The following is a 72,089-nucleotide window of genomic DNA, read 5'->3' as shown; positions in this document are numbered from 1 at the left end:
CGGGAGCTTCCCATCACGCAAGTAGTCGATGTACTTGTTGCGCCAATCCCAAGTTAAACCCATTGCGTTTATTTCGGCATGCCCGTTTTCAATCGCCGTGTTCAATAAGTGCACCGTAGTCTCGGGGTTGATTTCTTCTCCTTCGACTGAAGATCCCAAATTCGCCTATGCATCGGCTTCGCTGTTCTGCTCCCTCGGTATATGATGTATGGTCCATTCTTTAAATCGGTGTAGTATCACTTGGACTTTTTCCAGATACCTCTGCATTCGTTCGTCCTTGACCTTGAAGACGATGTTTACCTGATTTACGACCAAGAGCGAATCGCACTTTGCCTCGATTATTTCGGCCCCCATACTCCGGGCTAACTCCAAACCTGCAATCATAGCCTCATACTCGACTTCATTGTTAGTCAATTTAACAGTTCTAATGGATTGTCAAACGGTATCCCTGGTCGGGGTTCTAAGGACGATTCCTAGCCCGGAACCTTTAAGGTTCGAGGCCCCGTCCGTATGTAGCAACCAAATACTCGAGGCTTTCTCCGAGGTTAGCAGAAGTTCTTTCTCGACCTCGGGGACCATAGCCGGGGTGAAATCTGCCATAAAATCGGCCAAGATCTGGGACTTGATGGTCGTTCGAGGTTTGTATTCGATATCATATCCGCTAATTTCTACGGCCCATTTAGTTAATCTACCCGATAATTCCGATTTATGCATGATGTTTTTTAGGGGGTAAGTAGTCACTACACATATCGGATGACATTGAAAGTAGGGCTTGAGCTTTCTAGAAGCACTTACCAATGCCAATGCCAATTTTTCCAAGTGGGGATAACGGGTCTCCGCATCCCCCAAAGTTCTACTTACATATTAGATAGGGAATTGCGTACCTGATTCTTCTCGGACCAAAACTCCACTTACCGCTATCTCGGAGACAGCAAGGTAGAGAAAAAGCTGCTCGTCCGCCTTTGGTGTGTGCAACAGTGGTGAGCTGGACAAGTATCTCTTTAATTCTTGTAAAGCTCTTTGGCACTCCGGTGTCCAAACGAAGTCGTTCTTCTTCCTCAGTAAGGAGAAGAAGTGATGACTCTTGTCCGAGGACCTCGATATGAAACGACTCAACGCCGCTATCCTCCCGGTGAGCCTTTGTACTCCTTTGACATTATTCACCACCTCGATATCCTCGATGGCCTTGATCTTATCCGGGTTGATTTCGATCCCCCGGTTTGACACCATGAAACCCAAAAATTTACCGGACCGGACCCCGAAGGCACATTTTTCCGGGTTGAGCTTCATGTTATACTTGCGGAGCACATCGAAGGTTTCCTGCAAATGTTTTAAATGGTCCTCTATTTCCAGGGACTTGACCACCATGTCGTCAATATAAACTTCTATTGTTTTCCCTATTTGTTCTTCGAACATCCCATTAACTAGGCGTTGGTAAGTTGCACTGGCATTTTTTAATCCAAAAGGCATGACATTATAACAGTAAGTCCTATATCGGGTGATGAAGGACATTTTCTCTTGATCCTCCGGGTGCATCCGAATTTGGTTATACCCGGAGTAGGCATCGAGAAAACTTAACATCTCATGCCCGGCCGTCGCATCGATCATTCTATCGATGTGAGGCAACGGAAATGAATTCTTCGGGCATGCTTTGTTTAAATCCTTGTAATCAACACATATTCGAAATTTATTACCTTTCTTCGGCACCACTACTACGTTAGCTAGCCAATCCGGGTACTTTACCTCCCAGATAGAGCCTACTTTTAAAAGCTTTGTTACCTCGTCTTTTACGAAGGCGTGTTTCGCCTCTGCCATGGGCCTTCTCTTCTGCTTCACCGGGGGAAACCTCCCGTCCAAACTGAGCTTGTGAGTTGTTACTCCCGGTGGTATACCTGTCATGTCTATGTGGGACCATGGAAAGCAATCTGCGTTAGCTCGAAGAAATTCAATTAACTTGTTCCTGAGCTCCGAGGTTAACCCCGTGCCAAGGTATATCTTTCTGTCCGGTAGATATTCGAACAAGATGATCTGCTCCAGCTCCTCTACTGTTGACTTGGTCGCATCCGAGTCATCCGGCATGACGAATGACCTGGGTACATCAAAATCATCCTCTTCGTACCCCGGGTCCAAACCTATGTGCTTTGATTGCTATTTAGCGTCCGGTCCTCCGGTTGGATCTTCTTCCTTGTGATCCGATTTTTTGGGCTGAGGTATCGCCTCCTCGACTGCGAACATCTCCCTTGCAGTGGGTTGTTCACCCCGGATGACTTTTATCCCCTCCGGGGTTGAGAATTTCAGCAGCTGATGCAATGTTGAGGGCACGGCCCTCATGCTATGTATCCAAGGTCTTCCCAGCAATGCATTATACTTCATGTCCCCTTCGATCACGTAGAACACCGTCTGCTGGATAGTGCCATCGATGTTCATCGGCAACAAGATCTCCCCCTTTGTTGTTTCGCTTGCCATGTTGAATCCGCTGAGTACCCGGGCTACCGGTACGATCTGATCCAGCAGCCTTAACTGTTCGACCACTCTCCACCGGATGATGTTGGTCGAGCTACCTGGGTCAATCAAAATTCATTTAACTTGAGTTTTAAAGATAAGTATAAAAATTACCAATGCATCATTATGCGGTTGAATGATGCCTTCTGCATCCTCGTTGCTGAAAGAGACAGAACCCTCGGGTAAATAATCCCGGCTGCGTTTTTTGCGAACAACAGAAACCTTGGCCCGTTTCATCACCGGCCCTCGAGGGGCATCGGTAGCCTCAACTATCATGTTGATTATATGCTGGGGTTCTACTGGCTTGGCCCTTTTATGAGTCTCCCTTTCCTTGTAGTGACTTTTGGCTCGTTCACTCAACAATTCTCGGAGATGACCATTCTTCTGTAACCGGGATACCTCCTCTCTTCGCTGGCGACAATCCTCGGTCCTGTGACCATGGGTTCCATGGTATTCACACACCATGCTCGGGTCCCGTTGGCCCGGATCTGACCTTAGAGGTCTTGGCCATCTTACATCTGGGATCCGGCCAATAGCCGAGACGAGGCCCGAGGTGCTGATGTTGAAGTTGTACTTCGATATCTTTGGCAAATCCTTGTTGCCGGTAGAGCTTCCGGCATCGCTCCTGAATGAGAGACCCCGACTGTTCGACAGTCGCTCGACCTATTTAACACCCCGACCGAAGAAATGGCTCGGGCCAACCCTGGATTTTTCCGACCTAAAGCTTGGCTTCTCCGAATGGCAGTATGGCCGATACCTTTCCCTCGATGATCCGGCCTCCGTTTCGTAACCTTTCCTTGGTCTCTCAAAACTTTTGTTCATATTTATTAGCCCCGGGGGAAGCTCGAGTTGATCATCCTCCACCCGAATCTTCGACTCGTATCGGTTATGGACATCAGCCCATGTCACAGCCTAATACTCCAGCAAGCTTTCCTTTAATTTGAACGAAGCCGTTGAGCTCCGAACATTGAGCCCCTTTGTGAAAGCTTGTGCAGCCCATTCCTCCGGAACTGGGGGGAGCTCCATTCGTTCCCTTTGGAATCGGTTGAAAAATTCACGCAGTAATTCATCGTCTCTCTGGGCTATACGGAAAATATCTGCCTTACGGGCCTGCACCTTCTTGGCACCGGCGTGAGCTTTTATGAAGGCATCGGCGAGCATTTCGAAAGAAGTGATCGAATGCTTGGGCAGATGGTCGTACCATGTCAATGCTCCTTTTGATAGAGTTTCCCCGAACTTTTTTAGCAATACCGATTCGATTTCATCTTCCTCTATATCATTGCCTTTTATAGCGCAGGTGTATGAGGTCACGTGTTTGTGTGGGTCCGTTGTGCCATCATATTTCTGGATATCCCGCATTTTGAACCTCTTCGGGATTAGTTCGGAGCTGCACTTGGAGGAAAAGGCCTTTGGATGTACCTCTTCGAATCCGGCCCTTTCAGTAAAAGCGGAGCCCCCGAGATTTGGTCCACCCGAGAGTTGTATGTTTCCACCCTCTTTTCGGTCGAGTCTACCCGCTTTGCCAAAGTTTCGAGCATTTTCAGGACCTCGGTGGAGGAACCAGCTCCGGACCCATTGCTCTCAACCATCCGTGCCTCATTTCTTCTGGGTTCGGCAACATCTTTCGTCTTCTCCGAGGTCGTTTTATCCCCTCCACTTTGCAACTGGCCAATTGTGATTCCTTGTTCGGCAATCGCTGCCCTCTGTTCCTGCAACATTTCAAAAATTAAGCGTAAGTCGATATTATCATTCGGGGTATCCAGTTCTTTCCGGCCCTGTGTCCGGGACAAAGTAATTGAATTGTGAGTATTCAAAGGGTCAGTGGCCGGCTGGGCGGCATTCTCCTGATCCACGGTGTTTTGATGGTTGAGGCCCTCCCTCGAATTAACGGGATTAGGGTCAGTAGGGTTTGGTAATCCTCGTGGACCGCTGCCTTCATTTTCGGCCACGATCTCATTGTTGTTGACGTGACCAGATTGCCCACTGCTAGCCATTTGGTCCATTTTTTCAGAGACGAACAGAAGATGTTTTCGATTTTGATGGGTAAGGTAGAGATCAAGACCAAACACCACTATTATCCTAGCCCCACGGTGAGAGCCAAACTGTTTACCCCGGATTTGGATAATCAATTAAATTTATGAGTGAGGTATAGGATATGTGATAAGCTTTGATCTATTCTTTGATTGAGAGAGAATGGAATAGATTCAACTATAAATAAACTAAATAACAACTGATGGTATGCGCCAAATGTATATGCTAATATGTTTAATATTGCTTGGTTGCACTAGATCCGAAAGTGAACACAACAAATTCAGACCGAAATTAGATATTTGAGAGATCGAGAGTTTATATATTTTTTGCTATTACAAGAGTTCTTGATATATGGAAGCCAACCCCTCAAAAGTGGGCAATGACCCTTATTTATAGTGTTGCTTCATGGGCTTCATACAATATGAGAAACTAAAAAATAAAGAAAAACTTTGAAATGGATTAGGTTGGGTTAGGTTGGCCGTACGGTCTGACACCCGTACGATTGGCAGTTGAACATGGCAGGACGTTATCGACGCGTGGCAGTCGCGCAACGGATCTCCCGGACCAACGGCCACGATCAAACGGACTAACGGCCACAATCAAACAGAGGAACGACCTTGATCAAACGGAGGAACAGCCATGATCAACTCGGCTATGGGAAATCCCCGACCAAATAATGTCCTTCCCTCTCTTTCTTCGGTCTCTGGTCTTACCGGTTTAACACGCATCCGGTTTTTACCGTATACAAACATAAAGACAAATTACTTCTGCGAAGGGCTCTAGGGATTACCTTTTGACAAGATAGTACAAGACAAATTAAAGTATGTACTTGGACCTGAGTACATTAGTTGATGCACCAATATTTAATTTGTGCAAGTTTTAACTCTTTCTTTATTTCTTTTGATTCTTTTTCATTTTGGTTTTATTCTGGTGATGAGATTATTTCCGAATTGTTAATTTGGGGATTATATCTTTTCCAAAGGACCCTTGCAAATGATGGTAGAAATCTAACTTTTGAAGCAGACAACAAACCTATGATGACCTATGGTTGGCAAGAATTAGGTTTCTGCCCTATGAATTCCGAAGCATTAGAGTGTTTCTAGGTTTTTTCATAATCATAGGACATTGGTACTCATTGATCCCGTTAATTAGGATTCATGTCATGCAGGGGCGTTCACGAAAAAAAAAAAATGGTTTTGGTTTTAAACAAAAAGTAACAAAAAAATAATGAACCGAATTCATTACATAAATACCTATTTTAAAATTAACTAAAAAATAGTTTAGTGACTTTGGTAAGAAAAATTGTAAATTCGATGACCATTTGGGAAATCAACTCTGCATCCACCCCTTTATTAGTACTGTGATTTTTAGGTGAAGTTGATGTCGGATAAAAGACAGACCTAAAAAATCTAATTAAGCAATTAACCACAAAATCTCTAGAATTAATTTTAGTTTAATGGTAAAGTTAGTACTACCTTGCATCTTAGAGGCACAAGGTTGGACACCCTTTTCCTTTTTTCTCTTGTCCTGCTCCAAGCATCCCCAATTAAACAAATAAAATTGTGTGATATCTTATAGCCTGTTTGGCCAAACTTCTAAAAACAGCTTATTTTTAAAAGTATTTTTCAAAAAAAAATACTTTTGGCTAAAAACAGTTTGTGTTTGGCCAATTAATTTAAAAAGTACTTTTGAGCAGCAATTAGTGTTTGGTCAAGCTTTTAAAAAGTGCTTCTATGTGTATTTTTCTCAAAAGTACTTTTCAAAAAAGTGCTTTTGGGTAAAAGTTATTTTTGTTAGCTTCTGAAAAACTGTTTCTGCTACTCCCCAAAAGTACTTATTTTCTTCCAAAAGCTTGGCCAAACACCTCACTTTTTTTTAAAATAAGCACTTATTGAAAAAATAAGTACTTTTAGAGGAAAATTAAGCTTGGCCAAACAGGCTATTACTCTTTTGTTTTAACAATAAATTTTGTAGAAGGGTATTTCACTTAGCCGATCATTTGCCTCTAAACATTTCATAATAGCCATCATTAAACGGGTAGTCATAGTAACCACGCCTAATACTGATGTTGTAAAGATGTTGTGGCATTGCTACGCTATGTGATTGTGAGCTCCACAAAAAAAAGACATATATTCTTAAAATCTGCATGCTTGCGTGCAATTCTGATTATCTATATATATATCTTCTTCTACAAGCAACCTAGCATTGGAGGGGACCTTCATGTTTTCTCTTTCGAAGAATTTGTGCATCTTCAGTTAGTTGATTTTTGGCTTTACGCAATCCTCTTAGTTTCCCCAGCAAGCAAATGCTGCATCATCGAGGGCTTTATTCTTTAGTACTTGTGCCACTAGTACAGACTTTATTCACCACTCTATTTTTTTTCCTCGATGAACCTCAATATATTACTACTTTTACTTATTACGTTTTTTCGCTTCTCGAGAGTCAAATTACATGAATAGGTCCAACATTTAACATGTATATTTTACCATATTAATATGAAAAGAATTCCAATTTATAGTATTTTTCATATAGTTTTTGAACATTTTAATTTTAATTTTAAAATATTGAATTAATCTAATTCAATTAGTTCCATAGATTAGTCAAATTGACTTTCGAAAGGCGAAACGTGACAAGTAAAAATGAACAGAAGTAGTATATATATTATATATATATGTGTTTTGTTGGGCTAAACGGTCCAAATATACTCTTAACATGATGTGGTATTGTCTTTGGGCCAAGCCCGCACATTTTTCTCCAAAAAGACTCACATCATTAAGAGTATTCAACACCTTATAAGTAGCTCCTTTTTCTTTTCAGCTACCAATTTGGCACTTTGTTCGCACACCCAACAATCTCCCCTTCGAACTAAGTTCCACATGACTTATTACCATAATTCACAGGTCATAGATACAACATGTCTGTGTGCCACCCACATCGTCAAAGTTTATGGTCACCGAAGCCTAAAGACTGTGCATTCAACTTCAAAGCTATGGGTACGTAAAGGCTATGAACCGGCCCATAGACGGGCAAAGGCACTAGGCCGGGCCCCACGCCACACTTCGCCATCTTCATACTCGTCTCGGCAACCCATTGGTTCTGATACCAGTTGTTGGGCTAAATGGTCCAAAGATACTCTTTACATGATGTGATTTTACATGATGTAATATTGTCTGCTTTGGGCCAATCCCGCACGGTTTTCTCCAAAAGGCCTCACATCATTAAGAGTATCCAACGCCTTATAAGTAGCTTTTTTTTTCTTTTCAACTACTAATGTGATACTTTATTCGCACACCCGACATGTTTTGATTTAGGCTAGCTGCACCCTTCTACACTATAAACTTATTTAGAAAGTCTTTGCTTTTTGTAAATAATACATATAGTAAAGTAGTAACTACGGATAATACATAAGTTGGCCAAATAAGTTATGTATACATTCTAACTTTCCGTGCGATCTATCACCCCACTATTCTTGTTTGAAGTGAAATGATACCTCTGTACAATGTCAAACAATCAGGTTTTTTCCTGATTGTGAGTACATGCATTTGTGAGAGTTATTATTGCTATTCTAGTCAATTCTATGTTGATAACGCAAAACCAAAGTTTCTTTGTGATTCCTCTTTTCCTTACTCATCTTTTCTCCTCTATAAAGTTCAAATGTCCCACATAGGTGGAGGAAAGTCTTTCTTTCCTTCTTATATTGAATTGTGTGTTGTTGGGTTGGTAAATGGGCTAGAAAAAGAGATGGGCCTCGCGCACATGAGAATTGGGCTCAGTAGGCAAAAGTGATGAATTTGCCCTCCCCCCCCCCCCCCTTGCGCGCGAGGTGTACGTAAGGCCTAATTCTAATTCGTATCTCCAGAATTAACAGTTAAAGGCTCATTACTTTCTTGAATTACCTTTTACCTATATAAATAGAGGTAGTGATCTCTATTTCAACACACACTGAAACAAATCATCTTCTTCATCTACATATTTTTTCACTTATTTTTCTTTTTGATCCAGACTAACTAATAAGGGGAACTTTCATAAATACAAGATATATAAGAGCTAATTAAGGGGAAAAGGGCATGACAGATAATGTAATTTGGATGACTTTCCCAATTAATAATCGCCATCTCCCACACCGGACCACCCCCGCTAATAAATAAAATCTCTCAAAACTACTATTTCCAAATTCCCTGTAGTGAGCCACTGGACAGTCCAATTATTTTTCAGGCGCCATTAGAGATAACCAAATTGGAATTTTAAATACAACTGTGGACAATATTTTTGAAGAAACATTGTAAAGGGCCATTTGATTATTTTGATATGATAAGCTTGATGGGTCTTTAGATGGGGTGATAAAGGGGGGTTTTGGGGGGAAAAATAATCACGTCATGGCAGTTTATTATAACTTCATAAAAGTCTATTATAAGACATACGTTTGAAACCTCTCCTGAAAAGGCGTTGCTGCACTCATTTTGGGATCTATAAATAGACGTCGTATGTTTTTTTTTTTTTTTTTTGACATTCATTAGCCAATTTATTTTCATTAGCCAATTCACTATGGATTCTGGAATCCGCGACTTTTCTAGCACAAAAAAAAAAAAAAGTTAAACCAAACTAGTACAAAAAAAAAAAAACACATAAATAGGATTCACGCACGAAATTCGTGCGTGAAAGAACCAAACTGCAAAAGTAACAATTTGGCCTTTCACGCACGAAATTCGTGCGTGAATGAGGCCAACCATTTCCCTGGCCATGTCAGTAAAAAAAGAGAATAGAAAGCAATAATTTTTAGAAATCTTGTGAATTGTGGGGGCCAGGGAAGAGACTTGACAAAGCTTTTAACTCACATTTCTATTATTTTACTGCATGTAGAAAGATTTTGCTTAAAAATATCCCTTCACATTAACGAGTCCGGAACCAAAATGCTCTCAAAAGAAAAATTTTGAACTAAAATACCCCAATAAAAAAAGAGTTACCAAAGTACCTTTAGCGCAGTATTTTATTGCGCTATAGCACTTGACGGAGACGGAACCGTTAAGTGCTGTAACGCAGTATTTTACTGCGCTATCCAAAAGTTTCTCTCACCTATAACACATTATTTTACTGCGTTATAGGAGTCCGTCATTTCCAATAACATCACATTTTTCACTCCTCTTTACGTAGTTTATCTTTTTTACGTAGTTTAGCCGTATATTAATCATGCTTTGAGATTCGGGAACTTCAATATTTTATATAGCACTTAACGGTTCCGTCTCCGTCAAGTGCTATAGCGCAGTAAAATATTGCGCTAAAGGTACTTTGGTAACTTTTTTTTTTTGTTGAGGTATTTTAGTTCAATTTTTTTTAGGGCATTTTGGTTCCGGACTCGTTAATGTGAAGGGATATTTTTAAGCAAAATCTTTCTACATGCATGTCACGACCCGACTCGGGGCCGCGACGAGCACCCGGTGCTAACCCACCCGAGCACCCTCTTAGCTTACTCTTATACTTATATCTAGGTGAGCCACATAATTATACATGCATTTCCATTGATTCGTCCACTAGTCCCATATGGACAACCGCACATTTATATCATCATAGGCATTTATGCTACATCAATATACATGGGACAACGTGGCCGACAGAATGATATACAAAACATAGGCCGACAAGGCCAAACACATCTACCCACACACACACACGTCTACGAGCCTCTAAGAGTATAACATATCACATTAGCGGGACAGGACCCCGCTATGCCCATAATTATATACACAAAAGAATGAGTACCCAAAAGATATGGCTCCGAAGGAAATGGAGCTCTCTATGAACTCTCCGAATAGGCAGCTAAGGATCAAATCTGTCTCCCTGCGCACCTGCGGGCATGACGCAGCGTCCACAAACAAAAGGACGTCAGTACGAAGAATGTACTGAGTATGTAAAGCATGATCAACATCAATATAGAAGCATAATAGATATCATATGAAGATAGCATAGGAGGGGAGACAGTAATATCATCATCATGTCGCTTACTTGCATACATCGTCGCTCGTATCCCATAGTAATACTCGTACCATACTTGTGCTCATATTCGTATACATGTCCTTATCCGTATTCCTATACATAGTCTTTTCACATTCATATTCATATTATATACATAGTCGTTTCATATACATAGCATTTACATAGCATACCCGACCTCATGGGATCGGTGTCTTATACATACTTGGCCAACCAGGCTCAAGGTCATACATACCTGGCCCTACCAAGGCATCAGGGTTATCCGTACCCTCTGCAGAGGTGTGCGCGCGTTTCGTAATCGTATACATACTTTATACATAGTCATATACATATAGTCTTACCCGGCATCATAAGCTCGGGGTCTTATTATAGCCCTTCATAGGCACACATACACATATAGCGTAGCTCGTAAGCATCTCTTGTCTCATTTTACTCTCATCATCATTTCTATCCTCATCATTATCGTTACATTTACATTATAGACTTACTCGTCATACGAGGAACGTAGTATAAGCATAGTACATATCAAGGGTTGTGAGCTTATAAGCTCGGAATGTCAACCATGTGAAGACAACATACTCATATAGAGGAATTTAGGAATTTGGCCAAGAACCATGCCTTATGAAAGAAGGGTTAGCCTTACATACCTTTCCGTCGAACTATTCTATGCTTGCACGTTCCCTTCCAATGCTAGCGTTTATACCTTCATTAATATCATAACAATGGCCATTAGTCATTCACATTATCCACATTATCTAGAATTCCTCAATTTGCCTCTGATTCACCCACATTCATGATTATAACACCCATCTTCGTCCTTTCGTCTAAAGTTTTTAGTTCATGATCTTAATACCATTTATAACACATTCATATCACAACACAACAACATTCATAACTCAATTCAAACTATTTCTCAAAATGTCACTATTCATCATGCATGACCTAGTTGACCACATTTTCTACAATCCATGTATTTTAATTCTCCAATACCTCAAACATCTTGTAAAAATCATGAATCTTACCTTAGAAGTTGTAGGAACAAGCTTTGGCTGATAATACTCTTCTTTGAGCAAAACCCTAGTTTTTCTCCATTTGGATTTCTTGACTTGGATGATCCTTGATGATTCCCTTATCCTTGATTTACTTGTCTTAATGTTATGGATGACTTATAATCCTTGAAAACTCATAAAATAAATGTAGAGGGAAGTTCTAGAGAGAAGTGGTGTAATGTTGTAAATGAAATAAGACAAGTTTTGATCCTCATATTTAATGAATTGAAAAAATCTGTGCTCGGTGAACAGTGGTCGTCCATGGAGGTTTACGGTCCGTATTTCAGTTTACGGACCGTCCCTCGTGGTCGTTTTTAAGCTTAAGCAGAACCAGAAACTTTGGCCTGCATGCATGGTGATTTACGACCATGGTTTACGGTCCGTCCACCAGGTCGTATTTTAGCCATTTCCTCAGCTGGCAGAAAGTTGAAGTTGGACATGCCAGTTTACGACGTCAAGTTTACGGACCGTATTACACTTTACGGTCCGTATTTTGCACTATACGACCACTGGGCAGTTTTGCCAACTTTCAATTTTTCTTATTTCTCGACTTTTCATTCTAATCATCCACATCCCTTTACATACATTTCCCATGAAACATTATACACTCGCACTCCTCGCACACATCATTAGTTCATTTACTTACGTACCAACGGGAAATTTTCCGAGGTGTAACATTCTACCCCCCTTAGAAACATTCGTCCTCGAATGTTAAAGGCTTGGGGAATTCTATAAAAATTTCGTCAGAGTTTCCTCTGTAATGTGGCACTACCACCCTGTCACAACAACCCACAATAACAATGCCTCACAGGGCAATAATACAACAGCACTAGAAATTTGGCCACACACGACCTGAATGTATAAAAGGAAAACATGCATACCTTATGATTTTGACGTGTCATCTTGGACTTCTTCCAAGGGCTGAAATAAATGTGGGTATTTGGATCGCATATTCTCTTCTGCTTCCCATGTCATTTCCTCTCGATTGTTATTTCTCCACAGAACTTTAATTGAGGCCACTTCTTTGTTTCTAAGCCTCCGTACTTGCCTATCTAATATGGCAATGGGTATTTCATCATAAGTTAACTTTTCTGTCACTTGAATATCATTCACTGGGACGATCTTCGTAGGATCTCCAACACACTTCCGAAGCATCGAGACATGAAATACTGGATGGACTGACTCCAAATCTGGAGGTAGATCTAGCTCATAGGCCACCTTGCCTATTTTGCGCACAATTTCGTATGGCCCAATATACCGGGGACTGAGCTTCCCCTTTTTGCCAAATCTCATCACGCCTTTCATCGGCGACACTTTCAAGAATACCCAATCTTTCACTTCGAACTCTAAGTCTCTTCGACGATTATCCGCATAGGACTTGTGACGACTTTGAGCCGCTAGCAATCGATCTTGTATAAGCTTAACTTTCTCTATTGCTTGCTGGACCAAGTCTGGCCCTATCAACTTAGCTTCTCCGGTTTCAAACCACCCAATTGGGGATCTACACTTTCGCCCATATAGAACTTCATACGGTGCCATTTGAATGCTAGAATGGTAACTGTTATTGTAAGCAAACTCAATGAGTGGGAAATGGTCATCCCAATTTCCTCCAAAATCTATCATACATGCCCGTAATATATCTTCAAGAGTCTGAATAGTACGTTCAGCTTGCCCATCGGTCTGTGGGTGAAACGCCGTGCTTAGGCGCACTTGGGTCCCTAAACCTTCTTGGAAAGACCCCCAAAACTTGGATGTAAACTGAGTCCCTCTATCGGAGATAATAGATACCGGAACGCCATGGAGTCTCACTATCTCTTTAAGATAAAGCTTGGCATAATCTTCTGCCACATAGGTCGTTCTGACCGGTAAGAAATGCGCTGACTTTGTGAGCCTATCCACGATCACCCATATAGAATCATATTTACGTCGAGAACGGGGTAACCCTGTAATGAAATCCATATTAATCACTTCCCACTTCCAAGTTAGGATTTCTATAGCTTGCAATAAGCCACCCGGCTTTTGGTGTTCTATCTTCACTTGTTGGCAATTAGGACACTGAGCTACGAATTCTGCTACGTCTTTCTTCACCCCATTCCACCAATATATAGTCTTAAGATCATGATACATTTTCGTCGCTCCGGGGTGAACGGAGTAACGGGAGCAATGAGCTTCTCTCAAAATCTGATGGCGTAGACCTGCCACATCGGGAACACATAACCTGCCTCGACATCGGAGAACTCCGTCTTCCGAAATGTCAAATGATGACCCCTCCTTCTGAGGGAGTGTATCTCTGTACTGCATTAGCATGGGATCCTCATATTGTCGCTCTTTTACTTCCGCTACTAACGATGAAACTGTTGAATTCTGAATAGTAGCTCCGCTGCTACCTGAGTCCACCACTCGAACTCCTAGGCTAGCTAACTGCTGAAGATCACGGGGCATCTCTTTCTTTTTTGGTCGTACCTCACTTAGACTTCCCATCGACCTACGGCTAAGAGCATCAGCCACAACATTTGCCTTTCCGGGGTGGTATAGGATTTCAACATCATAGTCTTTTAGCAACTCTAGCCATCGTCGTTGCCGCAAATTCAACTCTTTCTGCTTGAAGATGTACTGGAGACTCTTATGATCTGTATAAATATCCATGTGGACACCATATAAGTAATGTCTCCATATCTTTAAAGCATGGACCACCGCGGCCAATTCTAAGTCATGGGTAGGATAATTCCGCTCATGTTTCTGTAATTGTCTAGAAGCATACGCAATCACCTTACCATTTTGCATCAATACACAGCCTAGCCCGACGCCTGAAGCATCACAATAAATAACATATCCTTCCAATCCCTCTGGAAGTGTCAAGACTGGGGCTGAAGTCAGTCGGTCTTCCAACTCTTGGAAACTACGCTCGCAAGCATCTATCCATTGAAACTTAGCTGACTTCTGAGTCAACTTGGTGAGCGGTGCAGAAATAGAAGAGAAACCCTCAACAAATATTCTGTAATAACCGGATAAGCCCAAAAAGCTACGAACCTCCGTAGGGGTCGTGGGCCTTGGCCAGGTCTTCACGGCCTCAATCTTTTGGCTATCCACTCGAATACCGTCAGCTGCAACAATGTGGCCCAGAAATGCCACTGAGTTCAACCAAAACTCGCATTTGGAAAACTTCGCGAATAACTCTCGAGTTCGAAGAACTCCAAGGACAACACACAAGTGATCCGCATGCTCTGCCTCGGATCTAGAATACACTAAGATATCATCGATGAATACAATCACGAATAAATGCAGAAAAGGCCTGAATACATTGTTCATTAAGTCCATAAACACTGCCGGTGCATTAGTTAGCCCAAACGACATTACTCGGAACTCGAAATGGCCATATCTTGTTCTGAAAGCTGTCTTAGGGATATCTTTCTCCCTAACTCTTACTTGGTGATACCCGGACCTCAAATCAATCTTTGAAAACCATTTGGCACCTTGCAATTGATCAAATAAATCATCAATCCTCGGGAGGGGATATGTCACGACCCAGCCCCGTGGGCCGCGACTGGTGCCCTACTTGGGCACCCAAACGGACATACAAACTAAATCATCATTTTTAAACAGAGTTGAGAACGAATATTATCTTGCGCGATTGCGCGTACAAAACATTATATCAGAATCAGAAGAGGCAGCGGAATATACATCGCCGAACATATGCACATATATCAAAAAGCCGGCAAGGCTATCAAATATGTCAAAAGCCAACAAGGCTGTCAAATGGCACAACGGCCCAAAACGCATATACAAATGCACGCCGACAAGGCTGCCACAAACATATACAAAATGCATGCCGACGAGGCTGCCATAACGAATAGAGTCATGCAAACACATCCGTACAGAAGTAGGCACACACACCCACAAATACGTCTACAGACCTCTAAACAGACAAACTGAATCATATGGCGGGATAGGGCCCCGCCGTGCCCCTGAACAAATACATGTATACATAGCGAACGAATATATACCAAAATGTGTGCTCTGAAATGAGAAGAGCACTCCAAACAGCAGAAGAGGGTGTCCTAAATGGGTAGATCACCAAACTGTGCGTCTGTACCTGCGGGCATGAAACGCAGCCCCCCGAAGAAAGGGGGTCAGTACGAAATATGTACTGAGTATGCAAAGCAGAATATACAGAAAGCAAATCTGAGACATAAACGAAATAGAAGTACCAAACATAAGTGCAAATCCAACATATCAAAATTTGCTTACTTTCAAAAATATGTAAGTAATGCATAGGGTACAGAAGAATATGGTCGCCCACCCGACGATGGCGCCATAACACAGCATAACACCAGAAAGTTTCAAATCTCCGTATCCCCGTCACATATCACATCACAACATAACACCATACACAACATAACACCAAATATAGGTGGAACCCGACCCTCATTAGCGAGTAGCTCGGAGAACCATAACACAGCATAACTCCGGAGTATATCAAAATGCGCACGATAACAGAACCGGCCCGGGAACCGGCGAAAGATATAACAGAACGCACGAGCAGAGTCATGAGTAACCATATGCATAAAATCATTATCATAGACTCAAATATAAGTAAATGACCATACTTGAAATTCGAAATGATAATCATACCAAATTCTTTCAAAAGTCGTCCGAATTACATAAAGGAAAGTCGCGGGACCCACGGATGGGTATTGACCCGAATCGGGCCCGCCTATGGAAAATATACTCATTATATGCCATATAAACTTCTACAACAATATTGAAGCTATCCGAGCCTTTCGGTGAAAGATATGGCGTTTCGTAGTTACGGAATTCTTTAAAACAACTATTTTTGTACAAAGTTTGGAAATCAATTCTTTCAAAAACATAAAGGTTCATATTTCATCACATCATACATAAGAATGCCAAGAAATATATATAAGGATCATAACGTGCTCGGATTTCGAATTTGGAATTTCCTCGAGGCTCGTGATATAACCTATTGAAAACTAAGGCATGCCAAAAGAAAGAAGAGTTGCGCTTTACATACCTCGTACGCACTCCAAGATAGCCAATCTAAAGTAAATCCCAATCTACGCCTCGGGCTCCCCAAGGTCTACAAATATGCCAACGAATATCCAATATTAAACATAGGCACTTAAGCCATTCATTCCAAACTAACATTAAATTCTACAGAAAATTCGGCAGCATTTCCCCGAGAATTTAACTCGCTCAAAATCAACAGCAACAACCACAATAACCAACCTAGCAACTCCAATAACCAATCTGAAAGACAATATTACATTAATACTCTCTTTTTCATCATTCGACAACTTTCCAAATATTCAATTCAACGGCTTACCTTCAAGCCAACATCAACGCCTATACATTCAAATACTAACCCAAACCCATACTAACAACATTCAAGAACATTCTAAATAATTCACATAATATTTCCAACGATCTAACAATTTCTCCAAATTGGGCCAAAAACAGCCCCTAAACTATAACATAACGATGCCCGAAATTCTAACGAACACTTACAACACACCAAGCAGCCCATATACACTTCTTACGCCTTATTTCATGCCATCTTTTCAGCAAATTTCAGGGAAATACAACAGCAGCCACACGACACCACATCATCTATTCATATGCAAGTAAATCACATTATTATCTCTATAATCCTTACAACAACCCACAACAATTTTAACTCCAACTCTAACCATTAAATTCCGTCATTCTCATCACATAATCTATGATTACAACAACCAAAATATTAATTCAAATCAATCCATCAAATTTCAATTAAAAACAGCCCCTACGGCATTCAACAACATTCCAACATTCGTGCAATTCATGTTACCAAGTTACAACTATGCTTCAACATCAAGATACATAATTTCACACATACAATTTACATTTGCATATTCCCCACACGTCCAACTTCATCATCAAACACATAGAAAAATGATCAACTCTTACCTTAACAAGTTGGCTTTTTCCACTTAGCTAGAATTTGTGAAATGAACTAATACTTGTTCTTGTTGCTCCAAATGAATTCTCCACGTTATTATCACCTTCCTAAGGGCTGAAATACCTAGAAAAACTGATTTTTGGATCAACAAATTTGAGCTCCAATTTTGCTAGCCATGGTCGAATGCCATGGCTTATGCTCTCTCTCTCTCTCTAGCTTGTATATCAACGTTTCCTTCACGTATACACCATATTAAACCTTTAATCCAAATTGATAACATGAGTAGGAGGTTGAAATTACCTTTAGAAATCAGAATCTTCAAGAATCTTGTTCCTCTTTCCAGCTGCTTGCTTAACAACACAAAAAAAAACTTAAGCTACAACTTCTCTTTAACTAATATCATGTCAAGGGTCTAGGATTTAGCTTATATGATGGCTCAATTAGAAAGGGGGTTTGGGAGAGAAAATAAGGGTTTTGGATCTGATTTAGGTCGTGTGAAATGATATAGGGCAAAGTGGTGACTTATCTATTGAGTTTAATGGGCCTCATGGGCCGAAATGTGAGTGTTTGGGTCGGGTCCAAACTTGCTGCCCTGCCAGCCCAACTTGCATCGTTCATATCTCCTCATCCCGATATCATTTTGACGAGCGGTTTGTTGCATTACAAACTAGACTCGATGAACTTCATTTTAGGATTTTGAAACACCTTAAAACTCCTCATATTCAAGGAGATATGCCTCCTACAATATAGACTAAAATTGGGTCCGAAATTTTACTGAAGTTCCGATTCATTTCGTTTAACTTCTAATCCTCTTCCAACCTTATGTAACCTCTTATGCATACATATACACACTTATATACATCAATAAAAATCCATATACACATCTCGAAGGGTCCAGAGAATCACAATAACCTTAAGCATAACTAGAGAACTCACAAAGCTTTGACGAAACTCCAATCGCAAAAGTATATTCATATCTTTTGTCCATCCTCTATATCATTACTAATAATCTCAAATACTTTAAAAGGTCACTCGCATTACCTCATATACATACTCATAACGCGATTTCAAATCCTTTAGGTTACCATGTCACCTCGGGATACTTAAGGCAACCATATATATAACGATATTCTTACTAACTCGATTAACTTTCCTTGAACCTTCATAACTCATTTCTTTTTCTTGTTTTACTTCAAGTAACACGGATTATTATGGAGTGTAACAGGATACTTGTTCTTAATTGTCACTTTATTCAATTGCCGATAATCAATAAACATTCTCAAGGAGCCATCCTTCTTCCGGACGAACAATACGGGTGCTCCCCACGGGGATGAACTAGGCCGAATGAAGCCTTTTTCAAGCAAGTCTTTCAATTGCTCCTTCAACTCTTTCAACTCTGCGGGTGCCATCCTATAGGGAGGAATAGATATGGGATTAGTGTCTGGCAACACATCAATCGCAAAATCTATCTCTCGCTCGGGAGGAAGGCCTGGAAGCTCTTCCGGGAACATATCCGGAAATTCGTTCACTACCGGAACTGACTGAAGAGTCGGCAACTCAGCTTCTACATCCTGAACTCGTACTAGGTGATAAATGCACCCTTTCGTGATCATTTTCCTTGCCTTTAGATAGGAAATAAACCTACCTTTTGGTGATGCCGCATTCCCTTTCCATTCTAAGACTGGTTCTCCCGGAAACTGGAAACGAACCATCTTCATTCGGCAATCAACATTGGCATAACAAGAAGCCAACCAATCCATGCCTATAATAACGTCAAAATCTACCATCTCTAGCTCATGTAAATCAATCATGGTACGACGATCACAAATCACAATCACACAATTCCTATATACTCGGCTAGCTATTACCGATTCACCCACGGGTGCAGACACCTCAAAAGTTTGATAGACTCCGACTCAATTATAAATCGACCCGCAATATATGGAGTAACATATGATAATGTGGAGCCCGGATCAATCAAAACATATACATCATGAGAGAATACCGATAATATACCTGTGACCACATCAGGAGAAGGCTCAAGATCTTGGCGTCCAGCCAAAGCATAAATACGGCGCTGAGGACCGCTAGTACTGGGAGCTCTGCCTCTACCTCTTCCATGGCCGACTGGCGCATGTGAACCTGGCCCCGTAGGGCGTACAGATGCCGAAGATCCGGCTACCGACCCTGATGGATGGGTCCTACCTCTACCATGTACTGAGGGGCAATCCCGCATAATATGGCATGGCCGACCACATGAATAGCAAGCGTCTGAACCTGATCGGCACTGACCCCAATGCAACTTTCAACACTGAGAACATCGTGTTACGGGTGGCCTTGGCTGGCCTAAATCACCTCTAAACTGAGACCCCGAATAACCCTGACTCGGCTCGGAACGAGTAGATCTGTCAAATCTCTGCCCCGTGAACTATGGAGGTGTACTGGTCATAGAATAGCCTGAATGGCTGAGAAACTGCTGTCTGTGTCCGCCCCTGGACTCGCTCCTCGAACCCGAAGGTCTGGCCCTCTTGTTATGGCCCCTATCCTGCTCACGTTCATTTCTCCGCTGTTGTAGGTGTTCCTCTAATTCCTGAGCATGTGCCTGAATGCATGCAATATCCATTCCATCCTGAAGGGACGCAGTCAAACATTTATCCATCAAGTGTGGCCCTAGGCCTTTCACAAACCGGTGCACCCGATCGCCCATATCCGCTACCATGGCCGAAGCATACCTAGCCAAGGAATTGAAGCGGAGACTATACTCTGTAGCACTCATGCTACCTTGCCTCAGATTCAAGAATTTATCGGCCCTAGCTCGCCGAACTTCTGGAGGCATGTAGTGACGGAGAAAAGCATCGACAAACTCTTGCCATACCGGTGGAGGTGCATTGGCTCCCCGCGAAGCCATCCAAACCGTATACCACTGGATTGAGACATCCCTCAATCTATATGACGCTAGCTCCACCGATTCGGTGTCTGAATCATGTATCAACCGGAGCGTCCTTAGCATACCATCAATAAAGTCTTGGGGATCCTCCTCCAGTTTCGACCCAAAGAATTCTGGGGGTTTCAAAGCAATGAAGTCACGGGCCCTTGCACTAACAGTCCTGTCACCTTGCCCTGCGCTTGTCCTCTGAGTCTGGGCCGCAACCAACTGAGTCAACAAATTAATGGCCTCTCTCACATCTTGGCCTGAAGCATTCGGTGGAGGAGCTGGAGCTGGGGCTGAGGCTCCCACGTGCTCCTCAGTAATAGGCACTGTCTGGGAGGACTGAGATTGAGCCGCACTCTGGGACTCATCTTCCTCTACTACCGGTGGCGGTGCTCTTTCAGCCCGCTTTTCTGCCGCCGTCTTGCCCTTTTGGCCTGCTGTAGCATTTTTCTTTTTAGGCATCTCTGAAATACACAACACAGGATTTAGGAACAAGAATTTCTTACATCATAGCTCTATCGCACGATTCTTATGAAGAAAGAAGGTCATATATTCCTAAGATGTCCGCAGCTTCTCGTTTATAAGTGTGGCGCGCAACACACCCATAACCAAGACTCTACTAGACACGGCTCGTAGACACATCCTAGGACTGACTGCTCTGATACCACTTTTATCACGACCCGACTCGGGGCCGCGACGAGCACCCGGTGCTAACCCACCCGAGCGCCCTCTTAGCTTACTCTTATACTTACATCTAGGTGAGCCACATAATTATACATGCATTTCCATTGATTCGTCCACTAGTCCCATATGGACAACCGCACATTTATATCATCATAGGCATTTATGATACATCAATATACATGGGCCAACGTGGCCGACAGAATGATATACAAAACATAGGCCGACAAGGCCAAACACATCTACCCACACACACACACGTCTACGAGCCTCTAAGAGTATAACATATCACATTAGCGGGACAGGACCCCGCTATGCCCCTAATTATATACACAAAAGAATGAGTACCCAAAAGATATGGCTCCGAAGGAAATGGAGCTCTCTATGAACTCTCCGAATAGGCAGCTAAGGATCAAATCTGTCTCCCTGCGCACCTGCGGGCATGACGCAGCGTCCACAAACAAAAGGACGTCAGTACGAAAAATGTACTGAGTATGTAAAGCATGATCAACATCAATATAGAAGCATAATAGATATCATATGAAGATAGCATAGGAGGGGAGACAGTAATATCATCATCATGTCGCTTACTTGCATACATCGTCGTTCGTATCCCATAGTAATACTCGTACCATACTTGTGCTCATATTCGTATACATGTCCTTATCCGTATTCCTATACATAGTCTTTTCACATTCATATTCATATTATATACATAGTCGTTTCATATACATAGCATTTACATAGCATACCCGACCTCATGGGATCGGTGTCTTATACATACTTGGCCAACCAGGCTCAAGGTCATACATACCTGGCCCTACCAAGGCATCAGGGTTATCCGTACCCTCTGCAGAGGTGTGCGCGCGTTTCGTAATCGTATACATACTTTATACATAGTCATATACATATAGTCTTACCCGGCATCATAAGCTCGGGGTCTTATTATAGCCCTTCATAGGCACACATACACATATATCGTAGCTCGTAAGCATCTTTTGTCTCATTTTACTCTCATCATCATTTCTATCCTCATCATTATCGTTACATTTACATTATAGACTTACTCGTCATACGAGGAACGTAGTATAAGCATAGTACATATCAAGGGTTGTGAGCTTATGAGCTCGGAATGTCAACCATGTGAAGACAACATACTCATATAGAGGAATTTAGGAATTTGGCCAAGAACCATGCCTTATGAAAGAAGGGTTAGCCTTACATACCTTTCCGTCGAACTATTCTATGCTTGCACGTTCCCTTCCAATGCTAGCGTTTATACCTTCATTAATATCATAACAATGGCCATTAGTCATTCACATTATCCACATTATCTAGAATTCCTCAATTTGCCTCTAATTCACCCACATTCATGATTATAACACCCATCTTCGTCCTTTCGTCTAAAGTTTTTAGTTCATGATCTTAATACCATTTATAACACATTCATATCACAACACAACAACATTCATAACTCAATTCAAACTATTTCTCAAAATGTCACTATTCATCATGCATGACCTAGTTGACCACATTTTCTACAATCCATGTATTTTAATTCTCCAATACCTCAAACATCTTGTAAAAATCATGAATCTTACCTTAGAAGTTGTAGGAACAAGCTTTGGTTGATAATACTCTTCTTTGAGCAAAACCCTAGTTTTTCTCCATTTGGATTTCTTGACTTGGATGATCCTTGATGATTCCCTTATCCTTGATTTACTTGTCTTAATGTTATGGATGACTTATAATCCTTGAAAACTCATAAAATAAATGTAGAGGGAAGTTCTAGAGAGAAGTGGTGTAATGTTGTAAATGAAATAAGACAAGTCTTGATCCTCATATTTAATGAATTGAAAAAATCTGTGCTGGGTGAACAGTGGTCGTCCATGGAGGTTTACGGTCCGTATTTCAGTTTACGGACCGTCCCTCGTGGTCGTTTTTAAGCTTAAGCAGAACCAGAAACTTTGGCCTGCATGCATGGTGATTTACGACTATGGTTTACGGGCCGTAAATCACTTTACGGTCTGTCCACCAGGTCGTATTTTAGCCATTTCCTCAGCTGGCAGAAAGTTGAAGTTGGACATGCCAGTTTACGACGTCAAGTTTACGGACCGTATTGCACTTTACGGTCCGTATTTTGCACTATACGACCACTGGGCAGTTTTGCCAACTTTCAATTTTTCTCATTTCTCGACTTTTCATTCTAATCATCCACATCCCTTTACATACATTTCCCATGAAACATTATACACTTGCACTCCTCGCACACATCATTAGTTCATTTACTTGCGTACCAACGGAAAATTTTCCGAGGTGTAACAATGCAGCAAAATAATACAAATGTGGGTTAAAAGCTTTGTCAAGTCTCTTCCTTGGCCCCCACAATTCACAAGATTTCTAAAAAATATTGCTTTCTATTCTCTTTTTTTACTGACATGGCCAGGGAGATGGTTGGCCTCATTCACGCACGAATTTCGTGCGTGAAAGGCCAAACTGTTATCGTTGCAGTTTGGTCCTTTCACGCACGAAATTCGTGCGTGAATCCTATTTATGTGTTTTTTTTTTTGTACTAGTTTGGTTTAACTTTTTTTTTTTTGTACTAGAAAAGTCGCGGATTCATGGATTCTGGCCCAGCGAATGACGTAGCAAATGGCTTACCAAATAGTTTAGCAACTAGCTTACCAAATGTTGACAAAAAAAAAAAAATAGCTTACCAAATGCACCACCAAGAATAATACTGATCAAGAAATAAGCAACTTGTGATGGAGTTTTGCAGGTGTTAAATGGATGCAACATGGAATTGTGGAGTTATGCAGAGACATTTTGCACAACTCAATAAGGACACTAGAGGAATAGAGAGTATACTCAATATGGAATAGAGGAATGACGCTTGGAGACTTCAACAACCCTCTGAATTCTCCCCATGGAATATCTAAACACATTTTAGTGAAGCATAGGCTGTAATGTACTAATATTTAGTGAAACGGTTTACTATTATTGTTGTATTGTATTTTTATATTTATTTTGGGATACTCCTATCACTTAAGTTGATAATAATATTTTTGTTTGTCATTTCTTATCACTTTGAGTTTTTCAACAATCTAGTGAAACAATTTAACCAAATGAAATTATAGTTCAGTTTGCCTATCTTCAGTTCTAAATTAGACTTTTCACTTCGTCTACTATAATTTAGAGGTGGTCTAGTCGTTTTGTTTGAACTCTAAATTTGAATATCTTCGATTCCAAATAACACTTTTCACTTCGTCTATTATAACCTAGCGACAGTCTGGTGGCTCAGTTTGAATATCTACAATTCTAAGCACTTTTCACTTCGTGCATTATCCCTTTCAGTTCAAAATAAGTGTGCACTTAGTCTTTAGCACATCCTTAAGAAAATAATAACTCCTCAAAATATATGTATTTTGACTAAACCCTTAAATAAATACTACCTAGTTAATATAGTTTCTTGATTACATAAAGACTCACTTACTAATTAAATAGGGGTAAATTTGGAAGAAAATAATTAATTCCTTCTTCATTAGGTAAGTAGACACTTATTTTGAACCAAAATAAAATGGATAAGTGGACACTCATTATGAACCGGAGGGAGTATAACTTAGAGGTAGGGATGACAAACGAGACGGAGTGGGCAGGTGCGGTTACATGGCAAACCCGCATAAACCCCCGAAGACTTCAACCTGCCCCGCATAAACCCGCACCGCTTAACTAATTTTGTTATTGTTTCCTCCTATTTTGAATATTTGATGCCTAGAAAAATGAAGAGCCATAACTATGGGATATAAGTGTAACTATTCTTTTACTGTCTGAATTTAAGACATAATATTTGAAAAATTAATGACATTTAGATAAATAATTATACAACAGAGAGAACTAGTTGTTATTGGTCAGTGTAGCAGATTTAGCAAACAAATTTGTACAACAAAGAGAGTTAAGACACTAAGGAGGTTTGGCTTGGGTTTAATTTTGAAAGAACTAGCTTATGATAAATAATTTTTGGCAGAAAATCATGTTATTGATTTAATATTTTATATATACATTTTACCGCATTTGCCTTGATTTTTATGAAAAAACTACTTTTGAGGAGAAACGACTATGGCTTTAAACTGATGAATATTTTATATATACATTTAAACTAATGTATGTTTTATATATACATTTAAACGACTATTTTTCAAAATCCTAATTTTTGAGAAACTTTTCACAGCCATCCAGGCACCTTACAACTAAATTACTCTAGACTAATTTTTAATGTGCTACAGTAAGCAATAAATAATTTTGTAATATAATATATTCAGATTAGATATAATTTTTTATGCCTTTGCACACTTAAGAAGTTCAATCTCGAGAACTAAAATCTTTTAATTTTGGTTTTGTTTAAAGCCGCATAAATCCGCAAATCCGCAAACCCGCAACCCGCCCCACACCACATTAGTTTTCAAAAAAGATTATTTCAACCTGCTCCACACTCTCCCCGTCCCGCATAGCCTAAAACCCGCACCGCCCCCCACTCGCACTGCCTCATTGCCATCGCTACTTAGAGGTGGTCTAGTGACTTAGTTTGTCTATCTTCAGTTCTAAATAACAGAAACGAACTTGAGCATCTAACTGATCTAACATAACAAAAATAAAAATAAAATAGTTCAGTTAATCTAGAATCTTGTTAATACCAACAGATTATACCATAAAAGTTCACAACAACAACAATACAACTTGAAGAAATTAGATTATTACAACAAATTGAAGGAAAACAAATCACTCTCCATCGTGTGACAAAGCATTTGGACAGGTGGTCTTCTTGTGACCATATTTTTTGTACACTGAGCATTTATATTTTCTCTTCTTGGATGTAGATGTTGTTTCAGTATCCATAGTATGGCTTTGACCCCTTTTACGTTACTGATGATTTATTTTCATGAAAGCTAGCATCAATGCATTTACAACCACCTTCAAAATCATTAATGTATGCCTACACAAAAAACCTATGTCGTAGCATACGATGATGAACCAAATTTGTTGAAACCAATTGAAGCATCGTCGTCATTTTCTTGACAATAATTATTCATAGATTCTACAACGAATGAGCTTGGTGATGGCGGGGGTGATGTTGCCATTGTGGCATTTGAACCTCCCACAAAACTCTTAGCTATATATTTATTCTTGGAATGTGCCTAGAACTATCACTAGCAATATGAAGAAGATACAAGCATACATGATCATCTATCTTTACGAATGCGGGAGCTGCTTTTTTCCTTGCAGACACAACACTAATCGTATAACTAATCGACACGTCACTTGACGAGCATTTCACCTGACCACTTTCAATGAATCGTTCAACCAATTGTTTATATGTACATGACCTTTGAATTTCAATTGATATTGTCACCTTTGTTCTCGAGTGTCAAATTCAACAATTTAGAGTCTCCTCCCATTCACCAAAATACTCTCCGCCTACTCATATACCGTTCTCCATACCAACTAAAATAGAGTAAATGAAAATGATAACTTGTCTACAATAACCTTAACCTATTAAACCTTTAGATTGGGGCTAATGAAACACGAAATAACTCTAGAAATATAAGAAATTTTTTATTAAAACAATTGTAGAGATTTGAAGAATTAGAAAATCAAATTCTCACAAATGCAAAGCAACAAGAGATTTTACAACTATATTACTAGGTAAAAATATCGATGAATATACCAATTGCGATTAATTCCCAGGCAATTAGACTCATAAATTGGTGATCAATTTTGTTGATTTGAAGTAAGCTTACCATCACAAAATTGGAGGTATCCAAGCAGGATGAAGGGGACGAATAAAGGAAAATGAGGGGTGATACACTCAAATTACACCTAACAAATGGCGTAAAGCGGTCACTTTCAAATATAGTAACCCAACTAGGTTGGAATCGAATCCCATAGGGAATATGGTGTGAAAATGTTGCTTTTGTAGTGTATTACTTGACCCTAGTCGTAATCTTATTCCAGTAAGTTGTAAATGAGTTTATGTTTCTAATTGCTACTTTGATTGGATAAAAGAATCAAGGTTGTGTCCCCTTTTGATAGAGTGTAATGCTATAGGTGTTAATATGATATATTCCTAATGGATCGTTGTGTGGAACACATTTAATCTCTAAATAACTTTCTAATATTTCCCAATAGTTAGAAAGTAATTCCTCTTCATAATTTTCTCAAATGTAAAAGAGTTGAAATGAAGAACAATTAATTTATGCCAAGTAAACTCTTCATTTCTATCAAACCCTAACTGATCACCTTCCTAAGTAAAGAAAGGGTTTATGAAATGTGTTGATGTCTACAACCATCAACCAACTTTAAAGAATAAGAAATAAATAGAAACCAACAACCAATTATGCATATATTCAATAGTAAACACCCATTCACATAACACCGTTCACAACCTTAGTATTAAAAGCATAGCTATTCATGATTTTCACTACAAAACAAAACATTAAAAGGATCATTAAAAGTTTACAATGTAATAAAGAAGAAAAAGATAGAATAGAATATTCTCTCTGGTATCGGGCATCCGGAATCAGTATCGTTAATTGGCAATTTCTCTCTTGTGCCATTAGCGAATCCCTTTAGAGGATTCGCCCGGTCATCCCTTACAATTCAATTGGGAAATGTTTCACGCAATAGCGTGAAAGAAGTCCTACTAAGCTAAAGGATGCTTTATTCTTCTAAAGGTGGGAAAAAAGATAAAACTAAAACGGATTATTCATCCAAATTTCAGTTTGAAACTCATGTAATTAACCTATTTGTCTTTTGGTTAACCCTAAAATAGGGTCATTCTCCTTAGCTTTTTTCGTTGAGGTAAGGTATAAGGTAAGACGTGCAAGTTCGTTCCTTGAAGTATTTTCCTCTTAGTTTAAGCTCTTGGAATCATTAAATCCTATAAATGATTGTTCGGGTATGTCGTGGAATTTTTTTGAAAGACAAGAATCAAAATTTCTCAAAAGCTTCAACTCAATGGAGTATTCAATGCTATGGACTATTAGGACAAAAATTTGAACAAGAATGACCCACATAACCCTACACCAACTATTTATAATAGTCCAAAAATGCCCCTGGCGAAAATAATTACGGACCGTAAAACACAATTATGGTCCTCGATTTGATCTTGGCCATAGTAAAAGTGAAATCTTCAGAGCTAGGTCTTTATTTACGCCCACTTTTACGAACCGTCAATCAGAATTATGGTCAGTACCTTCTGCCGTCATTGGTTCTTCAGTTGAATCATTGTTCTGGTCATTGAGTTTTGGAGGAATTTACGGCCCGTACAAATATTCTACGGTCCGTAAAAGCGACTGTAACAGTGGTAAAAAAATTGACACTTCTGCTTTTTGCAATTTCGGTTACACTAGCAATTAGGGTCCATAAATTATATTTATGATCAGTGAAACTCTTTAGATCTGGGCTTTTTGTGAAATTTTCCTTGTTTTTGCCATTTGGTCATCAAACACCACAAATAACATAAGAAATGACACCAAAATCACTTCAAAACGAGTAAAACTCTCCGTAAAAAGACATCAAATGTGTCGTAATTCCACGCCATATCAAGGGGGATGAATCCGAGAAGGACTAAGGAAACAATGCTGAATTTGAGCAATTTTATGATCTAGAACGAGCTGGGTGGAAGAAAATTTATTGCGGTAGTCGTGAAAAAGAAGAGGCAGTTTGGGAGTCAGCTTGACTTTTTCTATTTTGAAAAATTATTAATAATTAGATTTGGATCAAATTTATTTTTTAAAACTTGGGTGTTGGTTTAGATGTTTAAATAAGTTAATATATTGTTATATTTTATTATTTTAATTACTTTGGATCAAAATGTATTTTAAAAAAAAATGAGGGTTGGTTTTGAGGTCAGATAACTTCTTTGTTATTACTCCGTCCATCTACTTTTACTTGTCCACTATATTAAAAATAGATGTTCGTTTTTATTTTTTCAGTATGAAAAATCAAGAGATAATTTACCATTTTATACCTGTTTTACCTTTATTATTATTTACTATAATTATTTTCAATTCATTTCCCAACATATAATAATTAGGTGTCATATGGTAAAATTACTTTTTTATTTATTACTTGGGTATGTCAAGTCAAATATGAATAAAGAGAGTAATTAGAACTAATCCTAATTGGGATCCATCCACCTAATAAATAACTTTGGGGGCTCCTAATTGCAAACTTTTGGGGCTTGCATAACACTCTCCCTAGTAACTAACCTAAACACTACCTACCTTCTAGAATATAATGCTGTGAAAGGACTGACATATATAATTTGGGTCATAAGGTCATAGGGACCATTTGAACATGCATGCTAGTGAAACAAGAATCATTGCTATTCCCCTCCCAAAAATTCATTCTCCTTATCGTCCCAATTGACCACCGATGATTGAGGAAGTTAGGTGGTTGGAGACAAGTCAAATCATTTTCTCCTTAATTTTTTTTTTTTTAAATTACCCCGAAAATATCTAATCTGCATTGTATTTATGAGGAAAAGAAAACATGACAGAAGAGATTTGCATTCTTTTAATATTTTCATCGGTAAATCTCTCCGTTTCATTTTATATGAGGGTATTTACTTGATACGAATATTTTTTTAAAAAATAGAGACTTTTGAATCTTGTTATCTAAAACAAGCCAAGAAATATTTTATGGCTAGAAATCATTTCATTTAGGGTAAAATGAAAATTTTAGGGTTAAATTATTGCTAAATATAGAAATGTGTCATTCTTTTTTAAACTGACCAAAAAGAAAGAGTGTCTCATAAATTGAGACGGAAGGAGTAAATTATATTCTAATTTCTTTGTCTTTTAATATCTCGCCAATTTCTCCTTTTTATTGGCTGTAGTATAGTTTTTATTACCAATTACTGCAGTAGATAAAATGACATAATGTAGCATGGCGGCAGAGATTGAAAGTAAATACATGAAAGAGATTAGATAGGTTAAGGAGACTTAAGGTGCCAAATCGTTTTGTGTTGAAGATACAATAAATAAATTATTAAATAACAATTCTAAAATCAAACCCAAAAATTCAACAAACAAAATAAATAAATTAAATACACATTGATAGGAGAAGATTTGACGAATGATTCAAGTACGTACCTTTTATATGACTAGAGGAGAAAACCTTCAAAAGATTGACGGGTCGATACTGTTGACACCTAATTTTTGACATTCATTAATTTTATTTAATTACCCAGAGTTGTTGGATCTCATACGGAGTGATATATATATATATATATATATATATATATATATTTATGAGCCAAAATGATTTTTACAAAATTATTTCGATAATATTCTACCATTTCATTTGAAAATAATGAGTGCAAATATATATTGTAAGTTATTTAAAATATTCTACATATTTTTACCATTAATATTAAAGTACTTGTCAAAAATAACTCAAAAACAATGTTTCGATCAATTGTTTAATTTATCAAGTGTCAAAATGACAAATATTTTGCTCCGTTTAATGCAAGAAGTTGATTAATTAAATAAAATAATCAATTCACCTCTCAAATTTGCAAGTTGCATAACCATATTTACATTCTCATGTCAAAATTAACTAATTAGTTATATATTTGAAATGGTCAAATTAATTGTTATGTGGTAATTATGGCTATATTTGAAAGAGCCAATCTTCACAGGGCCGATTGCTCTTTGCCGTCAAATCACATGTTTTAAGTCAAATAGGTTACATTCTGCAAAATTAGTCTTTAATTGGTTATTTAGCTCAAATGTAGCTATATTTGAAATGTTCAATTAATGAACAACTTTAAATTGTGTCTATTTGATAAATTGCACGTTTTATCCCTCCATATATATATACATATGTATACAGGTATATATACGTATATATGTGTATATTGCGTATAACACCTGTATAAATATGAGTTATTTCCCTATTCCATCTAAAGGACTAGGCCCAGTCCAAATTTTGACCAGACCCGGCCCATCACCTCTTATTTCAGCCAAAGTGGCCAAACACACCCTCATTTTTCTCTCTTTGTAAGGGGTAAAACCCTAGCCGGCAAGAAGATTTTTCTTCCTCTCTCCTCGCTTTCGTTGTCGGAAATGGCAAAGGTGTGGGTCAAGATTGTGAAGCGCAGTCTTGCTAGTCCATTTTGGGCAAAAGCAATTAATGCTCTTGTCCTCTTTCACCGCCTCATAACAACCAAGGGAAAGGTAAAGTCTTACCCTCTCTCTTACCTTTCTGCAAAATCATGGTCAAACAAGGATTTGTCTTAACCTATTTTAAATCATGAATTTTCATTGGTTCATCCAAAACCATTTGGATCGACCTAGAACACCTTTAAATCTGGCCTTTCATGCATTGATGTGACGAAATCGTAGCCGTTGAATCTATTTGAAAGGAAAAAAAAATCCCAGATTTTGTAAAGTCCCATATCAAAATTGGTTTAGGGTTTTGGATTTTTGGGGTTCTATATAAATAACCCCCAATTCACAATACACACAGGGAATATCATATATTCACACTCTAAAAAAACTCGAAACTAGGGTTTAGACAATGTGACCGACTTGAATTGGACGCTTTAATTCAATCATGGTTTTTTCGAGTTTAAAAGTCTAAATTTATTTTGTTTTGTGGCTGAGTTTTGGGGTTGAGGAGCAAGGAATCTCCAAGTTTCAATCTCAACTGAAGTGTTGGCCAGTTAAGATCTCTCACATTCAAAAGATCTCCTATTTTAAATCATGAAACTATGGGCTGAAGTGTTGGCCAGTTAAGATCTCTCACATTCAAAAGATGAAAGTTGCTGAGATGAGAATGTTGAGATGGATGTGTGGGCACACCAGGAGTGACAGGATTAGGAATGAGGCTATCCGGGACAAGGTGGGAGTGGCCTCGGTGGAAGACAAGATGCGGGAAGTGAGACTGAGATGGTTTGGACATGTGAAGAGGAGAGACACAGATGCCCCAGTGCGGAGGTGTAAGAGGTTGGCCACGGATGGTTTCAGAAGAGGTAGGGGTAGGCCGAAGAAGTATTGGGGAGAGGTGATTAGACAGGACATGGCACAGTTACAGCTTACCGAGGACATGACCTTAGATAGGAGGGGTATGAAGGATTCAGATTAGGATAGAAGGCTAGTAGATAGTATCGTTTATCTTTCATATTAGAAGTCACACTATCGCAATATAAGTTCTTGTGCTTTGATTTCTGCTACTATTTATTATTTTCTGTACTTTGATTATCTTATTTTATCTGTGATAGCTACTGCCTCTTTGCAAACAGCTTCATCATGGCTTAGTCTCTTTCGTTATTTTCATTTCCATATCGCTTTGAATTTCTTGGCCTTATCTGACCTCTTTTTATGCTTTCTATTGAGCCGAGGGTATTTCGGAAACAACCGTCCTACCTTGGTAGGAGTAAGGTCTGCGTACACTCTACCCTCCCCAGACCCCACGTTGTGGGATTCCACTGGGTTGTTGTTGTTGTTGTTTGTTTATTTTCTAGCATTTTTTGTCTGCCTATATGTTTATATGTTTATGTGTTATCTGTGTTCTTAGTTTATTTTAAGTCTTGATTAGTTAGTTATGTATGTGTAGTTTAGTATTAATGTTCTTTAAACATGCTACTACATGTTTAGCGTAGCTTAGATTAGTTCAAATGTTGATTAGCTAGAACAATCTAGGCGATTGTCTATCAAATAATATGCTTGTAGATTCTGTTTGAATCGGTTAAACTACCTAAGCATGTGGTCTGTTTAGGAATTTACCGGTCCACTAGCATGTTTAACTTAGCCAAGGTTCAATCATGTATCTAAAGAAGTCCTCAGCATCTCTAAAACCTGCATATGTACTGTGATGGCTTGACTATATGTGTTTTAGTTGTAATTCTAGATTTCCAAATTTATTAGTATGAATTTATATTAGCATGACTGCTTAGGCTCTTAGTACGATATTAGTTAATATATGCTTAGGTGTTACTGTGAGTTAGTTTTAATCTATTTCAATTTTTCATTAGTAAAATGACATTAAGATAACTTAACTGCTTGACTAGATAGGTTTGAGTGCTTAGCCATTAGTTACTTATCTATCTTATTTGTCTATTCCATTATTGGTCAGCCTGATTATTTATCTAAATACAAATTTGGGAATTTAGCCAAGCATATAAGAAAATTTGAATCTTGACTTGGCTAGTTTGAACGTTTGCTTAATATCATTAATTGCATGATCCTGTCACCCTTATGCAGACTGCTTGACCCCTGATATTACCCTAGATGCACAAGTTTAGTCCTCTATTGGCCCTTTAACCAATTATAGGCCCAATAAGAAACAAGTTTGAGCTTCATCAAACATTGAAATATCTATATGTAAAACTAAGCCTAAAGTGTTCAGCTATATCCTTGTATACATGTCTGTCTCCCCTCTTGCTGGTACTGGTCTGAGTAGGTGATTTTTTTAAAAAGCTTTATTTGATCATACACTCCTCTTATGTGGAAAACTGAGCCTGTTTGTTTGCATATTTATGTTAAATCCCAAAACATGAAAAGTCCCCTTTGAGAATTTAAAATGACCCTGATGCTTGATGGGTTATCCTGCTTAAGCTCTATTTTCCCCCATAAAAATTATGTGTGCATAACTTACCCCATTCTGTTGCCATTGGAATGATTCCTTGCAAATAGTTAATAACTTTGCCACTGTTGTTACACCCTAGAAAATTTCGCGTTACTAAGATTGCAGACGGCTTAATGTGAGCTCAAGGAGGAGCAAATATTACAAGTATAAAGGATGAAATTCTACTGTATTAGCATGAGGATAGCATGCGTATGATATTTGGAATTCGTATAATATGATTAGAATGATACGTTAAAAGATATATAACCCTCGTAACCGTAAGCTGAGGTGAGTCCCACATGATGGGGTTTTTATAAAGGACATATGACAAGTTATAAGGACAATATATGTGAAGTTAAACATAACTCAAGAAGGACCTTTGAGCCAAATCCAAGTGTAAGTCCTCTAAAAAGATGTTTTTAAGTTACGTTTTCGGGTGATCTGACTTCGGGAGGCCATAACCCCAACATTATTTGAAAATTTGGGAAAACTCCAAAAATAAAAGTTGTAGATAATTGAAATACCTTTCCAACCATATGTTGTGGGCCTTCATGCGAAATAGGGATAAAAGGTTATGGACGATTTAAGGTGGAAAGGTCAAACTGGACAGTGGGCTCGGCCCAACCCCACTTCAAGTCGGGTCAGGCCCACTTCCCTTGCTATTTAAGGAAAAGTTTCACCCTTATCTGCCTCATTTTCATACCAAAAGATCCAGAATATTTTAGAGATAGGGAAGAGAGCCCTTAGAGAGAGAAACCAAGTTTTGATCAAGTTCGAGGTCCCGAATTCCGAGGCTCGTGAAGAGTAAAGTGTAGTACAAGTTGTTGCCGTCGTTTTAAGCTAAAAGTTGAACTTGGGGGATGTTTTTTTCGTGGTGGCTGCTCATATAAGGTATTGTTAAAATGTTAATGATGTTCTTACCATGACCATTGATAGATTTGACGGGTTACAATAGAGAAAATGACGTTGAAAGTTCGGTTATCATTTTTGGGTATCAAATAACTTGGGGGATGTTTTGGTATGATTAAATGGATAGAATTAGTTGGATATTGATATAAAATGATTGTTGATATTGTTGTTGATGTTGTTGAAAAATTGTTGTTCTTGAATTTGGGAGAATAAAGTGTATGAAGATATCGTATACAAAGCGTATACCGGGCTGTTTTGCTGTATATCTTTGGGAGTTGATGCTTTGAGTTTAAAGAGGCTTATATGAGATGGTTCTTGTTGTTGTTGGTTGCTGATTGTGTTTCCAAATTGAATTGGAATTAAAGGGAAACTAAGATTACAGGGAAAATGCTGCCCGAATTTACGGAAGTTAATTACGCGCTTAAAGAAGTATATGAACCTCTTTTAAGTTGTCTACGATTTTGTTTACCTTGATTGTACATTGGCTAGTGTTTGGAAGCATAAGTTAAGCTAATCACGTAAGCGACAAGGTATGTAAGGCAAATCTCTCTTCCTTTGGCATGATTCTTGTTGTTATTCGATCTATATGTACTCCATATGATTCCATTCTTAGACGAGTAAGGTCTAAATGTTTCTTGTGATGACTTATTGGTATTGTACTCCTTTTCTGTTTCGAAGGGAACACCCATAAGGTTCCAAGTTGAGTTGTGTATATGGTCTTACTAACGATTTCGAGGAAATGAGTTTTATACTAAAGGAAACATAAAGTTTGAATTTCAAAACCACTCCGAAGGGGGTGCGAGATTTTACTACTTCATTTCATTTACGATTTATGTTTACATTCCATTGTATCATCCCTTTGTATTGACATGATCATTATTCTTTGGGTAGGGAAATAAGATGAAATTGAGTAGAATATAAGTAGTAAGAATTTCATAACAATTCTACCCTCAAACCTGGAAGTATGTCCTCCTAAGTCCAGTGAGATACAAATTTGATAACTTCTTATGAAAGACTAAGGCTAATAATTGGATTGTGATGAGTTGATTAGTGACTTATGATATGAATTGAAATTGATATTTGTGGATTGAGTTTGTGTTGATATGATGGTGATATTGAGCCGGAAGCGGCTGCCCGAAGGGGCCATCATTATTAAGCCGGAAGCGGCTGCCCGAAGGGCCCATCATTATTATACCGGAAGCGGCCGTCCGAAGGGACTATTGTAATACTAGCCGGAAGCGGCTGTCCGAAGGGACCATTCTGTTAACATGTCGAAAGCGGCATGTATGTTGAATTGCATTATTTACTTAAAGATTGTTTTAAGACTTCATGTGCACATTTATATTTCTTCCAGCGAAGACTCCAGGTATTGAGTTAGATTGTGATTTCTTCTCTCCTAAGTCAAATTCTGATTATGATTTGTTACCACCTTACATACTCAGTACATTGTCCATACTGACGTCCTTTTTCCTGGGGACGCTGCGTTTATGCCCGCAGCCCCAGATTGTTTGGCAGGTTAAGTGTATAGCTAAGATGCTTGGACGTCAGCTGGGATTGGCAAGTTCCACCTCATTCTGGAGCTGTGCTGAGTCATGTATAGATATGTATGATTATGGATATGTCAGGGCCCTGTCCTGACTCATAATGTTCAGTTTACTTCTTAGAGACTTCTGCAGACAGTGTCCTGTGGTATGTTTGTCGAGATGTCGACAATGTGATTGATACGCTCAAATTACACCTCTTAATGGTGTAATGCGGACGTTGTCAAATATAGTAACCCAACAAGGTTGGGGTCGAATCCCACAGGGAATATGGTGTGAAAAGGTTACTAAAGTCGTAGATGCTAAGTTCTAGGTCTAATGTCTTAATCCGATAATGTTGGTAAAAGTTGGTCTTTTCTATAACTAAGTTTTAACTATTTCTTTGGTGGAAATTTATGGTAAAAGAAACTAAGGTTGTGTCCCCGTTAGATAGGGTGTATGATCATGGGTATTGATCTTGATATACTTCAAATGGATCATTATATGAATGCACTTAATCTCTATGTGAATCTCTACTATTTCCCAATAAATAAAGATTATGTTTTTCTATGATTTTTCCAAATATAAGAAAGTAACCATGAAGAACGATTAATTATGCCAAGTAAATTCCTCTTATTCCTAAGTGAATTTATTAAACAAAGTTTAAAGCTTTGAGTTCTTGTTGACTATTCTTACCAACCCTAATTATTTTTCCAAATAAATGAAGGTTTATGGCTTTAATTAATGTTTGCAACCATTAATTATGAATGAAGAATAAAGAATAATCAAACCCTAATAATACATTATATGTATATCAATCACAAAACCCAATCACAAAACACCCATCATTGGGTTCACAACCCTAGTAAGGAAATTTAGCTACTCATAAAGAAAGAAGAACAATGAGAAATAATGAGAATCATAAAGCTTACAATTGATTTAATGGACTTGAGAAATTACTTGCAATTGTTTGTAATCTCCACAAGAGCTCAAAAATATAAATACTTATGCTAAGAAATAATAAACTGAGGTCTGTGGCAAAAACTGTGTACAAGAACCCTACAATTAAGTATTTATAGGAGCAAACATCGTGAGAAGTGAAAAGACACAATTGCCCGTCGGCTTGGTTTACGTTTCAGTTTACGGTCCGTAAAATTGTTATACGGACCGTAAAGTTTCTTCCTCTCATTCGTCAAATATCACACCCTTTTTACGGTACAATTTGACGGTCCGTATAACTGTTTTACGGACCGTATAAATGTCCCGCAGAAATGGCTCGTCGATCATGCCCACTGTGACCACTATACGATACAATTTGACGGTCCGTATAACTGTTTTACGGACCGTATAAATGTTCCGTATAATTGGTTCGTCCATCATTGTTCACTGTGACCATTATACGATACAATTTGACGGTCCGTATAACTGTTTTACGGACCGTATAAATGTTCCGTATAATTGGTTCATCTATCATTGTTCACTGTGACCACTATACGGTCAATTTGACGGTCCGTATAAGAGTTTTACGGTCCGTCAAACTGCCCCGTCAAACTGCCTCTTCAGTGACTCTTGTTTTCTCCATTTCTTCGACTTTGGCCATCAAAACACTCAGATACCTGAAATCCACTAAAAAACACATTAAATCACGTAGACTTTGCTTAAAAACAAGTAACGCTTATAGCCGAAAAGCATCAATTGTGGCGTAAAATTACGCCACATCAACACCCCCAACTTAAAGTGTTTGCTTGTCCTCAAGCAAGCCATACAAAACAACGACTCACTCTAATACCTAGATATCATAGAGTAACAATGTCTACATTGGTTTTGACTCTGAACTACCGGCATGCATGTTTTCCTTTAAACGACCACCCCAACTTTCTACTTTAAAGCAATATGCACAACTCAAGAACACTACGACTAACAATGAAGCTTCAATGAATGACATTACATTATCGAACATATTATGGTGCACACAAACGCTACTTTAGGCGGTCACTTTATTTTGTTCACGTCTCATCCTTATGCCATCACATAGACCAAAGAATGTCCCAACACACATATATACGACAAGAATGGGACGAAGACGAAAGAGAAGAGAAAAACACTCACACTCATAAAGAAATTCATATCTACACATGCAAATACCATTGGCTTGCCCTTATTTTCTATGTTTTCATCCTAGGCTCGTTCGGTCGTGATCACATTAGGACTTGTTTCGGCTTGTAATGTAGGTTTAGGGACGGGTCGGATACTTTTTGGATATTAGTGACTCACCCTCCTTGAACACTACAATCATCTTGTCAACTTAATTTGCCTCTTTTCTTTCCACCCCTTTATTTTCTTTCAGTTTTCGACCTCGATGTGGTTTTACTCCTAACCAACTTACAAATCTTTTTCACAACAATTTTCTGATTTATTTTTTTATATTTTTTTATTTTTATTATTATTTTTATTTTTTTATTTTTTTATTATATATATATATGTATATATATATATATATATATATATATATATATACGCAACTACCACATCGAATCTCCACTAGCAAACTCCACCACCACCAACTTATGTTTTTAACATGTACTCCACATTTAATTCACCCCCAACTTAGGCATTTTGCCTCATCTAACTAGTAGCATCAAGGAGGGAACGGGTGCGAAGATGGATTAATTTCACAAAGGGTAAGGTTTCATAATTGGCTAGCCAAGAAAAAGGTCAAAAAGGCTCAAAAGGGAAACTAAGGGTGTTTAACACTTTTGGTAAGGCTTATTTAGGCAAAGTGACTATTCAACAAAGAAAGCCTAAGATCATCTCACAACCAAACTAACTTTCGGATTTCATACAAGACCAACCGGGCAAGTTCTAGATTATACATGCATAAACAGAATCAAACTAACAACTCACACACACATTGGCATAAGGACAATTATTTTTACACTTGTGACCTCATAAGTAGTCATTTATCACACACAATACCCCAATAATAATAATGTCATATAAAGAATCAATCCTGTTCTAAGTATGCGTTTTCCAAAATTTCGAGGGGTCCAAAATTTCCAACAAACCACAATACATGCCATTAGTTACCAAGTAATACCAAATAAGCCAAAATTACTCTACTTAACCTAAGCAACATCCTAAACATGCCAGTTTCAACAAAATGAAAATCCCCTTCAGGAAAAGAACTCTGGCAAAGAAAGCCGAAGGGGTGCCTAAACACATATTTACTCTCCACTACTATGAAGTAGTCCCACCCCCAACTAAAGAAGCATGCATTGTCCCCAAAGCATGAAAATAAGTAAACCAAAGGGATATGGCTACCTGAAACGCTATAGGCGTCCTGCTTGTCCTGATGTCTCGTCACCTCAGTAGTGGTGTCCAGTGCCTGCTCTGCCGCTGGAACGGTAGTACCAACTGCTGACCCTATTGGACCCCGAGAGCGTGGTTGCCCCCCTGGACTCATAGCACTGCCTGTCATCTCAACAGGAGGGGCATGGCTGGATGACGCCCCTGTAAAATGGGTCTCCTCACGAGAGAGTCGCTGAACCTTTCGAAACTGCTCGTCCTCATCACTGGCATCCTCCTCATCATCAGTCTCCCCATCCTCCCTAGGCCTTTTGCTGGTGGCCCGAGGTGGGGACTCATCTCCCAGCAAGTCGACAACAGGCAACAGAGATGCTAAATCTAGCGTCTGTGCTTGTGGCGGGGCTGCAAATGCAAATCCCTCCTTCACTTTCAATGCTAGCACATCTGTCTTCAGTTGCATCAATTCTGTTTGCATTGTCCCTAGATCGACTGTAGGGCCTACCTTCTCAAGATTCAAAATCCGCCGCTCAAGTCCATCGATCCTAGAATGAATGAGTTTATGGGAATCTTCCCACTTCTTCCTTGCGGGATCCAAGGCTGCTGCCACCCGTTTATCTATATAACCCTGTAACTGTCCCATTAAATTAGCAACTTGGCGGTCTGCCCTGTCTGCTTTGACAAACGCATCATGGAAATTTTGAGCATTAAACTGTATCATAACACCGCCAGGAAAAGCTGTCGAAACTGAGGCCACATGGCTGCTCTGAGAGGTAGGAGTGCTGGGAATAGCTGGAGCGGCCTGGGAGGAGGGCCCTGTAGATGCATCTGCGATGCCCGAAACGAGCTGATCTGATGTGCTTGTGGCAGTCAGCCTCTCCTGCGATGTCTCGGGAGCTGCAGGCTCACTTCCCTGTGATGCTGGAGCAGGCAGCCCAGCTGCTAGCTCTATAGGAACATTTGGAGTAAGGTGGATGTCCCCATCTCGACTCTTCCAAAGGTCATACACACTCTTGGCTATTAACCGATGATCTCGATGTGCATAATGATCTAGATTTTCCCGTAAGCACAGCGCTGTAATGAGGCAGGGATATGCTAGTGACAACTCCTTGGTCATTGCTCTGTGGTGAATTTGTTGAACCACCAACTCTCCTACATTTATGTTGTACCTTGACATGATGGCCGCTACTAGTATGGCCCGCTAAACCGTCAACACATTATCCGCCTGACTGGGGTACAACCTATGAATCAACACGCTCCACCAAAATTTTCCTTCCACGGACAAATCTGCTTTCTTTATTTGTAACGAGGTGTTTTTACTCCATGCAGGGGAACCCCTTGCTATCACCGACGCAACCCATGGTAAATCATCCCGTTTGTCGTTCCGATCACCACCCAATCTGTATTGAAGCTCATCTGTGTTTGGAGGTGGTACATAGTCGGGGCCAAAGTAGAAATGATTGATCGTCTCAGTAGAAATATTTATTCTCTTGCCTCGGACTGTCACCTCTGTCAACGGGGGTGGCTTTTGCTTCCTAAGCTGAACCGGCTTGAAGGTATTTTTCATTTCCGCCGCATAGTTAGCATAAAATTCCCGAACTAGGGATGAGATGTACTCCCCTGGAGGGTGGCTAATGAAGTGCCACTGATGGTGATCAAGAGTAGCAAGAAGCCGTGGAAAACCCGCCAGTCTGTCTAGGCTAATTCGTTTCTCCTCATGGATGCTTTTCTTCGGGCTACCCCCTTCTTTTTCTTCAAGCCCCTGCTCGTATATTTCCTTTGAACCCGACACGGAAAACCTAACACTGTGTTCTGATTTTTCCTTCATTCGGATTTCCTTCAGCCGGGCAGCCTCCACCTCATATTCCGAGCTGCTAGATGATGTGGAAGTGTCCTTCTCTTCAGACTGGGAGGACACTTGTACCTGAGTAGCACCCTTAGATCTAGTGAGTCTTGCTGCCAGTGGTTCGTCATCCCCTGCGCTACTTTCTCCTTGGTCGGGCTCATCACGAATGCGTCGGCGACTTTGAGCTTTGTCCCTACCTTGTGACGTGGTTGGACCACTTCCTCGAACTTTGGGAGGCATACCTGTAGAAAGCAAGTAAGTATCGCCTGCAAATTATATGTGAAGTGCACAAGTTGCAAGGAATTTAAAGCGTCAAATGTGTTGGTGGGATCATTTGACGGTTATGTTTTACGGTCCGTAGAAATTTCTACGGTCCGTCAAACCTACCGTCAAATTGTCACAGTGATTGTTGTCTGTTGGGATCATTTGACGATGAGTTTTACGATCCGTAGAAAAATTTTACGGATCGTCAAACCAACCGTCAACTGGTCACAGTACGTGATAGTCTCATTAAAATTTTGACGACACAGCTTGACGAACCGTCAAAAATTTTACGGTCCGTCAAAGTTGTAGTCGAATTCTTCCACTCAGTGCATGTTGTTCATTGTTACACTCGATTCTTTAATTCACAGACAAGATTATACATTCCAGCCCCCTCGTGGAACTCAGAAAAAGCCGGGGTTACTCAGACTTCACCCCTTTTCGTTATCGATTTTCCTTTTTGGCATTTCATCGAACAGTTGGCGGGCATCTCAGTGATTGACTCCAAAGGCTTGAAAAAAATCATTGAAATGCCCTCCAACCCATCAGATCATCAATTATGAGTTCACAAATAGCCAAATTTATGCACACACCCAAATCCCGACATATATTATCAATAATGAGACATAATTCCCATTTATGATCATAGGAACATAGAATCACATACCTGTTGGCTTGTTGAAGTTCGTAATACAGCACACAATCACTAATTTCCCAAGCGGAACCTTGGGCTCGTGAAGACAACTAGCAAAAACAATTATTTTTACCCCAAAATTTGAAATATAAGACGGCTGGGAATTTAGCTAAGGGAAAGAAAGGGAGTTAAATGGAGAAGGGAAAGAGGGGACGTGGGGTGTAAGGATTGAAGGATTTAACGAATTTGTGGGTGGGGGAAGTGGGATATTAAAGGATTTGGATCGGTATTTGAATGGGGAATGAAAAATGAAATTCAGCCAACTCTTTATATTCCTTATCAGATAAACTAATTTTTTTTTTTGAACGTTTTACGGATCGTAAAAACGTTTTACGAGCCGTAAAAACGTTTTACGGCTTACCTGGGAACAACAAAATGGCATCCTTTACTGTGACGGTTTTACGCTTACATTTGACGGACCGTAAAAATTTATACGGTCGTCAAATGCAGCGTAAACACATCACAGTGAGCAGGTTTTGTTTGTACCATTAAGCGGTCCATTCTACGGTCCGTCGAATGTACCGTCTAACGGTTCTTTTCCACTTGTTCATACTCTGCACCAAAACAAACATTATCCTATATCCAACTAGAAACCTAAATGAAAATAAATAATACACTTGGGTTGCCTCCCAAGAAGCGCTTGATTTAACGTCGCATCACGACGGTGGTGATCATTTACTCCTTATCTTGGTGCACCAGATCATTGTTCGTTCCGAGGTGCTTCAACCTATATCTGTCAACAATCCTGTCTTCCGAAATCATACCGTGATAGTGCTTCAATCTCTGCCCATTCACTTTAAATGTCCGAGTACCATCTCCGGACTGTAACTCAATTGCTCCATGGGGTGAAACACCTACCACCTCAAACGGACCAGACCACCTTGATTTAAGCTTACCAGGCAGCAACTTCAATCGAGAGTTAAACAACAATACAAGATCACCCTTATAGAACTCTCGATTCAGGATCTTCTTGTCATGGTATTGCTTCATCCTTTCTTTATAAAGTGCTGCGCTCTCATATGCTTGGTACCGAAATTCATCCATCTCATTTAGTTGGAACAACCTGAGCTTGGTTGCTTCCTCCCAATCCATATTCAGTTTCTTCAGCGCCCACATAGCCTTGTGCTCAAGCTCCACGGGCAAGTGACAAGCTTTTCCGAACACAAGCTTTAAGGGTGAAGTCCCAATCGGGGTCTTGAACGCAGTCCGGTATGCCCATAGAGCATCATCGAGCTTACGGGCCCAATCAGTTCTATTTGCATTCACAGTTTTTGCTAGAATACTTTTGATCTCCCTATTGGATACTTCAACCTGTCCACTTGTCTGAGGGTGATAAGGTGTTGCCACCCTATGTTTTACACCATATTTCTCCATCAATCCCGCGAAAGCTCTATTACAAAAGTGTGATCCACCATCGCTGATTATAGCCATCGGAGTACCAAAACGAGTAAATATGTTCTTCTTGAGGAACCCCATGACACTCTTGGCCTCGTTATTAGGTAAAGCCACCACTTCTACCCATTTTGACACATAGTCCACAGCAACCAAGATATATTTCATGCCACCCGAGCTCACAAAGGGTCCCATAAAGTCAATCCCACAGACATCGAACACTTCTACCTCCATAACAAAATTCATAGGCATTTCTTACCTTTTTCCGATATTCCCTTGCCGCTGACATTGATCACAGGACCGAACCAATATATTAGCATCGTGAAAAATGGTCGGCCAGTAATAGCCGCATTCAAGTACCTTAGTTGCAGTTCGGTTTCCGCTATGGTGACCCCCAACAGGAGAGCATGGCACGCTTTTAGAATTTCCATCACTTCACTTTCTGGAACACAACGCCGAATGATGTTATCAGCGCATATGCGGAACAAATAAGGCTCGTCCTAATAGTACTGCCGAGCATCCCGCAAGAATTTCTTCTTTTGGTAAGTTTTGATATCATCGGGAACTATACCTGTTACCAAATAATTGGAAAAATCAGCATACCATGGTGCTACTCATTTGACACCGCCAACACCCTCTCGTCTGGAAAAGCATCATCTATATCAAGCTCATCAGACGGTCTCCCAGCTTCTTCAAGCCGAGAGAGATGGTCAGCCACCTGGTTTTCAGTGCCCTTTCGGTCTTTTACCTCAAAATCGAATTCTTGCAGTAGTAGCACCCATCTGATCAGTCGCGGCTTTGCTTCCTTCTTTGCCATGAGGTATCTCAAGGCTGCATGATCAGTATAAACCACAACTTTGGACCCCAACAAATAGGCCCGAAACTTTTCGAAAGCAAACACAATGGCAAGCAGCTCTTGCTCCGTCACTGTGTAATTCATCTGTGCAGCATTCAGCGTTCTGCTAGCATAATAGATCGGGTGCATAATTTTATTGTGCCTCTGCCCAAGCACAGCACCTATTGCGAAACCACTAGCATCACACATCAGTTCGAATGGTAGGGACCAGTCAGGAGCAATAATAATAGGAGCAGTAGTGAGACACACTTTTAACTCTTCAAACGCCTTCTGGCACTTCTCATCAAACACAAATTTAGCCTCTTTTTCAAGAAGCTTGCACAAAGGATTGGCAACCTTAGAGAAATCTTTGATGAAGCGCCTGTAGAACCCAGCATGCCCCAAGAAACTGCGGATGCCTTTTACTGAGATAGGTGGAGGAAGTTTGGAGATCACATCAATTTTTGCTTGATCGACCTCGATTCCCCTTTTTGAGATTTTGTGACCGAGGAAGATTCCTTCCTTCACCATAAAATGGCATTTCTCCCAGTTCAGCACCAGATTGGTCTCTTCGCACCTTTTTAGCACTTGACCCAGATGGCCAAGACAATCATCAAATGAGTCACCCACCACGGAAAAATCATCCATGAACACCTCCAAGAAATCCTCTACTATGTCGGAGAAGATTGACATCATGCACCTCTGAAAAGTCGCTGGTGCATTACACAAACCAAAAGGCATCCGGCTGAATGCAAATGTCCCATAAGGACAAGTGAACGTGGTCTTCTCCTGATCTTCCAGAGCAATGTTGATCTGATTGTAACCCGAATAACCATCAAGGAAACAATAATAAGAACGCCCTGCTAGTCTATCCAACATCTGATCAATGAAGGGCACAGGGAAATGGTCCTTGTTCGTTGCTGTGTTGAGCTTGCGATAATCCATGCAAACTCTCCAACCTGTGACAGTTCTGGTCGGGATCAACTCATTCTTAGCATTCGGTACAACAGTGATGCCGCCCTTCTTAGGAACACATTGGACCGGGCTCACCCATTTACTATCAGCAATAGGGAAAACCACGCCTGCATCTAGCCATTTGATTATCTCTTTCTTGACAACCTCTTGCATGTTCTCGTTTAGTCGCCTCTGATGCTCTACACTTGGTTTGCTGCCGTCCTCCAACTGAATTTTGTGCTCACAGATCCCAGATGGGATACCTCGAATATCTGCTATGGTCCAACCAATAGCACGCCTATATTCCCTCAATACCTCCAAAAGCTGCACAATCTGCTCCTCAGTCAATAAGGCCGAAACAATCACCGGTAATGTATTGTCGGGACCAAGGAACTCATATTTCAAGTGTGATGGGAGCTGCTTAAGCTCCAACTTAGGTGGCTCAATGATCGATGGCTTTGCTGGAGGAGTTGTTCTATTTTCCAAATCGAGACTCAGCTTCTTTGGGTGGTATGTGTAAGAGCCCAACCCAACAAGTGAATTAACTGTCTCCTCATAGCCTTCCATGTCTTCAGCATCGAAATTCATCAGAATACCAGCCAAAGCCTCACCCAAACTCTCTTCTTCCATTTTGAACTCCACTGCTTCATTAACAACATCGAATGAATCAATTACCGAAATACTCTCGTAAGCACTTGGTAACTTCATCCCTTTGCTAGCCTGAAAGGTTACTTCTTCATTGTTGACTCGGAACTTTATTTCATTTTTTTCAGAATCCATCAAAGCCCTCCCTGTAGCAAGGAAAGGTCTCTCCAGAATGATAGGAATGTCCCGATCAACAGCACAGTCAAGAATCACGAAATCAGCGGGCAACATAAACTCACCAACCCGCACAATGACATCATCCACCACCCCAACAGGTCTTTTAATAGACCTATCAGCCATTTGCAGTCTCATCGTAGTCGGCCTTGGCATCCCCAAACCTGATTGTTTATAAATAGCAAGGGTCATCAAATTTATACTCGCCCCATTATCACACGAGGCACGAGCAAAATCATAGTGCCCAATAGAACAAGGAATGGTGAACGCCCCAGGATCTCCCTTTTTCTGCACAAATGTGGTTGAGATGATGGAACTCACAGTATGAGTCAAACTCACGGTTTCATGTTGAACCGTCTTCTTCTTGGTCAGCAAATCCTTCAAATATTTTACAAAACCGGGCATCTCCTTGACGGCTTCCAAGAAGGGAAAATTTAGAGATAACTGCTTCAGTTGATCATAATACTTCTCAAATTTAGCATCTTCTTTCTTCTTTGCCAACCTCTGAGGAAAATGAGGTTTAGATTTGAACAGCTGTGTCAAAGGGCGGAGAGCTCCTTTTATGGCTTGCTTGCTCGTTTTATCAGCTTCCCTCACCATCTCTGGAATATCCTCACCCTTCTTGTCAATAACAATCTCATCAGCAGTGATGGGTGCTTCAGACTGCACCTCATTCTCTTCATCTATCGGCTCAGGATCAATCACCTTTTCAGCAGCCCCCTGTATTGTTTTACCATTTCTAGTAGTGATGGCAAAAGCACGGTCTATACCGCCTCCCCCATTCTTGGGATTTGGAATAGTATCACTCGGAAGTGCTCCCTTTTTTTGGAAGGTGCTGCTCCCTAGAAATATCCCTCATCTGCGACTCAAGCTTCTGAATGGCCGCTGTATGGGAACCCACTTTTTCTGCCAGCCCAGATAAAGTCCTTTCAGACTTCGATTGATTAGCCAAAATCTTCTCAAGCATTGCTTCAACTTTCGAACTACCCTGCTCTGATGACTGCCCTTTCGGTGGTAAATAAGGATTGGAACTCTTGTTCCCAAAATTGTTGTTGTTGTTGTAGCTCCCTTGGTTCGCACCACCATAATTATTGTTGTAGTTCCCAGAGTTGTTGTAAGCACTTTGACCTTGCTGAGGTCTCCATTGATTCTGAGTCTGATAGCCACCTTGGTAATTCTGTCTTTGATATCCCCCTTGAGAGTTATTAACATAATTGGCATCTTCAACCTGCATCGGTGGCCCATCAAGGAACGGACCATCTTGAGCATGGAACATCCCTTTCGGCAAAACTGCATCATCCTCACAAACATGTACCTTTTTTATTTGAGATTCATCAAACTTTTTCGTCAGCAAGGAAATATTTGTTGCAAGTTCTGCCAATGTTTGTTGGGTGTCCTGATTCTCCTTCACTATATTCTGGAGCATAGCATTACCATACGACACCACATCAGCATTGTTCGAATGCCAAGCCTGATTATGAGTTGTCAGTTTGTTAAGTATGGTGGTCACTCGTTGAAAGGTCTTGTTCATAAAACACCCATCAGCTGCGTTGTTGGCTACTGACTGTGTCACTGGATCTAACCCTCGGTAGAACTTCTCCATCAATATATTTTCCGGAAAACCATGATTTGGGCTCCTCTGCAAATACTCTTTGAATCTCTCCCAGGCTTCATATAGTTGTTCCCCCTGTCGTTGCTTAAACTCATATATCTTGTCACGAATTTCAGCCTTTTTGCTAGGGGGGTACCACTTTCTGAGAAAGGCAGCTACCATTTCTACCCATGAAGTAATCGAATTTCGGGGCAGCTTCTCAAACCATGTTCTTGCCTCTCCAGCTAATGAATATTTGAATAACCTCAACCGAATAGCATCTTGTGGAACATTGTTCTGGATGTGATTAGCACACACATCCACAAAATTCTGCAAATGACGTTGAGGGTCATTCTCGGTAGAATTCCGAAAGTATCCCTCAAGTTTCAACAACTGGTATAGAGAGGAATCAATTCTCACAGTAGCAGCCCCAACTCGAGGCTGAACAATAGGAGATGCATAGTCCTCCTCTGGAACAAGTTCAGCAAAAATATTCTCATCGTCTGATTCATTCGCCTGATTGTTCACCAGATTTCCCTGGTTTTCAGCACGTTGATTTTGCTGATGTCGATTCATGTTCACCTTATTTACACAAAGTAGCAAACAAGGTGTGATGGAATAAGCAAAAGACTTTAATCAAAGCAAACACTATTTAGTAATTTCAAAACCGTACTCCCCGGCAACGGCGCCAAAATTTGATACGCTCAAATTACCCCTCTTAATGGTGTAATGCGGACGTTGTCAAATATAGTAACCCAACAAGGTTGGGGTCGAATCCCACAGGGAATATGGTGTGAAAAGGTTACTAAAGTCGTAGATGCTAAGTTCTAGGTCTAATGTCTTAATCCGATAATGTTGGTAAAAGTTGGTCTTTTCTATAACTAAGTTATAACTATTTCTTTGGTGGAAATTTATGGTAAACGAAACTAAGGTTGTGTCCCCGTTAGATAGGGTGTATGATCATGGGTATTGATCTTGATATACTTCAAATGGATCATTATATGAATGCACTTAATCTCTATGTGAATCTCTACTATTTCCCAATAAATAAAGATTATGTTTTTCTATGATTTTTCCAAATATAAGAAAGTAACCATGAAGAACGATTAATTATGCCAAGTAAATTCCTCTTATTCCTAAGGGAATTTATTAAACAAAGTTTAAAGCTTTGAGTTCTTGTTGACTATTCTTACCAACCCTAATTATTTTTCCAAATAAATCAAGGTTTATGGCTTTAATTAATGTTTGCAACCATTAATTATGAATGAAGAATAAAGAATAATCAAACCCTAATAATACATTATATGTATATCAATCACAAAACCCAATCACAAAACACCCATCATTGGGTTCACAACCCTAGTAAGGAAATTTAGCTACTCATAAAGAAAGAAGAACAATGAGAAATAATGAGAATCATAAAGCTTACAATTGATTTAATGGACTTGAGAAATTACTTGCAATTATTTGTAATCTCCACAAGAGCTCAAAAATATAAATACTTATGCTAAGAAATAATAAACTGAGGTCTGTGGCAAAAACTGTGTACAAGAACCCTACAATTAAGTATTTATAGGAGCAAAAATCGTGAGAAGTGAAAAGACACAATTGCCCGTCGGCTTGGTTTACGTTTCAGTTTACGGTCCGTAAAATTGTTATACGGACCGTAAAGTTTCTTCCTCTCATTCGTCAAATATCACACCCTTTTTATGGTACAATTTGACGGTCCGTATAACTGTTTTACGGACCGTATAAATGTCCCGCAGAAGTGGCTCGTCGATCATGCCCACTGTGACCACTATACGATACAATTTGACGGTCCGTATAACTGTTTTACGGACCGTATAAATGTTCCGTATAATTGGTTCGTCCATCATTGTTCACTGTGACCATTATACGATACAATTTGACGGTCCGTATAACTGTTTTACGGACCGTATAAATGTTCCGTATAATTGGTTCGTCTATCATTGTTCACTGTGACCACTATACGGTCAATTTGACAGTCCGTATAAGAGTTTTACGGTCCGTCAAACTGCCCCGTCAAATTGCCTCTTCAGTGACTCTTGTTTTCTCCATTTCTTCGACTTTGGCCATCAAAACACTCAGATACCTGAAATCCACTAAAAAACACATTAAATCACGTAGACTTTGCTTAAAAACAAGTTACACTTATTGCCGAAAAGCATCAATTGTGGCGTAAAATTATGCCACATCAGTGATGTCAGTTGAGTCATTTGTGGATTTTAAAAGAGTATGTAATTTAGATGATTTCAATTAGTTTAAAGTACTTATTTGCTTGAAAGTTTTCATAATCGTTATAAAGATAATGATTTCTATTGGGAAAAGTTTTATGTTCTTAAAAGTTTTTGAAATGACAGGTTTTGATAGAGCGTATGTCTGAGGGTTCGCTCGACTCCGATGAAAGTCGGGAGCCCGTCATGCCCTACCATTGTTAGGTGTGACAACTGTCACACCCCAACAGGGAGGGGGGGGTGTGTGGCAGGCACCCGACACCTGAAGGGCCGAGCGAACCAACTGTGATATCTAAACTCTATAACATGAATCATAGGCCGACAAGACCGCTGATAACAACTACAAGAAGTATATCATGACAACCTGTAAGCAGAAAAGGCCCAACAATGCATATATGTATAACTAGGGCCGAAAAGGCCACAACCAAGAAATACAACTAGTCAGAAGACCAGCAAGGCCAAACACAACACCTGTACACTGACTGATACTCCGTAAGCCTCTAAGAGCACTAATATGCATTAATTGGTCCGGACAGGGCCCCGACGTACCTATATCCATACTCATATATACGCATGCATCTTATTTAATGACTCTGACCAGCAACTCCGGAGAATGGAGTGCGAACATCCTTGCTGAACTCTGGTATCCTACTGAGAAAGGTACACCAATCCGTCTACTTGTACCTGTGGGCATGATCATAGCGCACAAAATGCGTCAGTACGAAGTATGTAGGGCGGTAAGTGTAAGCATAAAAAATATAAATAATAAGAGGGGAGATATAGAGGCAACCTGAACTCTGAAACAAGCCGCTGAGGGCAATCATAACCACAACGTGAATATAACTGTATGCTCGTAAAAATCATTCCTCACGGTGGAGGCTTATAACATATTGTCACGACCCGACTAGGGGCCATGACGGGTACCCGGGGCTAATCACCGAGCACCGCTCATACCATTACTCATCGTACACATCAAGCGTTCATTCATTAATCTTACACTCAAATCATAAGAAAACCATTTTTTTTCACATTGAAACATAGTTACCATTATATACATACGCCCTTCGGCTATCAATATATATATATATATATATATATATATATATATACACTTGGGTAAAATCATGAGACCATACTACCCACACATGCGTATCTATGAGCCTCTACCAGAGTACTAGACATATGGACGGGACAGGACCCCGTCATGCCTAAAACATATGTATACACAACAGAGTAAATCAATGGTACCTCCGGAACAATGGAGTGCTCTCAAGTCTGCTAGTAGCTCCTACGAGTCTGGATCACCTCCCTGTCTACCTGTGGGCATGAACACAATATCCAAAGAAAACAGACGTCAGTACGAACATTGTACTGAGTATGTAAGGCATCAACAATAACAATATGTCAATGAAATAAGGAAGCATCAAATGAGGAGCAACCTGTAACTGACTATCAATTATAAAAGAAATAATGCATGCTGCTTACTCCATAATTGTCACGACCCGACTCGGGGCCGCGACGAGCACCCGGTGCTAACCCACCCAAGCACCCTCTTAGCTTATTCTTATACTTACATCTAGGTAAGCCACATAATTATACATGCATTTCCATTGATTCGTTAACTAGTCCCATATGGACAACCGCACAGTTATATCATCATAGGCATTTATGCTACATCAATATACATGGGCAAACGTGGCCGACAAAATGATATACAAAACATAGGCCGACAAGGCCAAACACATCTACCCACACACACACACGTCTACGAGCCTCTAAGAGTATAACATATCACATTAGCGGGACAGGACCCCGCTATGCCCATAATTATATACACAAAAGAATGAGTACCCAAAAGATATGGCTCCGAATGAAATGGAGCTCTCTATGAAATCTCCGAATAGGCAGCTAAGGATCAAATCTGTCTCCCTGCGCACCTGCGGGCATGACGCAGCGTCCACAAACAAAAGGACGTCAGTACGAAGAATGTACTGAGTATGTAAAGCATGATCAACATCAATATAGAAGCATAATAGATATCATATGAAGATAGCATAGGAGGGGAGACAGTAATATCATCATCATGTCGCTTACTTGCATACAGCGTCGTTCGTATCCCATAGTAATACTCGTACCATACTTGTGCTCATATTCGTATACATGTCGTTATCCGTATTCCTATATATAGTCTTTTCACATTCATATTCATATTATATACATAGTCCTTTCATATACATAACATTTACATAGCGTACCCGACCTCATGGGATCGGTGTCTTATACATACTCTGCCAACCAAGGCTCAAGGTCATACATACCTGGCCCTACCAAGGTATCAGGGTTATCCGTACCCTCTGCAGAGGTGTGCGCGCGTTTCGTAATCGTATACATACTTTATACATAGTCATATACATATAGTCTTACCCGGCATCATAAGCTCGGGGTCTTATTATAGCCCTTCATAGGCACACATACACATATATCGTAGCTCGTAAGCATCTCTAGTCTCATTTTACTCTCATCACCATTTCTATCCTCATCATTATCGTTACATTTACATTATAGACTTACTCGTCATACGAGAAACGTAGTATAAGCATAGTACATATCAAGGGTCGTGAGCTTATGAGCTCTGAATGTCAACCATGTGAAGACAACATACTCATATAGAGGAATTTAGGAATTTGGCCAAGAACCATGCCTTATGAAAGAAGGGTTAGCCTTACATACCTTTCCGTCGAACTATTCTATGCTTGCACGTTCCCTTCCAATGCTAGCGTTTATACCTTCATTAATATCATATCAATGGCCATTAGTCATTCACATTATCCACATTATCTAGAATTCCTCAATTTGCCTCTAATTCACCCAGATTCATGATTATAACACCCATCTTCGTCTATTCGTCTAAAGTGTTTAGTTCATGATCTTAATACCATTTATAACACATTCATATCACAATGAAGTCATGGGCCTTTGCACTAACAGTCCTGTCACCTTGCCCTGCCCTTGGCCTCTGAGTCTGGGCCGCAACCAACTGAGTCAACAAATTAATGGCCTCTCTCACATCTTGGCCTGAAGCATTCGGTGGATGAGCTGGAGCTGGGGCTGAGGCTTCCACGTGCTCCTCAGTAATAGGCACTGTCTGGGAGGACTGAGATTGAGCCGCACTCTGGGACTCATCTTCCTCTACTACCGGTGGCGGTGCTCTTTCAGCCCGCTTTTCTACCACCGTCTTGCCCTTTTGGGCTGCTGTAGCCTTTTTCTGTTTAGGCATCTCTGAAATACACAACACACGATTTAAGAACAAGAATTTCTTACATCATAGTTCTATCGCACGATTCTTATGAAGAAAGAAGGTCATATATTCGTAAGATGTCCGCAGCTTCTAGTTTATAAGTGTGGCGTGCAACACACCCATAACCAAGACTCTACTAGACACGACTCGTAGACACAACCTAGGACTGAACTGCTCTGATACCACTTTTGTCACGACCCGACTCGGGGCCGCGACGAGCACCCGGTGCTAACCCACCCGAGCACCCTCTTAGCTTACTCTTATACTTACATCTAGGTGAGCCACATAATTATACATGCATTTCCATTGATTCGTCAACTAGTCCCATATGGACAACCGCACATTTATATCATCATAGGCATTTATGCTACATCAATATACATGGGCCAACGTGGCCGACAAAATGATATACAAAACATAGGCCGACAAGGCCTAACACATCTACCCACACACACACACGTCTACGAGCCTCTAAGAGTATAACATATCACATTAGCGGGACAGGACCCCGCTATGCCCATAATTATATACACAAAAGAATGAGTACCCAAAAGATATGGCTCCGAAGGAAATGGAGCTCTCTATGAAATCTCCAAATAGGCAGCTAAGGATCAAATCTATCTCCCTGTGCACCTGCGGGCATGATGCAGCGTCCACAAACAAAAGGACGTCAGTACGAAGAATGTACTGAGTATGTAAAGCATGATCAACATCAATATAGAAGCATAATAGATATCATATGAAGATAGCATAGGAGGGGAGACAGTAATATCATCATCATGTCGCTTACTTGCATACAGCGTCGTTCGTATCCCATAGTAATACTCGTACCATACTGGTGCTCATATTCGTATACATGTCGTTATCCGTATTCCTATACATAGTCTTTTCACATTCATATTCATATTATATACATAGTAATTTCATATACATAGCATTTACATAGCGTACCCGACCTCATGGGATCGGTGTCTTATACATACTTGGCCAACCAAGGCTCAAGGTCATACATACTTGGCCCTACCAAGGCATCAGGGTTATCCGTACCCTCTGCAGAGGTGTGCGCGCGTTTCGTAATCGTATACATACTTTATACATAGTCATATACATATAGTCTTACCCGGCATCATAAGCTCGGGGTCTTATTATAGCCCTTCATAGGCACACATACACATATATCGTAGCTCGTAAGCATCTCTAGTCTCATTTTACTCTCATCACCATTTCTATCCTCATCATTATCGTTACATTTACATTATAGACTTACTCGTCATACGAGGAACGTAGTATAAGCATAGTACATATCAAGGGTCGTGAGCTTATGAGCTCTGAATGTCAACCATGTGAAGACAACATACTCATATAGAGGAATTTAGGAATTTGGCCAAGAACCGTGCCTTATGAAAGAAGGGTTAGCCTTACATACCTTTCCGTCGAACTATTCTATGCTTGCACGTTCCCTTCCAATGCTAGCGTTTATACCTTCATTAATATCATATCAATGGCCATTAGTCATTCACATTATCCACATTATCTAGAATTTCTCAATTTGCCTCTAATTCACCCACATTCATGATTATAACACCCATCTTCGTCCATTCGTCTAAAGTGTTTAGTTCATGATCTTAATACCATTTATAACACATTCATATCACAACACAACAACATTCATAACTCAATTCAAACTATTTCTCAAAATGTCACTATTCATCATTCATGACCTAGTTGACCACATTTTCTACAATCCATGTATTTTAATTCTCCAATACCTCAAACATCTTGTAAACATCATGAATCTTACCTTAGAAGTTGTAGGAACAAGCTTTGGTTGATAACACTCTTCTTTGAGCAAAACCCTAGTTTTTCTCCATTTGGATTTCTTGACTTGGATGATCCTTGATGATTCCCTTATCCTTGATGTACTTGTCTTAATGTTATGGATGACTTATAATCCTTGAAAACTCATAAAATAAATGTAGAGGGAAGTTCTAGAGAGAAGTGGTGTAATGTTGTAAATGAAATAAGACAAGTCTTGATCCTCATATTTAATGAATTGAAAAATCTGTGCTGGGTGAACAGTGGTCATCCATGGAGGTTTACGGTCCGTATTTCAGTTTACGGACCGTCCCTCGTGGTCGTTTTTAAGCTTAAGCAGAACCAGAAACTTTGACCTGCATGCATGGTGATTTACGACCATGGTTTACGGGCCGTAAATCACTTTACGGTCCGTCCACCAGGTCGTATTATACCTCTTCCTCAGCTGGCAGAAAGTTGAAGTTTGGTATGCCAGTTTACGACCTGGCAGTTTACGGACCGTATACCAGTTTACGGTCCGTATTTGCACTTTACGACCACTGGCAGAAAGCTGAAGCTTTTGCATGGCAGATTACGACTACCAGTTTACGGACCGTATTGCACTTTACGGTCCGTATTTTGCAATATACGACCACTGGGCAGTTTTGCCAACTTTCAATTTTTCTCATCTCTCGACTTTTCATTCTAATCATCCACATCCCTTTACATACATTTCGCATGAAACATTATACACTCGCACTCCTCGCACACCTCATTAGTTCATTTACTTGCGTACCAACGGAAAATTTTTCGAGGTGTAACATTTTACCCCCCTTAGGAACATTCATCCTCGAATGTTAAAGGCTTGGGGAATTCTATAAAAATTTCGCCAGAGTTTCCTCTGTAGTGTGGCACTACCACCCTGTCACAACAACCCATAATAACAATGCCTCACAGGGCAGTAATACAACAGCACTAGAAATTTTGCCACACACGACCTGAATGTATAAAAGGAAAACATGCATACCTTATGATTTTGACGTCTCATCTTGGACTTCTTCCAAGGGCTGAAATAAATGTGGGTATTTGGATCGCATATTCTCTTCTACTTTCCATGCCATTTCCTCTCGATTGTTATTTCTCCACAGAACATTAATTGAGGCCACTTCTTTGTTTCTAAGCCTCCGTACTTGCCTATCTAATATGGCAATGGGTATTTCATCATAATTTAACTTTTCTGTCACTTGAATATCATTCACTGGGACGATCCTCGTAGGATCTCCAACACACTTCCGAAGCATCGAGACATGAAATACTGGATGGACTGACTCCAAATCTGGAGGTAGATCTAGTTCATAGGCCACTTTGCCTATTTTGCGCACAATTTCGTATGGCCCAATATACCGGGGACTGAGCTTCCCCTTTTTGCCAAATCTCATCACGCCCTTCATTGGCGACACTTTCAAGAATACCCAATCTTTCACTTCGAACTCTAAGTCTTTTCGACGATTATCCGCATAGGACTTCTGACGACTTTGAGCCGCTAGCAACAGATCTTGTATGAGCTTAACTTTCTCTATTGCTTGCTGGACCAAGTCTGGCCCTATCAACTTAGCTTCTCCGGTTTCAAACCACCCAATTGGGGATCTACACTTTCGCCCATATAGAGCTTCATACGGTGCCATTTGAATGCTAGAATGGTAACTGTTATTGTAAGCAAACTCAATGAGTGGCAAATGGTCATCCCAATTTCCTCCAAAATCTATCATACATGCCCGTAACATATCTTCAAGAGTCTGAATAGTACGTTCAGCTTGCCCATCGGTTTGTGGGTGAAACGCCGTGCTTAGGCGCACTTGGGTCCCTAAACCTTCTTGGAAAGACCCCTAAAACTTGGCTGTAAACTGAGTCCCTCTATCGGAGATGATAGATACCGGAACGCCATGGAGTCTCACTATCTCTTTAAGATAAAGCTTGGCATAATCTTCTGCCATATAGGTCGTTCTGACCGGTAAGAAATGCGCTGACTTTGTGAGCCTATCCACGATCACCCATATAGAATCATATTTATGTCGAGAACGGGGTAACCCTGTAATGAATCCATATTAATCACTTCCCACTTCCAAGTTGGGATTTCTATAACTTGCAATAAGCCACCCGGCTTTTGGTGTTCTATCTTCACTTGTTGGCAATTAGGACACTGAGCTACGAATTCCGCTACGTCTTTCTTCATCCCATTCCACCAATATATAGTCTTAATATCACGATACATTTTCGTCGCTCCAGGGTGAACGGAGTAACGGGAACAATGAGCTTCTCTCAAAATCTGATGGCGTAGACCTGCCACATCGGGAACACATAACCTGCCTCGACATCGGAGAACTCCGTCTTCCGAAATCTCAAATGATGACCCCTCCTTCTGAGGGAGTGTATCTTTGTACTGCATTAGCTTGGGATCCTCATATTGTCGCTCTTTTACTTCCGCTACTAACGATGAAACTGCTGAATTCTGAATAGTAGCTCCGCTGCTACCTGAGTCCACCACTCGAACTCCTAGGCTAGCTAACTGCTGAAGATCACGGGGCATCTCTTTCTTTTCTGGTCGTACCTCACTTAGACTTCCCATCGACCTACGGCTAAGAGCATCAGCCACAACATTTGCCTTTCCGGGGTGGTACAAGATTTCGACGTCATAGTCTTTTAGCAACTCTAGCCATCGTCGTTGCCGCAAATTCAACTCTTTCTGCTTGAAGATGTACTGGAGACTCTTATGATCTGTATAAATATCCACGTGGACACCATATAAGTAATGTCTCCATATCTTTAAAGCATGGACCACCGCGGCCAATTCTAAGTCATGGGTAGGGTAATTCTGCTTATGTTTCTGTAATTGTCTAGAAGCATACGCGATCACCTTACCATTTTGCATCAATACACAGCCTAGCCCAACGCTTGAAGCATCACAATAAATAACATATCCTTCCAATCCTTCTGGAAGTGTCAAGAATGGGGCTGAAGTCAGTCGGTCTTTCAACTCTTGGAAACTACGCTCGCAAGCATTTGTCCATTGAAACTTAGCTGACTTCTGAGTCAACTTGGTGAGCGTTGCAGAAATAGAAGAGAAATCCTCAACAAATCCTCTGTAATAACCTGCTAAACCCAAAAAGCTAGGAAACCTCCGTAGGGGTCGTGGGCCTTGGCCAAGTCTTCACTGCCTCAATCTTTTGGCTATCGACTCGAATACCGTCAGCTGCAACAATGTGGCCCAGAAATGCAACTGAGTTCAACCAAAACTCGCATTTGGAAAACTTCGCGAATAACTCTCGAGCTCGAAGAACTCCTAGGACAATTCGCAAATGATCCACATGTTCTGCCTTGGATCTAGAATACACTAGGATGTCATCGATGAATACAATCACGAATCGATCCAGAAAAGGCCTGAATACATTGTTCATTAAGTCTATAAACACTGCCGGTGCATTAGTTAGCCCAAACGACATTACTCGGAACTCGAAATGGCCATATCTTGTTCTGAAAGCTGTCTTAGGGATATCTTTCTCCCTAACTCTTACTTGGTGATACCCGGACCTCAAATCAATCTTTGAAAACTATTTGGCATATTTCAATTGATCAAATAAATCATCAATCCTCGGGAGGGGATACTTGTTCTTAATTGTCACTTTATTTAATTGCCGATAATCAACGCACATTCTCAAGGAGCCATCCTTCTTCCGGACGAACAATACGGGTGCTCCCCACGGGGATGAACTAGGCTGAATGAAGCCTTTTTCAAGCAAGTCTTTCAATTTCTCCTTCAACTCTTTCAACTCTACGGGTGCCATCCTATAGGGAGGAATAGATATGGGATTAGTGTCTGGCAACACATCAATCGCAAAATCTATCTCTCGCTCGGGAGGAAGGCCTAGAAGCTCTTCCGGGAACACATTCGGAAATTCGTTCACTACCGGAACTGACTGAAGGGTCGGCGACTCAGCTTCTACATCTTGAACTCGCACTAGGTGATAAATACACCCTTTCGTGATCATCTTCCTTGCCTTTAGATAGGAAATAAACCTACCTTTTGGTGATGTCGTATTCCCTTTCCATTCTAAGACTGGTTCTCCCGGAAACTGGAAACGAACCATCTTCATTCGGCAATCAACATTGGCGTAACAAGAAGCCAACCAATCCATGCCCATAATAACGTCAAAATCTACCATTTCTAGCTCATGCAAATCAATCATGGTACGACGATCACAAATCACAATCACACAATTCCTATATACTCGGCTAGCTATTACCTAGTCACCCACGGGTGTAGACACCTCAAAAGGTTTGATAGACTTCGGCTCAATTATAAATCGACCCGCAATATATGGAGTAACATATGATAATATGGAGCCCGGATCAATCAAAGCATATACATCATGAGAGAATACCGATAATATACCTGTGACCACATCAGGAGAAGACTCAAGATCCTGGCATCCAGCCAAAGCATAAATACGGTGCTGAGGACCGCTAGTACGGGGAGCTCTGCCTCTACCTCTACCATGGCCGACTGGCGCATGTGAGCCTGGCTCCGTAGGGCGTACAGATGCCGAAGATCCGACTACCGACCCTGATGGCTGGGTCCTACCTCTACCATGTACTGAGGGGAAATCACGCATAATATGGCCTGGCCGACCACATGAATAGCAAGTGACTGAACCTGTTCGGCACTGACCCCAATGCAACTTTCCACACTGAGAACATCGTGGTACGGGTGGCCTTGGCTGGCCTGAATCACCTTTAAACTGAGACCCCGAATAACCCTGACTCGGCTCGGAACGAGTAGATCTGTCAAATCTCTGCCCCGCGAACTGTGGAGGTGTACTGGTCATAGAATAGCCTGAATGGCTGGGAAACTGCTGTCTGTGTCCGCCCCTGGACTCGCTTCTCGGACCCGAAGGTCTGGCCCTCTTGTTATGGCCCCTATCCTGCTCACGCTCATTTCTCCGCTGCTGTAGGTGTTCCTCTAATTCCTGAGCATGTGCCTGAATGCGTGCAATATCCATGCCATCCTGAAGGGACGCAGTCAAACATTTATCCATCAAGTGTGGCCCTAGGCTTTTCACAAATCGGTGCACCCGATCACCCATATCCGCTACCATGGCCGAAGCATACCTAGCCAAGGAATTGAAGCGGAGACTATACTCTGTAGCACTCATACTACCTTGCCTCAGATTCAAGAATTTATCGGCCCTAGCTCGCCGAACTTCTGGAGGCATGTAGTGACAGAGAAAAGCATCAACAAACTCTTGCCATACCGGCGGAGGTGCATTGGCTCCCTGCGAAGCCATCCAAACCGTATACCACTGGATTGAGACATCCCTCAATCTGTATGACGCTAGCTCCACCGATTCGGTGTCTGAAACATGTATCAACCGGAGCGTCCTTAACATACCATCAATAAAGTCCTGGGGATCCTCCTCCAGTTTTGACCCAAACAATTCCGGGGGTTTCAAAGCAATGAAGTCATGGGCCCTTGGACTAACAGTCCTGTCACCTTGCCCTGCCCTTGGCCTCTGAGTCTGGGCCGCAACCAACTGAGTCAACAAATTAATGGCCTCTCTCACATCTTGGCCTGAAGCATTCGGTGGATGAGCTGGAGCTGGGGCTGAGGCTCCCACGTGCTCCTCAGTAATAGGCACTGTCTGGGAGGACTGAGATTGAGCCGCACTCTGGGACTCATCTTCCTCTACTACCGGTGGCGGTGCTCTTTCAGCCCGCTTTTCTGCCACCGTCTTGCCCTTTTGGGCTGCTGTAGCCTTTTTCTTTTTAGGCATCTCTGAAATACACAACACACGATTTAAGAACAAGAATTTCTTACATCATAGCTCTATCGCACGATTCTTATGAAGAAAGAAGGTCATATATTCCTAAGATGTCCGCAGCTTCTAGTTTATAAGTGTGGCGCGCAACACACCCATAACCAAGACTCTACTAGACACGGCTCGTAGACACATCCTAGGACTGAACTGCTCTGATACCACTTTTGTCACGACCCGACTCGGGGCCGCGACGAGCACCCGGTGCTAACCCACCCGAGCACCCTCTTAGCTTACTCTTATACTTACATCTAGGTGAGCCACATAATTATACATGCATTTCCATTGATTCGTCAACTAGTCCCATATGGACAACCGCACATTTATATCATCATAGGCATTTATGCTACATCAATATACATGGGCCAACGTGGCCAACAAAATGATATACAAAACATAGGCCGACAAGGCCAAACACATCTACCCACACACACACACACGTCTACGAGCCTCTAAGAGTATAACGTATCACATTAGCGGGACAGGACCCCGCTATGCCCATAATTATATACACAAAAGAATGAGTACCCAAAAGATATGGCTCCGAAGGAAATGGAGCTCTCTATGAAATCTCCAAATAGGCAGCTAAGGATCAAATCTATCTCCCTGTGCACCTGCGGGCATGATGCAGCGTCCACAAACAAAAGGACGTCAGTACGAAGAATGTACTGAGTATGTAAAGCATGATCAACATCAATATAGAAGCATAATAGATATCATATGAAGATAGCATAGGAGGGGAGACAGTAATATCATCATCATGTCGCTTACTTGCATACAGCGTCGTTCGTATCCCATAGTAATACTCGTACCATACTTGTGCTCATATTCGTATACATGTCCTTATCCGTATTCCTATACATAGTCTTTTCACATTCATATTCATATTATATACATAGTCATTTCATATACATAGCATTTACATAGCGTACCCGACCTCATGGGATCGGTGTCTTATACATACATGGCCAACCAAGGCTCAAGGTCATACATACCTGGCCCTACCAAGGCATCAGGGTTATCCATACCCTCTGCAGAGGTGTGCGCGCGTTTCGTAATCGTATACATACTTTATACATAGTCATATACATATAGTCTTACCCGGCATCATAAGCTCGGGGTCTTATTATAGCCCTTCATAGGCACACATACACATATATCGTAGCTCGTAAGCATCTCTAGTCTCATTTTACTCTCATCACCATTTCTATCCTCATCATTATCGTTACATTTACATTATAGACTTACTCGTCATACGAGGAACGTAGTATAAGCATAGTACATATCAAGGGTCGTGAGCTTATGAGCTCTGAATGTCAACCATGTGAAGACAACATACTCATATAGAGGAATTTAGGAATTTGGCCAAGAACCATGCCTTATGAAAGAATGGTTAGCCTTACATACCTTTCCGTCGAACTATTCTATGCTTGCACGTTCCCTTCCAATGCTAGCGTTTATACCTTCATTAATATCATATCAATGGCCATTAGTCATTCACATTATCCACATTATCTAGAATTCCTCAATTTGCCTCTAATTCACCCAGATTCATGATTATAACACCCATCTTCGTCCATTCGTCTAAAGTGTTTAGTTCATGATCTTAATACCATTTATAACACATTCATATCACAATGAAGTCATGGGCCCTTGCACTAACAGTCCTGTCACCTTGCCCTGCCCTTGGCCTATGAGTCTGGGCCGCAACCAACTGAGTCAACAAATTAATGGCCTCTCTCACATCTTGGCCTGAAGCATTCGGTGGATGAGCTGGAGCTGGGGCTGAGGCTCCCACGTGCTCCTCAGTAATAGGCACTGTCTGGGAGGACTGAGATTGAGCCGCACTCTGGGACTCATCTTCCTCTACTACCGGTGGCGGTGCTCTTTCAGCCCGCTTTTCTGCCACCGTCTTGCCCTTTTGGGCTGCTGTAGCCTTTTTCTTTTTAGGCATCTCTGAAATACACAACACACGATTTAAGAACAAGAATTTCTTACATCATAGCTCTATCGCACGATTCTTATGAAGAAAGAAGTTCATATATTCCTAAGATGTCCGCAGCTTCTAGTTTATAAGTGTGGCGCGCAACACACCCATAACCAAGACTCTACTAGACACGGCTCGTAGACACATCCTAGGACTGAACTGCTCTGATACCACTTTTGTCACGACCCGACTCGGGGCCGCGACGAGCACCCGGTGCTAACCCACCCGAGCACCCTCTTAGCTTACTCTTATACTTACATCTAGGTGAGCCACATAATTATACATGCATTTCCATTGATTCGTCAACTAGTCCCATATGGACAACCGCACATTTATATCATCATAGGCATTTATGCTACATCAATATACATGGGCCAACGTGGCCGACAAAATGATATACAAAACATAGGCCGACAAGGCCAAACACATCTACCCACACACACACACGTCTACGAGCCTCTAAGAGTATAACATATCACATTAGCGGGACAGGACCCCGCTATGCCCATAATTATATACACAAAAGAATGAGTATCCAAAAGATATGGCTCCGAAGGAAATGGAGCTCTCTATGAAATCTCCAAATAGGCAGCTAAGGATCAAATCTATCTCCCTGTGCACCTGCGGGCACGATGCAGCGTCCACAAACAAAAGGACGTCAGTACGAAGAATGTACTGAGTATGTAAAGCATGATCAACATCAATATAGAAGCATAATAGATATCATATGAAGATAGCATAGGAGGGGAGACAGTAATATCATCATCATGTCGCTTACTTGCATACAGCGTCGTTCGTATCCCATAGTAATACTCGTACCATACTTGTGCTCATATTCGTATAAATGTCCTTATCCGTATTCCTATACATAGTCTTTTCACATTCATATTCATATTATATACATAGTCATTTCATATACATAGCATTTACATAGCATACCCGACCACATGGGATCAGTGTCTTATACATACATGGCCAACCAAGGCTCAAGGTCATACATACCTGGCCCTACCAAGGCATCAGGGTTATCCGTACCCTCTGCAGAGGTGTGCGCGCGTTTCGTAATCGTATACATACTTTATACATAGTCATATACATATAGTCTTACCCGGCATCATAAGCTCGGGGTCTTATTATAGCCCTTCATAGGCACACATACACATATATTGTAGCTCGTAAGCATCTCTAGTCTCATTTTACTCTCATCACCATTTCTATCCTCATCATTATCGTTACATTTACATTATAGACTTACTCGTCATACGAGGAACGTAGTATAAGCATAGTACATATCAAGGGTCGTGAGCTTATGAGCTCTGAATGTCAACCATGTGAAGACAACATACTCATATAGAGGAATTTAGGAATTTGGCCAAGAACCATGCCTTATGAAAGAAGGGTTAGCCTTACATACCTTTCCGTCGAACTATTCTATGCTTGCACGTTCCCTTCCAATGCTAGCGTTTATACCTTCATTAATATCATATCAATGGCCATTAGTCATTCACATTATCCACATTATCTAGAATTCCTCAATTTGCCTCTAATTCACCCACATTCATGATTATAACACCCATCTTCGTCCATTCGTCTAAAGTGTTTAGTTCATGATCTTAATACCATTTATAACACATTCATATCACAACACAACAACATTCATAACTCAATTCAAACTATTTCTCAAAATGTCACTATTCATCATTCATGACCTAGTTGACCACATTTTCTACAATCCATGTATTTTAATTTTCCAATACCTCAAACATCTTGTAAAAATCATGAATCTTACCTTAGAAGTTGTAGAAACAAGCTTTGGTTGATAATACTCTTCTTTGAGCAAAACCCTAGTTTTTCTTCATTTGGATTTCTTGACTTGGATGATCCTTGATGATTCCCTTATCCTTGATGTACTTGTCTTAATGTTATGGATGACTTATAATCCTTGAAAACTCATAAAATAAATGTAGAGGGAAGTTCTAGAGAGAAGTGGTGTAATGTTGTAAATGAAATAAGACAAGTCTTGATCCTCATATTTAATGAATTGAAAAATCTATGCTGGGTGAACAGTGGTCGTCCATGGAGGTTTACGGTCCGTATTTCAGTTTACGGACCGTCCCTCGTGGTCGTTTTTAAGCTTAAGCAGAACCAGAAACTTTGGCCTGCATGCATGGTGATTTACGACCATGGTTTACGGGCCGTAAATCACTTTACGGTCCGTCCACCAGGTCGTATTATACCTCTTCCTCAGCTGGCAGAAAGTTGAAGTTTGGTATGCCAGTTTACGACCTGGCAGTTTACGGACCGTATACCAGTTTACGGTTCGTATTTGCACTTTACGACCACTGGCAGAAAGCTGAAGCTTTTGCATGGTAGTTTACGACTGCCAGTTTACGGACCGTATTGCACTTTCGGTCCGTATTTTGCAATATACGACCACTGGGCAGTTTTTCCAACTTTCAATTCTTCTCATCTCTCGACTTTTCATTCTAATCATCCACATCCCTTTACATACATTTCCCATGAAACATTATACACTCGCACTCCTCGCACACCTCATTAGTTCATTTACTTGCGTACCAACGGGAAATTTTCCGAGGTGTAACAATAATCATCATCATATCATGTATGCATATATGTATAAGCTGCCCGACCATATAGGTACGGTGTGATAATCATTAGCCCGCATCCAGGCCTCCCGCGTCCGGGGTACCATCTCATGTCGCCCACTAGTGGTGTCTGCCTATGCCACCTAGACATGGTGTATACGCTGCCCGCCTTAGCGGTGTCTGCCCGGCCATATAGGCGCGGTGTAATATCATCATCATGTACTTGTCATAATGCATGCATAGAACGCAAAGACAACTATACTGTATCAGGGTGACGTAAGGTTGTGAACCCCCGATTCCATTTTGGAGCATTCATAAGCATTCTGCCTCACCTCGAAGGAATTAGCATATAAGGTGAGTGTATACAATAAACAACATCAATGGATCGTAGTTAACATCATTAACTTTGTAGAAACATCATATCGTGAACTCTAGAATCTTTGGACTTAAGCTCATCATCATCATGTTCATAATATCTCTTATTTTTAACTCATATGGCTATTCATGAACATAGACTCTCAGTTTTCCGAAATGTAGCAAATTCATGGAGAAGAAGGGAAGATCTTGTCATAAGATTCATGCCTTAGAAAGAAGGGACTAGCCTCACATACCTTTTCCTTTAGCTGTTCTACCGCTTGATCGTTCTCCTTTAATGCTCACGTCTTTACCTTCAAGGGAGTTCGTATTAACATTAGCTAAACGATTATAAGAACGTGCTTACTAAAGCTAGAGAAAATTGGGCAGCATTTCCTTCATCTATACAACTTTCCTCATTTTACATATCAACTCCCAAACATCCATAACAATATTCACAATATTATAAACAACAATCATCATTCATCTACATTATCCACATTTCACAATTTCACTTCAATTCCTCCATAATCGTGGTCATAGTTCTCTATTGCGTTTTCTCACATATAATGCTTATCCCATATTCTTAATGTCACTTATAGCATACTTACAATCACAACATATCGATATTCATGATTCACTCCAAACTACTACTCAAAAATGACACCATTCTTACATTCATAACCCATTTTCTATCTCCTTCTACAATTCAAGTGTTTCAACTTCTCAATACTTTAAACAACATGAAGTGATCATAAAACTTAGCTTTGATAGTGTGGGAATGAGCTTTAAGTGGAAATACTTCACTTAAGCAAAACCCTAGTTCCACTTCCTATGAGATTTCTTGCCTTAGATGAACCCTAGTGAGTTTCTTGCACTTGTTTCTCTTGATTTGATGAAGTTGATCCTTAGTTTCACTTGGATTATTGTAGATGAAGAGTGGAGAGATTTCTAGAGGGTTCTTGAGGTGTGGAGAGAAAATGAGAAGATGGGAAATAAAAATAATGAACTTGGGTCCCTTATTTAAAAACTTAAAATTCTGTCCCGACTAAATTATACGGACACTTATACGGTCCGTATAAGTGACCGTAAAATTATCCCAGCAACAACTCATTCTGTGACCACTATACGACACATTATACAGTCCGTATAATTTTATACGATCCGTATAAGTGACTGTATAATCCCATCAGTGAGGGACCTTCATTGTGATGATTCTGCGGACCATTATACGGACTGTATAATATTATACGGACCGTATAATTGGTCGTATAATCTATCTCTCTTCGATTTTGTTCTCGTCACTTCGTTTGATCTCAAATCCTTATGGAACCTTCTTCACACTTGTTTAACACTTCATTAACAATCTAAGGGACGTTATAACTCTTCTCCAAGACACCATTAAGCCATCATTAATTCGATACTCATACATCCTGCCCGACACACAACATATACCTTGCTTTCCTTAACAACTTTCGTCTCCTACATCCAATGTCTTTGAAATCTCATTTAGAATCATCAAATGTTATTTCTTACTTATTAAAACATCGTATACGTCTTGCCCTTCGTTAGTCTATTCACTGTATGTTAACGGGAAATTTTTTCGGGGTGTAACACATATCGTATCGCATAATAATATATATCCCTCTGTGGGGTGAGCTCATCATCATATCATCATCTCTGCCCAACTGATCAGTGGTATGCACAGCTACGTGCCTGCCTGGCTGTATCTTACACGACACGGTAATGAAAGAAATACATCTAGGTGCACATCTATGTGCCTGCCCGGCCAACTATAGTGTGGCGCGGTAATGAAAGTAAATACATATGTATAAGTGCAATGCAAGACAATGTAACGACACGTTTTGTCGTTATAGTCTTTTCGGCATTTTCACCCTTTCTCGAGCATTGATTAGCTCACTTTTGACCCGAGGGGACCGTTGACACGCTTCCTAAGGCGTCTAGATCGGATTCGGGCAAATTTTGTGAAATATAGGCTTAAAGTGAAAAATAGTAGACCCAAAGTTGACTTTTGGGTAAACGAACCTTTTTCGGAATTCGTCGATTTTTTGAGAGGCCTGGATGGTCGTTTAGAACTTGTGTGTGTATTTGGTTCAGTTCCTAATACACTCGGATGCATTTTGGGACTTGGGTTGAGAAATTAGAATTAAGGCATCGGGAGTTGACTCGGTCAACGAGACCTCTGTTGCGAATTCTAAGGCCACGGGCGCGTTCGTAGCATATTTTTATGTGTGGCTATATGTATGGTATGCGAGCAGATGGCCTCGGGAATTAGTCGGAAATCGGATCAAATTGCGATACTTGGGAGAGTTTTCTTGTGTTTGGTGCCCGCTTTGGCGGCACTAGCACTGCGGCAGCGGCACCGCTAGAGCGGTCAATGGGATTTTTCCATTACCACTGAAGCGGTCGAGTGACGCTAAAGCGGCACCGCTGGGGCGGTCCCAGCGCTGCAAACGCGGGTGACGGGTAGTTTGTAAAATTAATAAAGTGTTAAAAGCCCTTAGACCCTCATTATTTCCCATCTCGATATTTGAGCTTGAGGGAACTGTTCTTAGGGATATTTGGAAGAGATTCTTGGAGGTAAATCTTGCTTATTCCTTTACTCTTCCTTAAATCATAATCATCTTATATTTTCCCCTTCCCTTTAATAACCCCTTATTAATGGAAGTTGGAAGAGGGTTTTTGATTAACACTTTCTCTAGGCTTGGTAATGATAAATTGATGATGTTTATGTTAGATTTTGATGAATCTAAGCTTATTAATCATATACCTTCCATTCCTAGTGTTGAATTTCGAAATTAGGGTTTATACCCAATTTGAAGGTTTTGCTTGAAATAAGAAATTTGGCTAATCCTTGAGTTAAATTAACAATTAGTGGTTGGGTTATGATTACCTAGTGCTTAGTTTGATAATTTGCTTCCAAATTTCCCCATTTTGCCCTTGTGGGCCCATTTCCCCAATTTCTAGGGCTAGAATTGACCTAATTTGAATAGTGGCAATATTAGTATCATTCTTCATGATTTCTAATCTAGAATTCGATTATGCTTAGACTATCACGACCCGACTAGGGGGCCATGACGGGTATCTGGAGCTGACTATCGAGCATCGCTCATTATGCTAATCATCATACCCATCCTGAACATACACAATCTCGAAGACAACATATACAAATATATAAGCCCTCACGGCTGCAAAATGATATACACTGATGTATCCTTGAGACAACTACTACCCACACATCCGTATCTACGAGCCTCTACTAGAGTACTGAGACATAGGGACGGGACAGGAACCCGTCAAGTCCAAATATATATATATATACACACAAAAGAATGTATCAACAAATGGCACCTCCGAAATAGTGGAGTGCTCCTGTGAATCTGCTGAGTAAGCTCCTAAGAATTGGGGCCGCCTCCCAGTCTACCTGTGGGCATGAACACAGCGTCCAAAAGAAAGGACGTCAGTACGAACAATGTACTGAGTATATAAGGCACGTACAATAATAACATGACGGATAGATAAGAGAACATTAAGTAAGGAAACAACCTTAAAATGAGTGTCACTTAAGATAGAATAATGCATGCTAACTTACATTATAAACAACATCATATCGAGTATACATATATAAGCTGCCCAACCATGTAGGTACGGTGTGATCATCATAAGCCCGCGTCCAGGCCTCCCGCGTCCGGGGTAACCATCTCATGCCGCCCACTAGTGGTGTCTGCCTATGCCATCTAGACATAGTGTATATGCCGCCTGCCTTAGCGGTGTCTGCCCGGCCATATAGGCACGGTGTAATCTCATTATCATATACTTATAATAAAGCATGCATAGTAACTCAAGGACAAGCAATAACTTTATCGGGGTAACGTAAGGTCGAGAACCGCCGATTCCATTATGGAGTAGTCATGGTCATCATGCCTTACCTTAAAGGAACTAGCATTATAAGGTGAGTCTAACAACAATGAATCATTAGCTTCATAAGAAAATCATATCATAAGTTTTGGAATCTCTAGACTTAGACTCATCATCATCATTGTCATATTCACAACGCATCTCTTATCTCTATTTCATGAAAGACTCTTAATAATCATAGACTCGTAGTTTCTGGAATATAAGAGAGTCATGGAAAGATAAAGGAAGTCATGTTGTAGGAATCATGCCTTAGAGAAGAAGGGACTAGCCTTACATAGCTTTTCGCCTCTCTAGCTTTGTCGACTAAACGCTTCCTTCCAAGTTCACTATTCTACCTTCAAAGAATTCGTACTAAGATTAGATAACCGGAAACATACATCGAAGCTAAGTTAAGACGACTAAGGGCTAACGAAAATTGGACAACACTTCCTTTGTTTCTACAACTTCGTCCATGTGATATAACAACTCCCAAACATCAATAACAACATTCATAATATCATAATCAATAACTTCGTCAAGTTCGACATTATCCAATTTCCACAATTCCTTACCAAAATGATTCATGACCATAGCTATGGCATAACACCGTACTTGTTCTCATATATTACTTCTTTAACATCATTTGTATCATTTATAACAATATTTCACTCATAACATCTCAAGAATCATGATTCATGTCAAACTACTATTCAAGAATACCACTATTCTCACATTTGTAACCCATTTTCTACTTTCTTCCATAATCCAAGTCTTTCAACCATTCAATATTCTTAATACATGGAATGATCATAAAACTCACCTTTGATTAGGTAGGAATAGGATTTGGATGAAAAAGCTCCGCTTGGAGAAACCCTAGCTTCAACTCTAAAGAGATTCTTGACTCCTAGCAACCTTAACTAGCATTCTTGCACTTGATTCCACTAGTTATAGGTGTTTGATCTTTGATTTACCTTGGGTTTATGTTGGTGAAATGTGTGGAACCTTCTAGAGGTCTTGAGATAAGTGGAGAAGTTGGAAAAATGAAAATTAGTAGTGGGAACATATATTTATACTCGGAAAATACCTAGCCCGACGGGAGTTATACGGACCCTTATACGATCCATATAATATTATACGGTCCTTATAAGTGATCGTATTTCACCATCAGGGAGATCCCCTTTTCTGTATGGTTATACGGACCCTTTATACGGACCGTATAGAGTTATACGGACCATATAAGTGGTCGTATAACTCAATTTTTCTGAAGTTAATCTCGTCGTTTCGTTTGATCTCCAATCCTTATGGAACCTTCTTAGCACTTGTTTAACACTTCATTAAAAATATAAGGAGCGTTGTAACTTTTCCTCAAGACATTATTAAATCAACATTAGCTCGGTACATTCCAAAACCTTTCCAAAGCACGGCTTATACTTTTCCTCCCTCAACGAACTTCCTTTTCTTACCCTAAATGTATTTGGAATATTAATTAGAATCACCAAGTAACCTTTCTTACTTGTAGGGACATCGCATACATCTCACCCTGCGTTATTCTATCCACCACACGTCGACATGAAATTTCCAGTGGTGTAACACTCTTCCCCCCTTTAAAAACATTCTTTCTCGAATGTTAAGTTCTCGGGAATTCTACAAATATTTCGCTAGAGTTTCCCCTGTAACATGGCGCTACCATCCTATCACAGCAGCCCACAATAACATCGCCCCACAGGGCTACAACACAATAGCAAGAAAATATGGCCACACACGACCAAAATCATTAAAAGAAATCATTACATACCTTATGGTAATGGCATCTTATTTTGAATCTCTTTCGGGGGTGGAAACAATTGAGGGTACTTGGAATTCATGTCTTCTTCCGCTTTCCAAGTCATTTCCTCAAGATTATTGTTTCCCCACAAGACCTTAACTGAGGCTACCTCTTTATTTCTAAGTTTCCGCTCTTGCCTATCTAGTATGACAATGGGTACCTCTTCATAAGCTAACCTTTCCGTAACTTGAACATCATCTACAAGCACGATTCTAGTAGGATCTCCAACACACTTATGGAGCATTGTTACGTGGAAAACTGGATGGACCGATTCAAGTTCTGGGGG

The 72,089-nt window shown here is 40.4% G+C and overlaps 1 long non-coding RNA gene and 1 other non-coding gene across 3 annotated transcripts; one reads left to right on the top strand and one right to left on the bottom strand.

Annotated features, from left to right (window-relative positions):
• Nucleotides 1-15,322: 15,322 nt before the first annotated feature.
• On the bottom strand, nucleotides 15,323-18,006 carry LOC132605054 (uncharacterized). 2 transcript variants are annotated; one of them, XR_009568992.1, is made up of 4 exons: nucleotides 17,830-18,006; nucleotides 17,538-17,763; nucleotides 16,603-16,668; nucleotides 15,323-15,663 (listed from the first exon to the last, which is right to left on the bottom strand). It is a non-coding gene; the product is annotated as an uncharacterized LOC132605054 (long non-coding RNA). The 2 variants fall into 2 exon arrangements; XR_009568991.1 differs by having other exon boundaries at nucleotides 17,538-18,006.
• A 29,918-nt stretch (nucleotides 18,007-47,924) lies between these two features.
• Nucleotides 47,925-48,030, top strand: LOC132608496 (small nucleolar RNA R71). The gene has a single exon (XR_009570411.1). It is a non-coding gene; the product is annotated as a small nucleolar RNA R71 (small nucleolar RNA).
• The last annotated feature ends 24,059 nt before the right edge of the window (nucleotides 48,031-72,089 follow it).

The sequence above is a fragment of the Lycium barbarum genome, chromosome 8 (genome assembly GCF_019175385.1).
Source record: "Lycium barbarum isolate Lr01 chromosome 8, ASM1917538v2, whole genome shotgun sequence".
NCBI lineage: Eukaryota > Viridiplantae > Streptophyta > Magnoliopsida > Solanales > Solanaceae > Lycium > Lycium barbarum.
This window is presented reverse-complemented; position numbering and strand designations above follow the sequence as displayed.